Source organism: Phaethon aethereus, assembly GCF_964289735.1.
Source record: "Phaethon aethereus genome assembly, chromosome: 5".
Lineage (NCBI taxonomy): Eukaryota > Metazoa > Chordata > Aves > Phaethontiformes > Phaethontidae > Phaethon > Phaethon aethereus.
Genome location: NC_138579.1, coordinates 46,540,091 through 46,601,038, shown reverse-complemented (window position 1 = coordinate 46,601,038; position 60,948 = coordinate 46,540,091). Strand labels below are relative to the sequence as shown.

General features: G+C 53.3%; 1 protein-coding gene across 1 annotated transcript; it reads right to left on the bottom strand.

Moving 5' to 3' along the window:
* Positions 1 to 3,151: 3,151 nt before the first annotated feature.
* On the bottom strand, positions 3,152 to 45,349 carry ALX4 (ALX homeobox 4; the record flags this gene model as incomplete). Its single annotated transcript, XM_082000789.1, has 4 exons — positions 41,921 to 45,349; positions 13,667 to 13,977; positions 5,616 to 5,744; positions 3,152 to 3,475 (listed from the first exon to the last, which is right to left on the bottom strand). Exons 1-4 carry the CDS (start codon positions 42,306 to 42,308, stop codon positions 3,152 to 3,154), a joined length of 1,152 nt encoding a protein of 383 aa, XP_081856915.1. The 5' UTR covers positions 42,309 to 45,349.
* Positions 45,350 to 60,948: the final 15,599 nt, after the last annotated feature.

Below are 60,948 nucleotides of genomic sequence, written 5' to 3'. Positions count from 1 at the left end.
GTCGCAACTCAATGTATGGACAGGAGTAAAATACTAAATAAGAAATAAATAGAGAAGAAAGTCATAAATAGAATTGAAAGGTATTAAAATAATAATAATAATAATTAAAAAAATGCATTGTCGTGGTAACTTGAGATTGCAAGAACAGCACTGACCCTGTGACCCTTAAGAAACACGGTAGCCGCAGGTTGGCAAGATTAAGATACATATATATATATAAAAAAGTATATATATATATTTATACAGTTTTTCTTGTTAATTTAACAGCTAGTTTAAAAAAATCCCTTTAAATTAATTAAAAAATATGTGTAAATACAGATGCATGTAACTAAAACTAACTGAATAGCTGCATTTGGAGGCTTCTGAGGGGAGCGCCTTCCAGCGTGACCCATAGGTGTGGGCGTGAGGGGCCGTGCCAATATGGCGGCAGCGCCCGGCGAGTGGCAGGGCCGCCGGCGGCAGGCAGCAGGAAGGAAGCCCTGTGGCAGGGGACTCTGGGGAACAACATCTCCCCTCGCCTCGTGATGCTTTCAGGCAGGCTCAGGGCCGGGCACGCGTGGTGGCGTTTAAAATAGATTGAGTGAGCCCAACATGTGCTTTGCACATGGATTTCAAGGTGAGAGAAAGCGGGGGCCAGGCCGCTGTGAATGCCAAGTCTGCTGCCAGGAGACTCGCGTCTCTCTCTAACAAGGCAAGGGATGCAGCACTTAATCCTCTGGGCTGTCAAACAGCTCGGGTGAAATCCTGGCCCTGTGGAAGTCCGTGAGGAAAAGCCGCCCATTAACTCCAGTAGGGAATGCAGCTAAGCCCTTGAACGGCTATGGCCCTCCTGCCTTCAGTACCTGCAGGCCACACGGGACCCATCCCCACGCACCCGCCCGCCCCACCACCCACTCTAAGCTCTGCCTGGTGCTGATTTGGCTGGTCAGTAACGTTGCCGGGCTGTTGGGCAGCAGCCCTTCACAGGATTGCTGCTCCGCGGACCTGGGAAAATGCCCTCGGCACCACGCTTGGCTGCCTGCACGAAATCTGCTGGAGAAACCACCTCCTGCCACTGGTCCCTGGGTGGCCCGGGACCTTCAGTGCCTCCTGGGGTACCCGGTGGGGTGACATACACCTCCAGCTGGTCAGTGTGATCCCGTCTGGTTCGGTGATCAGCATCACTTTTAGTGCCTAAGCCATCGTGCCCGATGGCACGGCTGAACGTTTAGGCTGGGGCATAAGTCCTAGCTGCTTGTGGTGGGAGAGGCCCTGGTCGTACACACGGTGTGGTTAAATGCGTGCTGTGTCCCTGCGAGTACCAAGGAAGGCATCTCTTAGCATTTCTGAGGAGAGAAAAGAGACAGTACTACTGGTCTTTTCTTATTCCAATAAATATATATTACATTTGATCTAGCAATGGTATATCATTTATGTAGTGTATGGCAGTCTAGGCACTATAGAAATACTTGTATACCTTGTTAACCTGAAACCTGATGTTTGGTTGTAGCTTATTTGGAGCCTTTTCCAAGACCACTAAATATCCCTGGACCTTGAACTACAGGATCCCCTAACACTGAGCACGAGGAGGGAGGTCAGGGTGACACACAAATTTTTATGGGAGTAGAATCCTGTAGTTCCCTTGCGAATCTCAGCGATGGCTGCCCCAGCTCAAGCCAAGCCTGCGTAGCCACACCGTGTGGGTGATAGTGCTCAGCTGACCTTCAGCTTCTCCTTGGTGATAATTCAGTGGGGTAAAAGGATGTTCCAAAATTATTCCTAGTACCACAAGGTCATTGAAAAGCTTGGAAAAGATTCAGCCTTGTGAAGGACATCTTATTTAACAGCACTGTGCAGGTTAAGAGTGGTGGGAAGGAAAACTGGAGGACGCGTATTGGTTCAGACAAACCAGGCAAGTTCTGGTGTCTCCTCCTTCCTCTGCAAGGTGAAGAGGATCTGAGGTGGCTGGAGGTGAGACAGCATCACTTCCATCCAGCCTCGGCTCCCCTTCCCAGCCTGCTGCCTGCACTGTCCCCCATGCGGAGATGCCCACAGAGGTCCTGGTCAAGGAGGGGCTGTCATTGCATGGATCTGACCCCAGGACAAGGTGTATGAGGAAGTCGCAACCGTGGCTGTGTGCTAGCACTTGAGGTGTTTCTCAGAGCAGTCTTTTTGGGGACCTGTGGATTTACACAGCAACTCTACTGCCCTCCCATAGCTGCTGTCTCTGAACTGAGGATAGTGATTCCTGACCCAGTGAAAGCCAGAGGAAACATGTTGCTGCCCCACTATGCACATGAGCCTCAACATTGCCCATGACCATGGCAAAGCAAACTCCAGGTGCTCCCATGGGGCAGCCAGCCGCCTGCTGGGGCACACCTCCAGCCAAGTGACCAGAGAGCTGGCAAAGACTCCCAGCGTAGTGGCACTGTGCCGTGTTGGGAAGAGAGGCATCCCCTTCACAGGCCTCCATGGCTCTGTGCTTCACCTCAGACTGCAGGGTGGAGAAGAAGCAGGGTAGAAGGAGATGGGCTAATGTTGCCTTTTTTCTATCCTCAGGTATCTTCCCAGCCCTGTTCCCCATTCAGCTGTGGGAAGTTGTGGCTCTTGCTAAGAGGGTGGGAGCAGCTCGAGAGGTGTCTCTTTGCTGGTGCCAGTGTCCCCATACAGTCCCCTGCCCAGGGCAAAACAGATCTGAGCAACACTGTTGACAAATTAGGAGGGGAATTTTTGTGTGTGTGTGTGTGTGTTTTTATGTGTGTGTGTGTATGGGGGGGTGATGGGATGGGGGAAGCTGCTGAAATGCCAGTGGGCTCTTGCTCTTTGGAAAGGCAGATCTGGTGTCAGAAAAAGGAGCAGGGAGAAAAAATGCCCAGGTTATTGGGGAGGTGGCAGTGAGAGGGGATGCATCCCAACCCAGGTCTCACTGGAAGAGGTGCTGCTCCACAGCCTCCCTCTCCCCGTCTGATCCCAGGAAGCCGGGAGCTGCTGCGTTCATGCTGGAAACACTCCACTTACATTAACATATGTACTGTATATACCTAGGGTAGCTAAAAGTGCTGCATTCAGATCCCCGAGGAGGCAACTGCTGTCTGGTGTCCAAGAGGATGGATTTATTCGGCTGTCCCCATGTGCTCTCTCCGTGTCTCGCGGGCGCTGGGCTGCAGCCCTGTCATGTCGCCCAGGAGATAGCGGCACTGTGCTCCTTTGCTTTCATCCTCAGGGCAGCGATGCTGGAGGTCTTGCGGTCCGGCTCGCTGTTCAGCTCGTAGCCGTTGAGGCTGGGGCTCATCCCGGCCGTACCAAAGAGGCCACCCATGTGAGTCTGTCCCACGTGGCTGCCAGGGCCAGAGACGCCGAGGAACTCGGAGACGCCGCTGGCTGCGTGAGGATGAGCATGGGGAGACATGCAGGAGGGCACGGTCTCACAGGGGACGACGCAGGCGGGCACGGGGGAGGCGGCGCCGTTGTTGCCGATCCAGGAGGGATTCTGGATCTGGGGGTGGGAAAAGAAGCATCAGGGCTGCCCCGAGCAGGACATGGCTGGTGGCAGGCCTGTGGGGAGAGAGTGTGTCTGACCTTGGCCCCCACCGCTGCCCCACAGGGCAAGGGGCAGCCGGTGCGGTGGGATGTGGTACACTGGCCCCTGACACCAGTGGCATCAGCAGCCCCCCAGGAGCCAGCAGGTACCCTCCACAATCCATATGCCAGCCCTAGCAGGGGCAGGGAGTGCTGGAGACTAATTCACAGGGGAGCGGGACTGTGCCCCTGCTCTGCCGTGTTGTCTTTCTGCTCCCCTCACCCCCAGCTATGTTGTCTCCTTTTTTTTTTTTTTTTTTTTTTTTTTACCATGAGCACTTTCTGTAGCTCTAGGCACAGGAAACCTGGTGTCACCTACAGTGTTTCTGTGGGTCTACCTGCTCTAGAGGGAACAGGCAGAAAGGGACACTGCGAGACCACCAGTCCGTCCTCCTGCCCCAGCTCAGGGTGGCTGTACCTGGGCAAGAGCCTTTTTGCACCAGACAGATGTGCCTGTGGGAGCGGAGCTGCCCGCAGCCGCAGCACAGGCAGTTTCCCTGCCCCACTCCCCAGCAGGGCTCACTGCCCATTGAGGAAGCATCTCCCACCCTGCTGCAGAGCAAAGCCCTGCGGGGCCACCTCGCGCGGCCATCTGGGCTCCTGCGGCGTCACTCATTAAATGATATTGCAGAAGAGAGGGGGGCTCAGTGTTTGCCAGCGGGAGTAGGTGTGCTGCGGCGGGGGGACGGGCATGCAGGATGAAAGCGGGGAGGAGGTGAGCAGCTGGCTGAAGCAAGAGCGCAAAGGGCCCTTCATCCCACCACCCCGCTGCATCACTCGCCCTTGGGCCCTCTCTGATCTCCTACCTCCTGCAAATTGCTTTTCATTTTTTTGATCTCTAGGGCTGGGAGAAGAGGGCCGTGCAGAGGGAGGGTGCAGTGTAAGTTACAAAGGCAAGAGAATGGAGTGCTGAAAAGGCTGCTGAGAGTGTCCTCTGCTTGAAAAGCTGCTTTGGCATCTCTTAGCTGTTTCATAAGGGCTTCTTGTTCAGTTCAGGGGAGACGCCAAGCAGGAGAGAGGTCAGACGCCCTTGGCTTGGCTGCGGGGGAGCTTTGGTGCAGTGCTGGCTGGGGAGGTAGCTGACAGCCGGGGCGTCAGGCAGGGAGGACTCCCAGCAGATCTTTGAGGACAAGTCGAGTTCAGAGCATCGCTCCTGCAAAACTGTGCCCTCGAGCAAATTCTGGGTGGCAGGAAGAGGAATCAGCAGGATGGAGAGAGTGCTTTGCGGGGGCACAGCCTAGCCCTTGAGCTAAGAAACGCCCGTTCGTCCTGGCAGCCTCTGAAGGCAGCGTTGTGAAACGGGGGCTGGCTCAGCGCTTAGGAGGCTACTGTGGTGACAGGTTTCGCAGGATGGGAGGTTAAGGAGGGAGGTAGCTGTGTCACCCGCCTCCTGCGCCAGGGCAGGAATGGTCTTGACAGTCCCCCAGGATCAGCCCCAGATACCCCAACAAGGCTGCTCCCACCCTTCCTTTGGAGCACAAACCCACAGGACCCTTGGAAAGCATCCCCAGATGTCACCGAGCGTGCTGCGGGTACCACAGCCCATCGCTGGGAGACGGCTGTGGGAATCTGCCAGGGAAAAACACTTTTGTCCAACCTCCTAAAGAAGGGGCGTGGAAACCTAGACATGGCAACAGGAAGCATCCTGGGAACTGCTGGTTTTCATAGCCTTTCAGGACCTTTTCCAAGTCAGTGGGGAGTTAGTGGGCAACAGCACACATGGTGGGAGCAGGACAGTGTCATACGATGTGCTGAGCAGGGTGACCGGTGCCCAAAGGGTGGCTGCACTGCCTCACACAGCGCTGGGCTTGGAGCCTGCTTTAGAGATGGCTGCACTGGGCCAGGGCATGAGGGAGCTGGGCAGGACACCAGCTGAATAATTCCTGGCCCTTTCAGCGTTTGGAAATACAAGCCCAGCCACGGCCCTCTTGCAGCCTTGCCTGAGGGTAGGTGGATGAACCCGAGAAGCAAAGCATCACCTGGAGGGGACCGGGAGCAGAGGCGGTGTGTCTGGCAGGCATGGGTACAGGCGGACCGGGGCAGGGGGATGCGCTTACCTGGGCATAGTTCTCAGCGCGGGTGAGCAGGGGCAGCTCGTAGGCGGTGGAGAAGTGGGTCCGGACCTGCTGCATCTGGCCGAACCGCTCCCGCTTGCGCCATTTCGCTCGCCGGTTCTGAAACCACACCTGGGGGAGAGGGTGACAGGGGGATGTGAACAGGGGGGCCAGTGGTGGCTGGGAGCCCGGCAGCCCCGGGAGCCCGCTGGCACATGGGGCTTTGCCAGGTGGGTGTCAGTGCGTGGTGTGAGGACAGACTGGTCCATGCACAAACCCCTGTGGGAGCGGCAGTCCTGCCCCACATCCCCAGGGGGGCTGGGGCCAGCCTGCACTCCCAGACTGGAAGCAACTCAAGACAAAAGGCAATGCCCAGCTTTCAGTGTCCTGCCTGGCTGGGTACATTCGCAGCTCTTGCCTCCCGCTGCCTGGTTTGCCCTGGGACAACCCATCTCCCTCGTACCCCTAAACCAGCATTAGCCAGGCGCTGCCCGCAGCTCTCATGCCATCAGCCAGTCTGAGAGAGAAGTGTGAATGCATCTGAGTACAGTTCTCAGGCGAGAAGCATGAATACATCTGAGCTTGCTGCCACCAGGCTGAAACCAGCAGTGCTGGGGCTTTCCCCAGGCCTAATCCTGGCTGTGATGGTGCCATTGGCTGAGAGCTTGCATTTCTCACTGAACTCTCAGTCTTATTTTCCTTAACAACTGTTAAAAAAAATAAAATGCGTAACACCCCTTCCCTTCTTTAGCTGCAGGAAAGGACAAGTGCCCTCTACAGAGTTACGTGTCCTTTGCTTTACGCCGAGTTTTCTTTGCAGGGTTCGCAGCTCTCTGCTTCACAGCGCCGCTCACATCCCTTCAAGGCAGAGGAAAGACCAAAACCCTGTTTCTGCTCTTATTTTTACTGGCTTGACATCAGTGTGGATTATTGCACTGTTGTCAGCACCATTGCTCCTGATTTGCATCAGCATAAGAGAGATCAGAGCCTGGCCCAGTGTCTTCAAAGCCTCTTGAAGCTTGTGAGTCAGGGAAACACATCAATCAAGAGCCGCTTTGAAGGCACTGAGAGATGCGGGCGATCACCAGGGGCTGGGTTGTGCAGGTCACGCCAGCGCATGAAAGGAGCAGCCCAAGAGCCGCTGGGTTCTGCTTCCAGTTTTACACAGTGACTGGCGGAGGGGGGGCACCGCTGGCGAACACCCTGGCCCTGCCCGTGCCCGGCCGTGGGGCAGCCCCGCTGCTGCGCAGGCAGCTGGGGAAACCAGACGCCGGTTTCAGTTTCGCCAGCTCACGTCTTCGGAGGGTGGTGGGGCGAGCTGGGCACGAGGCAGAGGGGCAGGGCGGGCTTTTGCGGGGCAGGAGAGTGGTGGCATTTGCAGCCTGGTTCAGCACAGCTAGAAGCTGCTACAGGGAGAGGCAGGCCCGAGGGGCTGTAGTTTTCGGTCTGAGCTGACCTTACTTGTGCTGGAAGAGTCGTTTCAGGCTCTCCTGCTTCGGGTTTCCCTCTCCCCACCACACAGGCAGCCTCACACTGGTCTCTCACAGCTCCCCACCGTGGCCAGCCCCATGGTACAAGCGGGCAGCCGAGGGTCTAGCCACGTGCTGTGGTCCGCTTGGTGTGGGGAGTGGACGGTGCAGCGCCTGGGCATTTCCTCCCGACGTGGGCTGCGGGTGGTATAGGACGTAGTACTCTTGCACCGCTGTCACGGCAGTGCCACCGGCATGGGCCAACCCCAGGCCAGCCAGACTAACCATTCCCAAAGCAGCAACCTGATATTAACCCCCCGCCCTGCATCAAAAACCCTATGAGGATTTTCATCGGGTACAGAAAGCACCAGCAGAAAGTCCTGACGTTATCCCAGCTGAGCACATGCTGCACATGAAGAGTGTCCTACTGGAGCAGGTTTGATGCCCGAGGCATCTGTCTGCTTTTCTTCTACCTCTTCTTGGCACAGCCGCTCCAGCCCAGCTGCAGGCCAGTCCCAGGGCTGGCCCAGCTCATGCCGCTTTGATCTGCAGATTCAAAGTTAGCGGTGGTGACCCGGTTCCTCCTCGGGCGGAGGAGGCCCCGCTGTGCACAGAGGGGCGGAGAGCAGGTAGGGAGCAAAGCGCTGGCTGTGCGTGAGGCCAGGGTGAACATATGCCAGGCATATGCGGCCATTCCGCTGCCTGGCGAAGACACCTGCGCTGCCGCGCAGGGCAGCCCGCCTGAGCATCCCACCCGGGCTGCCCGCCTTGGAGCGGGGCGGCCGAGCACAGGCTCCTGCGGCGGTGCCCGGCTCTGCGGCACAACCGCCGAAGCCGTCAGTGCGGGGTTTGCGCCCTCGGTTTCCCCGGGCCTGACGGAGCCACGGGGAGGTTTCCTGGGGCCAGTCAAGGCAGAGCAGGGTCTCGGGCATGGGCTTTTCCTCTGCTGCTCCTCATTTACACATTGACTTGAATTGGAACTGGCAGAGCAAAATGGTTTAAACTGGCAGTTCCCAAACTGCAGTCCCCACGTGGCTGCTGGGCTGGGAAGCTGTGACAAACTATCGCGTTGTTAGGCTGAAAGGAAGAGTGTCTTCAGTCCAAGCGCTGGTGCCGGGGGCACTGGAGATGCTCCAAGGGCTGGCAGCGAGTCACTGCTCCGAAAGGTTTGGGCCACTTTTTAATGTTCTTCTTTCTTCTCTGGTCCAAGTCCTTTCAGGCTGCTCGGTATCTTGCAATCAGGTTTCTCCAGGCCTCCACAGTACTCCAGGGAAAACAAGGCAATGTACAATGTGAAAATGTCAGCAAAAAATAGTCCTAATCCTAAGTATTTCCTGGCTTCCTCAGTCTTAGAAGACACCTGCTTTTAAACAGCAAATCTAAAAACCAACAAAAGTCCATTTTCCTTTCACTGCCTGTCACCTTTAGTCAAGGGAGGCCTGCTCTGGGTCCGATGTGACAGTGGAGGGTGCAGCAGTCAGTGCAGTGTGTCCCCTGGGGTCAGGATGGGGGACTTTGTGCAGGGATAAGCAGTCGTCGTGTGCTGCATCTCAGTGTTAACAACTAGAGTGGGAGTGTAGGGTAATGTCATGTATCTGGCTCCTGCAGACAATGCTTTGATAAGCCCTGATGTACCAAATCAGCCCTATAAAAATCTACAGAACAGAAAATGTTTCATGTCTCCATAAACATCCAGCCATATGCTGGTACCTAAATCCATATGCATACACAGCTGACGTGCTGCAGGGGGTGGAGAGGCTGGGAATGGCCTGAGACAAAGCAAGCAGGAGGCTCCTGCTCGCTGTCTCGCTGCCGCTGCCCTGGCACCCAGCCAGCGCTGCCGGCCTGCCCCTGCCACCAAGCCCCACGAGCCCCACAACAGGGCACAGGCGGATGGGCTGAGCCGGGACCTCACCCAGGCCCCGCTGACCGTGGCTGGGTGGTTGGGGATGGCATCACTGTGTTCCTTCTTCCTCCAAGTTAAATAAAAAGGTGATTTCCCCTCTCTCCTACCTGCCCCAGCGCACCGATGGAGGGTGAGCCTGGCCTCCACGCGTGTGACGGTGGGCTGGTGGCAGCCACGGGGCCGGACCCAGCCCGGAGCCCTGCGACCTGTGCTCACCCCCTCCTCGCTGCATCGCTGCCCGGCAGCGGGTGAGATCTGCCCGCCACGTTCAAGCCTCACGTGCTCCCGCTCTCTCCTGGCAGCCTCGCAGCATCCGTTCTGCCCGTCCCTGTCCCCCCGGTCCCGCTGCCCTCCTCCCTCTGCTCAGCCTCCATTTGTGTGTCTGTCTGTCTGCCTGCAGGACCCCATCCCTCTGCCACAGGCCAGGCCATCTCCTCTCTTCGCGGAGATGGCCACCAGCCCTTTGCTTTCCAGCCTGCAAGAACAGAGCCAGAATTCATCCTTGAGCACTGAAACTGGACACCATTTTATCAGTGGCCTGGAATGGGAAATTGGAGCCTGGGATGAGAGAATCGAATAACTTGAGCTTGTTTTCATTTCATGTTTAATTTCCTGCAGGCTTAGCTCAGTCTTTCCGCTCCTTCCACCAGCCTCCCAGGGTTTTATGGGGGAAAAGGGATCAAGATATATTACTTCTTGCTTTGCTTTGCTTTTTTTCTTTTCCTTTTTTTCCAAGGCGGTGATTTTGCTACAGCGGAGTTTGACATTTCCCTCTCACTTTCATGCCCCCGCCACATCACAGGGTCACCGTCAAAAACATTTCATTAACGGTCCCAGCAATCATAAAGGCTGGCTCTGAGGGGGGCTGGCTGAGGGGTTATATTCCCTGGCCACAAAGCCTCCTCCCAGCCCCATCTCTTTCTCCTCTGCCACAGGGCAGGCTAGGAGGCAGAGGTACAGCCCGAGAGAGGTGAGCAGCCGGGGACAGGCTGGCATGGGCTTGGGGATGTGTCTCTGTGTGTCTGCATGTGAGGAGAAGGAGCCACGTGTGAATACACGTGTGTGTCTACCATGTTTCTCTAGTGCCACCGTGTCAGACATCTGCTGCAGCCCTGGACGGGCTGGAAGAAGCTCAGGCAGTTGCTGGTACCAAACAGGAGCTCTTTCTGGGGCTCTGCAGCCCCAGACATGGAAGAGGAGGAGAAAGGAATGGGATATGCACGCTACGTAGGACCTACATGAAAACAGTGCCCACTACGCACCCTAGCAGGTTTGTTTCTGGGCCCTAGCAGCCCCTTCCCGGCTGGATGTCTCTGCCTCTGCGCAGGGCTTATGCACGGCTCCCCCTTCGGAAAACAAGGATGTGCAGTAGCTTGATAGTACTTGGCAACAAGGGGCCAGGTCATGGTGGGCAGGCAGGGAAAACGTTGCATTGGATCGCATTGCAGGGGGCATTAGCTTTGACGTTGTCGGACACCAGCACTGACGGCTGGAAACCAAGACAGGCAGAGAAACGGAGCAGGAGAGGGGCCAGGCTGCGGGATGCCACCGCTCCGCAGACAGCACGGCTCGCCCCATGCCCGCTGCTGGCATGAGCTCTGCTCCAGGCACTGAGATCTCTGGCAGTTTCGCTAATGAAGCGTGAGCTTGGGAAAGGGATAGAAAAAAACAGAGCTGCCAGTTGCCTGTCTGGGCTCTGCATCTGCTCCTGGCCCGCAGCATGGCGGCTGGTTGTGCTCCCCAGGGAGCCGAGCCTGGCCAGAGGTGACGACCTCCAGCCAAAAGCTGGCTCAGCCATGGGAGGGAGCATCACGCCTCAAACCAGCTGGGCGCCTCGCCTTCCTGCCACTCTGCTTTGCCTAGTTCAGCCTTGCAGGCAGCCGAAGCTGACCTCCGTGAAATTACCCCAGGGTGCTCACCATCCCTTAGAGGACTGTACCTTCCTTGTGAGAGGGACTGTTGAGCTCCGCTCAAAGCCCGTGGGGCTGCAGTAGGTGTGTCCAGATGACCCACAGCAGCCAGAGCCCCTGCCAGCTTGGCGGAGGGCGTCTGAGTACATAGTGGCTATTCGGCTTGCAGGAGGAAAGAAGTAAGGGGCTCATGACTTATTTGTGATTTCTGGCCTCTGCCTTGGCCCTGCTTGGGACCTTGCGCCTTGCAGTAGGCACTTGCTTTGCCATCGGTCTCCTGGGCTGCTGTCCCATGCCCGTGCCCGCTCTTTGGCTGGAGCTGACAGCCCTCGGAGCTGTGGTGCTGGCATGGGGAGGCCCCCGCAGAGCAGAGCTGCCCAGAAGGGTTGGAGGCCAAAGCCAAGCCTAAACAAGCTATAACATAACCCAGAGCTGGAGACAGGCACTAGGGTGATTCACTAAGGCCTCAGCACCAAAAGCTTCCCTCGTGGGAAGTACGGCCCTGTGCCATCAGCAGAAGAGCCCTGTGCCACCCCAGGCTGCATGGGGTGCCTCCTGGGGGCTGCCACTGCTGTGCCAAGGCTGAGCAGGTCACTAGCCGGCAGCCACAGCCCCCTGGGAACCCACAAGAAACACCCGGCACCTAGGGTGCCCCTGAGCCTGCCCAGCCAGCACCCACAGCACCCGGCACGAGCCTGCTGGTTCTCGCTCTCCAGTGATAGGGAGCCTGCATTTCTACTGAGGGCACGGCAGCCCTTCATCACGAGATGGTGGCTGGGCGCCAGCCCACAGCCCGAGGGATGGAGTCCTTCCCAGAGGGGCTGGGGGAATGAGTGCAATGCAAGTGCTTACCCCTTTCACCCCGGGGTAAGCGCTCGAACGGCCGGGCCACTTAGACAAGTACTTCAGCCACTCCGTTACCCAAGCCCTGTCATCGCCATCCCAAGTGAGTGGCAAGAGGAGAGAGGCTGTTCTCAGCTGCCCGTGGCGGTGGGCTGCTGGAGCACTTATCTCGGGGCAGGGTGAAACCCGCAGGCTGCACCCTCCCTCTGCCAGGTTTCCTCCCGGCTGCCTGGGGAGGTGCTTCTGCCCTCAGCCGCAGTGTTATCCAGTGGTAAAGTGTGGAAAAAACCCCTGAGATCGTGGGTCATGTGTAATGAACTTGTGGATTGCATCCCCACTTGCCCTGACTCTGCCAGTCAGCCCTGCACGCTAGCTGGGACATGCTAGCTGCACAGCTCGGCTCAGGGCGAGCCGGAGGAGCTCGCCACCCTCCAGCACCTCATTCTCATTCCTGAGCGTCAGGAATTTCATGCGCTGTGCAGCCGGTAACCCGATGCTGAGCCTGGCCTCCCAGGAGACCCCATCAGCGCTTGTGATGTGTCTCTGGGAAATCAAGGGCTGCGTCCAGCGGCAGAAGTAAAGAGCTGACATTTGTAGCGCTGCGTTCCTCTGCCCATCCCGCAGTGCTCAGCACGCTACACGCGGGACCAACGGGAATCGCGCTGCTTTCCACTGAAACGCAGCCATGTCCGGCCTGAAGAGAAACAGCTGTGGGGAAGAAGAGCACACCAGCCCTGAAAACCAATTTAGGCAAGCAGACAAGAAAAATCCTGCAGCTTGTTGAAACTGGAAGTAAATGTACAGAGAAAAATGGACTTATGCAAGGACGCGGGCCTGACTGCTTCGGCTGTTCGCAACAACTGCTTGTAAAGGTTAGAGCAAAGGGCAGGTCAGGCTGCCTGGGACCTAGGCGTATGCCTGGTATAAGAGGATAATCAGATGCCTCCACACGCCAGGTATTCTCGATGCTAATGCAGGTTTTGGGGGTGGTGAGATGATAAATGCCTGCAGATGGAAGTCACAGGATTAGCTAGACCGGAGAATGAGAGCCTAAGCCTCAGCGGGACCTTTGATGGCCATCAAGGCGCGAGCTGTGGATATCCGCTTCAAGTGGTGGTGCTCCTTTTTGCAAATGCTTCCGAGCTCTGCCAGGCCTTCGGTTTAACCTTGACTCAGAGGAAAGAGCAGCATTCAGAGAATCACTCCTTCAACATGGAGTTCGGCTCTGCTGGACCCCCAGGTTAGTTCATGGGAGCTGGCACCTGTGTGGGTGGAGGCGGTGAAACTGCAGTGCAGCTCTTTGACCCTCCTGCTCCTCTCAAGGTGGTGGGAACACCTTTTTACTCCAGATCACCAGGCTTTGTGCAGTCTCAGCACCTGCTTATCCAAGCAGGCAGCAAGAGCTGCCTCTCCTGTATCACCTCATGCTCTTTGGTACTGAACATCCTGGTCACCTCCACATCCCCATCTTGCCAGAAAGAGCCCATACTGTGGGAAAGCTTGCTCCCACTCAGACTAATGAACCTGTGCGCCCCGTCTCCTAAAGAAAGTAGTTTTTGTAATAGCTTTGTTCAGGGTGACAGTGAGGCTTACCTGCCTGCTGCCATGCTAGCTCAAGGTCAAGAGACCTCTCTGTGAATGCTGCAGCTCAGGACACCAGCCCAAATAAAGGAGCTGACACTAGTGTCAGACATGGATGTACCTCCCCGTCCTGCCCGTCCCCCTCCTGCCTCAGAGGTATGCCAGCCTTGAGGCATGGGCTCTGGGTAGGGTTCAGCTGCCGGCAGGCTGTGGTGGGGCTGCAAGTGACTTCAGGCACCGCAAGGGACAAGAAATTTGCAGGACTCATGCTCCCCTACCCCAGAGAGCAGGGGCTTGTCTGCAGCTCACCCACCCCTCGCCCAGCCCCAGGGCATTCCCTGTTACCTGTACACGAGCCTCGGTGAGGTCTGTTCTCATGGCTAGCTGCTCCCTGGCATAGACGTCTGGGTAGTGGGTCTTCTGGAAGACCTTCTCCAGCTCCTCCAGCTGGTAACTAGTGAAGGTGGTACGGTTCCTCCGCTTTTTGCCCTTGTTGCTCTCCGAGTCAGCCTTGTCCATGGGGCTGGGGAGGTCCGTGCTGGCCCGGTCCTGGGGCACTTTCACCCCGGCCTCCTTCACGCTGAGGTAGCTGCTGTCCATTCCCGAAGGGTCGGAGCTGGGCTGCAAGTCGGCCTCTCCCAAACTGCTCTCCTTACCTAGTTGGGTGGGAGGGCAGGGAGGGGAGAGGAGAGCAGGTTCGAGCAGGGTGGGAAGGGGAGGAGAGAGGAGGGAACAGATGTCAATCTTTCTACCAGTTAAGTGGTTCAACCATTTAAAGCTAGCTATGGCAGCTGGGCAGCAGTCCCCAAACGCAGGCTGACACCGCCCCGGGCAGAGGCCGAGGAGGGTGGCGAGGCAGAGGGCTGCCCTGGCCGGGCATGGGAAAGCTGCTGGCCTCGGCCCCAGAGGCTGCTGGCGCTGGGCTTGGGGGCAGCATGGACGCCTGGCCCGGCTGTATTCAAGGGAGAAGGCGGCTGTTACGCCAGGGGGGCTGATGGCAGCCCTCGGATGCCAGCAGAGCTGGGGAAGGGGAGGTTGGGGCGAGCTCTGCCAGCTCCTCCTGGTCCCCTTCCACGAGCCTGGCACACTCACATGCCTGCACCCCAGCGAGACCCTTCTTCACCCACCACCCACAGCGGGACTGAACCATATGCAGCACTACATTCTGGGGTCCTGGCCACAGGAGAGGGCTCGAGGGCAGAGGGACTGGACCCAGGCCTCAGAGGACGGTCCCCAGTCACCAGCCCATCCATGCTCCCCTACCCAATAACACACGGTAGAAAACCAGGGGCGCACAGCAGCCATGCAGGGCGCTTGGTGGGATCTGTTTTCTGCTCGTGCATCCCCAGGCAACGGTGGTGGGTGGGCAGAGGTGTTCCTCACTGACACCCCCCAGTCACCCCCACAGCCTTCTGCGAGGACTTGCACCGCTTTCGGCAAAGAGGCTGTGAACGGGGCTTAGTGCCACAGAACAGGCTGGTGTGAGACCCCTGCGGTATGGCAAAGCAGGAGGTGGTTCTTGCAACCACGGCAGTGAGCTGGTTCCTCTAAGGCTTAGCAGCTATGAAACCAGGTGTACGTGCCATCGAGCACTGGCAAAGGGTGCTGTGATGGGGCATCCTCTCCTGCCCACCTCCTGTCTCCAGCAACGGTAGTGTCCCCTTCATTAACAAGACCACTGCCATGCCAGCAGGACCCTGGTGGGGACCCACTGGCACGTAGCACCTCTGATGACAAGTGGCCGCGGCTCTCCCTTGCCTGCTGCCGCTGCTCCGCGCCACGGGCTGTCCCCTGGCCAGAAAAAGAGGGATTTGTGTGAGCGACTGGCCTCCCCGGTATGTGCTGCGCAGCCCAGTGCCACACCTGCCCACATGTCTGGCTGGGACCTTTGGACGAAAAACATGGTAGCCCATGGCAGCAGGGTTTAACCTTGAGCTGCTACACTCATCTCCTAAAGGTCTGGGAAGGAAAGGGTACAGTGGTACTTCCTATCTGTGCTCTCCTTACCAAATTTCACATTAACCTATTTTTAAATGTTCTCATTCTTGGATCAGTCTTTCTGGGAAGCAGCTCCACCATCTAGTGATGTCCCCACTGGAAGATTTCCCTCAGCAGTATCATATCCAGGGTCATTAATGCCAGCTCAGGCATCTTACCACGTCTTTGGAAGGCCCCATTTTTTCTAGCATTCGTCCCGCGTTACAACACCCTACCACCTAGTTTACTGCATATTTACAGTTTAGCCCTTGTGTGAACAGCTCTGTCACGGCTTCACAGCCAAAAGCCTGCGAGTGAGCTTGTGAGAATCCTCGCCCTTTGCTCACTCTCGCAGCTGAAAGACTGTGTTGAGGTGATTGGGATGAAAACAGGAGGACGAAACGTAGCTGTCACCCTTGGGCACGAGGGCAAAGGCGGCCCAGGTTTAAGCTGGGGAGGGTGAGCTACGAAAGGGATTTGAGAAAAAAATTACCCAGTTAGTACAGAGGAGTCGAGGGCAGGACTGGGATGAAGGCACTGGAGACGCAGGAGCTATCTGCCACTACCACCCGACTGTATTTCCAGATTTATTGCTTTCTCTAATGCTCGTGGGATTTTTTTACACAGGCTTTTGAGGAGCTCTGTGTAAAGCTCAGCAACGCCTCATGTCGTCGATCTCAACTCTCTTCACTTTGATCCTTAGGAACATTTTGCCAAGATTATATTCCCTGGGCTCCGGGGCCAGCGTGCAGGCCAGTGATTGCCACCCTGCCTCCTCTTTGCACCTGCACCCTCCCATGGGCTAAGCTGCTCCACCGCTCCTCGGGGATGCGGGTGGACACGCCCCTCCGAAATGCGCTTGGACAGTGTCCTGCCCCACAGCCTGGCTAAATTGTATGCTATGGCCATGATATTTATTATTTTCAGAAGTAATGATAATAAAACAGTTCCAGAAAGTCTGCAGCAACTGACTACCACCTATGAGAGTCAGTAGGGATGGAGTAATAAATAAATAGAAGTATTCCAGGAAATTTTTCCTCCTTTCTTTCTTTTTTTTATTATTTATGATGTCAGGAAGCTCGGTACATTTTTCCCCTGTACTTTCGTGTTGGCTGCCTCCCTAGCTCCCGGGCCCCCTGAAACTCCAGCAGCAGCAAATGCAAGACCTGAGGCGTTTACTTGGGAATTCCCTTGACATTTCGTATCTGCTCGAGTGGCTCAGCTAGCTGGGGAAGGGTCTGCACACACACGCACCAACACACGCACACAGAGAAAAGGTCTGATGTAATTTCCTTGACTGCACAGCTCAAGCTGCAGCTGGGAGCTGGGCCCAGGGCCCTCAGCAGCGATAGTTACCTCCGCCGCGAGCCGTCAGCCCTGAGGAGCAAGCAACCGTCCCCACTGCACGTGCGGCGAGTGTCCCCATGCCTGCCTGCCGCCAGCCCAGAGCCTTCCTTGCCGGCTTGGCCACGCTGCTCTCATGCTCCTGCGCTGCAGCAGACACAGGCTCCTTTACCTCCAGCCCCTGCGGGCGCTGGCAGGGATGGGCTGTCTCCGTGAGAGGGACAGCGAGAGTGGGATGGAGGGCGGGAGGCCGGGAGCACGGACGGCGGCATAGGGAGGGGATGGCGTGCATCCACCCTTGGCTGAGCATCCAGAGGAGTAACTCTCATTCCTGAGGAACAGGCTCCCTGACCTCAAAACAGTCATGCTAACTGCTGAAGTGAAACAAATTGCATACATCTGCATATGGATATGCCCAGACTTCCTGTAACTGGAGATGGCCTCAAAGTTTCAGTGCAAAGTTTGGGGTGTCTGTTTCTAATCAAACCTAGAGAGACCTTGAGTTACATATTGTGAAGATCTCCATGACAAGGAAGTAATGTGAGTATCATTGCACCCTTACAAGCCTGACAGGAACGCTTGGTGCCTCCTTCGCTGCTCACAACTCCGTCCTTGCCTTCATAGCAGTGGAAGGAGGGTATTTTCTGGCTTCCCATGCTGATGCCTTGCTCTCCCAGTGCCTTGGCTGCCTGCTAGACCATCGGCACTTCCAAGACCTTCCCTGAGTCACCCTGTATCAGTTGCCAACAGCCCAGGACAGCTGGGCACATGGGCCTCCACCATCATGCTGCTCCTTTTCAGGAAGGAGAGCTGTCTGCATCCCCAGTTCACTTGGAGGGGACATGTCTTTCCGATCTCATCGCATCTGTCCTGGGAAGCCCACAGAGGAGGAATGGGGTGCAGCAAACACAGACCATGCCGCATGCGTGGCCACGCGGTGAGCCCCCGAGATGTCCAGGCAGCACGCAGCTCTGCCGACACCCTCGCTAGAGGGAACGGGCATTTTAATCACGCCGTCACAACGTTTGGATTCACAACTCCTATCTGTTTTTTCCCTGAATTGTGCTATTTTGGGAGGGTGATGAAGTAAAATCTTCTCTATGTACAATCTTAACCATGAGATTTAATTCAGTGCAATGTCAGCTTGGTGCATCCGCATGGCAAGGGAGAGTGGGATGTTTCAAATACACAACTTCGGACTCAGCCTGAAATGCGAGGTCTCCTTCGCACAGCACATACGTGACAAGTCACAACTCCTTTGTGATAGACTCCTTCACACACACAGATCCTGTGATTGCAGTGCCACAACCCAAGAGGTCGGAAGACATCTCACAGCCAGAAAAACCCAGGGTTGCAGGCAGCACCGGGCTGCTTCCCCCCAGGCTGCGGGCAAAGAAGCCTGCAGGGTCTTGGCGTTGCTAGTGTACTTCTCTGGCAGCATCTCGTCCGAGCTGTTACGGTCTCTGTGAGGAGCCCCACGCTACCTCAGCCCCTGGGGACTCTGAGTAGCCCAGGACACCTGGACGCCTACTGGCACACAGCAGCTCAGCAAGGCTGCCCGCCGGTGGCCAACCCATGCCCAAAGTGTGTGGCACGGGCGGCATGTGGCTTGTGCCAGGCAGTCTCTCTGCTCCCATGCTAAGGGGCACAGGGGCCTTCTGCCTTCCCACCCAGGCATGGGCACAGGGTTTTCTCCCCCAGACCTCTACGGACTCCTACACTGGCCATTTCATGGTGCCTCTCCCTGCACACACAGCCATGGTCTGACTTCTACTTTGCATAGCAACGATGCTTTTCAAAAAAAAACCCACAACAAAACCTCTAGTGCAGATGTTTAAGAGAGCTTTTTAAATCCAGTTCTGGCTCTTAATGTCATTCTCTCAACTCTTGCTTAAATACCAGTGCTAAAATTTTGCCTAGATAGGGTTTGGGCAGTGTATGCTACACTTCTTACCAAGGAAGATTTGCACCACAGCCCAGCGAGAACACCTCCAGGACTTGGCTGGCCATAGTAACCTTATCCGGTCCTTGTGATCCTGCCTTAACACATGGTGAAGCCATTAAACTTGTTCCCAAGTTGTCTGTTGCAGCCTTCTGCCTCCTGTCTGTCATTGCAGCCTAGATGTCAGCACAGAGCTATCATTTTAAAAAAATCCACATTTTGGGTTATATAGGATAAAACGGAGAGGTTGGATTTTAGACATAAAAAGGCCCAAATGTTTAGGTTTATTCCCATTCAGGGAGCGATCCCTCTTGCAGTCTGCAGATGTAGAGAGGAGTATAAAGATGGAGAGAAGACCCAGAATTTTGTGACTGAATCTGGAATCACTGATTTTATTAGCAGTGATCAGATACTTACTCATACCTTCACTCTTGGGCCCAACTGAAACGTAAAACCCGGCAGCATTCATCTCAGTTGTGGGTGGTAGAAGACTACATAAGACACAAGCCATTGGCATCATTCTGGAAGCTGCAGTTATTCTTGCTGCTAAGCAGAAACTGGTTGGAGCATCTCCATCTCAACTCTGAATGAGGATGAACATATCTCCTTGTGTCCAGCCTACCAGTGGTTCCCCTGAGTTTGCACAAAGCAGAGCTGGTTCCTGTATGAAAGCACATCTGTCCGTTTATCCCAGCCAGGGAGTTCATTCGGTTCATCCTGCAGAACCTTAAGGAAAGCTGGAATATGCTCCAGGCAGGTCCTCTGCTCATGGCATGGCACAGCACGTGCCAACTTCCCGCGGTGCTGAGGAGACCACTGCATGAATGTGCTCATCTGCACCGACACCGTCCACCTCTGCTGAGCCCGACCAAAGCTGCTGGCGCTGCTGCTCCGCTGCCTGCAGCCTCCTGAGGCTCTACAGCAGAGGAGGGACATCGTGAAACCCACAGACCAAGAATAGCTATGAAATACCTGGCCACCTTGGGGAGCTAATTACAGACAGAGCAAATTCCTACAGAAAAAACCTATTCATAGAAGGATGAAAGGAGGAGAGGAGTGTTTCTTTCTACTGTGCTCCTCCTGACCACACCTAGGGCCCCCTTCTCCAAGAAGAGACTTATTTTTCGGAGCAGGGCATATAGCAGGGGCAAGACTAAGGCCTGAAGCAGAAAAATCTCAAAAACCCCTTCTGCTCCTGAAAGGCAGTCTGGGGACAATGCCAAAGGTGCCACACAGCACTGGTTAGTCCACAGGTTTTTGGTGGCCCTGTAGCCCGCGTATAACGTAAGTCACTGGCTCTGCCTCCACTCTGCGTGCCTCGGAGACGCTTCCCTGGGAGTCAAAACCACCTCAGCCCTGGCTGCACTTAGACCCTCTTGTGCCTGGCTGGTTACGTTCCCCTCGAGTAAATCACCGTGTGGGTTTGGGGACAGCCAGCTAAACATTAACTCCAGTACTGCTGAGAAGCTAACATCACAGCAAGCCTGGGGAACGTGTGCACGTGTGTCCGCGTGTGTGGTGTTTGTTTGTGGAAGTTGCTGTTCCTCTTGCTTTTTTTCTGCACTAGTTTTTTTCCCCATACAAACATCTGCTTTCGAGGGCACATGTTGCTTTATTGTCTGATTAGCTGAATTCACACACCCTGTGGCTACTTGGGGAGAGCTCAGCACCATCTGTACAAATGCAACATGCGCTGCTTGCTCCTCTTTCATGTTATTTAAAGGACACTAACAAAACTGGCTTTTATATAAACAAATCAATTCTGAAAACTCCACATAGAAGCTGTGGCTAGAGCAATAAGGCACAGATTATGCCCCAAGTCCTTCTTCATGTGGCACGTTCATTTGAACAGCAGGAAAGAGCTGACTAGCACATTTTGAAGGCACAAAAATGCTTCTAGCAACCTGCCGTAATTGCAGCTTGCTTTCTGGCTCCCAGAATGTGACACAGGGAAAAGAGAAAGAGCAAGAAAATGTACTGCCATTGCCTCCACGGGGAGAAAATGAAACTGCTCTGTTGGCTTCCTCATGCTGAATGTAAAAGGAGACTATTGTTTATGCCACATATTCTGAAGCTGGGGATCCTGCCTTTCCCTGAGGAACCCATGAATTTCTTAGTGACCTGGCTCTCTCCTTTCTGACACTTGAAGGTCTTCGGTGCCTTGGAGATGTGCTCTGCCATGCCAGGATCAGCCGCAAGAAGGCTTTTCAGTGACCGTGGAGGGAGGTGACAGTCACCTCTGTGCAGCTCAGTGGCAGCCAGACCCTCAGTAGATCCCACAAAGACAGCCCCAGGCTTAGGGCTGAGGGTGGTCAGCTACAGGTTTTCAGCACGCCAGGCTACATGCAGAGTCCTAGTTGAAAGTATGACAGTCAAGATGGGTCAGCTACTACATTTTAAAATGTCTCTTTTGTTTCCCACTATGGGCATGTCACAAACAGCTGGGAAATAATTGTGGGTTTCTGCTATGTCCTACTTGTGTCTCCTCCTAAAATAGTGCATGTGAACCAAAAGCCACCTAGTACCTCTAAACTGATATATCACCAGTGCTTGTCTGTCAAGGAAGCTGGATGAGGCAGGCAAGGATTGGAAGGGGGCTTGAAAGGGCTTTCAGTTTCCCTTAAGCTCTAAATTTGACACCTTTTGGATACTCCTTACAAAGCAATCCTCCATTGCCTTGCCATGGCCACGGTCACCTGAGGGTCTTGGCTTTTCTCAAGTCCCTCAGAGCCAGATGTGAGCACGAAACTGCTCTGAAGACCTGGCTCAATGCTGAATAAGACAAAATATGGGACCTTATAAAGAAAAAAAAAATCAGCATTACTAATATAGAACCAAGTATTGAATGGGATCGTCTCAGCCGTAGACTCATACCTACACGCAGACCAGTAGCTGTTTATTGGGAGTTAAGTCCCAAAGGGTCCACAGACCCTTGTGTAAATGAAAGGCAGAGTAGGCAGCTGTTTGCTGAAGACTTCATTCTCCGCAGACGAGCACTGCCGGCAGCTTGGGGTTCTGCACACCCTGATGAACTGACCCGACATGGCACCTCTGTCCTGCTCCCGTCCGAGCTGAGCATCACTCACTGGCCATCAGCATCTGGGGCAGCATCTGCCCCATCCACCTGTCTGCCTTATTTTAGGATCATCCATTTCTCTCAGGATTGTGTTTCCTTTCGAAAATCTAGATACAGTGATGTTGCTCCTCCCCTGTTTGAAAATTATTTCCAGCAGAGTTACATGAGGACAGTGTTTAAGGTAGCCAGGATTCAGGCCCCTCCCTGCTCCCAGGCCTTATAAAGTCAGGCCCTGTACCTGCAGCGGGGAAAGGTAAGCACTGGGAAGGTCTGGGGCTGGTAGCAGGCAGTGCCAGTGGAAACACTGAGGGTTGTTCCGATGTGAGTGACATCGGAGTGAGATGAGGGGTAATGCAGGGCTTCGGGCTAAGCTCTCACTCTGAAAGGAAGAGCACAAGCCTCCCCATCGGCTGCAGATTTATGTATTCCTCTTAACCTCACCCAGGCCCTTTGGCCACCTCGAGGATCTGAAAAGATCCCTTGCCGGAGCACTGCAGGACACATGGGGGCTCTTCACTGCACGTTGTCATCTCCTCCAGAGCTTTCCCCTGCAACCAGTCAGCACTTCCCTCTTCCCTACAACATGCTCCGGACACTTCCCCTACAATTTCCACCCACGGCTGGGCGCTGGGTGAGCAGGGCATCTGCTCCGTCGGGGTGAGAGGAAGGCACGAGGCACTGGTGCAACCTTCCACGGTCTCAGAAATCACAGAAGCCACAGAAACACTAAGGTTGGAAAGGACCTTCAAGATCATCAGGTCCAACCATTAACCCAATGCCACCATGCCCCCTAAACCATGTCCTGAAACACGTGTTTCCTTGTCTCAACACGTGTTGCCTTCCGCGTTAACCGCACGCCAAGCAAGGCACCACCAGCCGCCGTGTATGACAGCGGATATAAATCAGCCATTGAGTTAGGGGAGAGCGGGGGATGCTCCTTCCAGCTGGTGGGGAGGGCTGGTGAGGCAAAACTGCCTGGAGGGAGTTGAGCCTTGCTCTAATGTCTGGCTATGGCACAGTTTAGTTCCCTGCTGCCAGCTTGGAGAGTGATTCACCCCATCCTAAGTGCCTGTGCCTGCCCGGACAGTGTTCACGCCGTCGGTCAGTCCGTCTGTCCGTCAGTCTGTCTGTCTCTGCATTCTTCTGTCTGCTTCGCAAAAGCAACCTCTTCACAGCAGAGGCAGCAATGCATTGCTGAAGTTCAGCTGCCTCCCAGAGGTGACTTCCAGTTGCCTGCTTTGTGCTTGCTGGTAACAGGGCTGGAGCCACAACCTGAAATAACCGGCAGAGCAGAGGGGCAGGAGGAGGGAGGTTAGAGCCATTTTGTCACGAGCTGAGCAAGAGCTCAGCTGCCTCTGCATTATGGAGTCCTGTTTCATATTAGCGACAGACTAACTTCAAAAGGCTTGCAGGCACCGGCCGGAGAGGCGTCTGAGTGGGCTCTGCCTAGCTGAAGCAGCCAGCCCGCGGCCCTAATCCAGCCAAGCGCTGCAGCATATGTGTGTCCCCGGACTACCCGTATGCTTAAAGTGAAGCGTTATGTTCTTCAGACGGGCAGGCAGACAAGCCCCAGCAAATCCACCCAGCACAGCTCCTGTGCTGCTCCTCGTGCTTCTCGATTTGGACCCCCAGGTGCCCCCGTGGAGAAGGGCTTGGGACTCCGTGCCTGGCTGAGATGCTGCGGCAGCCCCATTGCTCCCCAAGTACAGCGCATCTCGGGGGGGATTTGGGTGCTACCATTTTCACTTGGAAATCGCAAAGCAGTAGTGATGGGAAAGCTGAAGTAAAAACAGAAAACACCCAAAGTTGGCTGAACCTCACTGAACCACAGAAAGGGTTGAGTTTAAACGTTGGGCCAAAGTTTGGGCCAGGTTCTTTAAGATTCATGTATTCTTTAAGAAAATAGTTCTGCTGTTCTTCAGCTCTATACAGCTGATGAGCAAAGAAAGGCTCGGACGAGGGAAGAAAAACACTCAGCCCTCCCCAAACCTGCCCATTCCTGGAAGCACAGCTAAAACTTATTTCCATTCTGATTGCACATTGCAAAACTCAAGGCTGGACAGGTCTGGGAATTGCTAATGTTCCTACGAGCACCAGGCTTTTAGAAGTATTCCAGAAAGAAATTAGGTTTCTGGCTACCAAACCCACCAGTTCAGTCACTGGGGCTGGGCAACAAGCTGGCATCAGCTTTTACTGGCAGAGAGAAAGAGAGCAGCAAAATCACAAATTGAAGCAAGAGGCAGCGCAACCGAGCTGGGAACTTGCCAATCAAGAAGACAAAATAACTAACATCAAACCTGACAGGGGCAGGTTGTTTCCCCCACCCTCTACACCCCCCCTCGCTCCATTGCTCAGGTCACCCACTGCAAAAAATGTCCCTGCTGGGGGGGTCAGGGCACGGGGACGGTGCTGCAATCCCGCAGGGTTTTCCTGCTGAGGAGATGCTGGTGCCCAGGGAGAGGGGGAAGCCTGGAGTCCCGAAAGGGTTTGAGGGCACCAGCCACCCCTGCTAGCCAGGGGCCGTCATCCTTGGTTCCCATGAGCCCACCCATGCAGTACAGGGGTGCGTGGCGGCTTCAAGGTCTCACTGAGCAGGGTAGATGCTTAGAGGTACTGGCGGGGCATAGCTGCGCTGCGTGGCCTGGCCGTGGACCGCAGCATGTCTGTGCTATACCTGGGGAGAAAGGGCAAAGAAAGAAAAATCCGTCTAAGACTGACTTGCCTGGAAGCTCCAATTGCCCCTTACACAGTCTAAACAAATATTTATTTAAATTAGTCAAGAACGCCCCAGTCTTCTTATATGTATCCCCAAAGAGTGTCATAAAACGTCTACAAAAAGGACTCCGTTAACCTCTGCTGCCCTGCGTTAAAGGAACGTATTTCAGCTCCAGTTAAACTCAAGTTTAATAAACCCTTGGCCTCTGTAGGATCCCTCCAGCCTCTGCAGCAGCAAGTCCTCTCTTGCCCTAGCCTGGCTCCAGGACTACGTCCACTGCTGGCGTTTGCCGTGAAGAAGAGCTGCCGAGGTAGGGAACCGTCAGCACTGCTCCACCCTCCGATGGGAGCCCACCATCAATCGTGGGCACCACGCTCTCACGCCTTGCTTTCTGTTGGGCTCTGGGGAAGAGAGAAAGGATGTTTGAAACTCTCCCCTATTTCTCTTTGTCCCCAAAATCTAACCCCCAGATTAGTGCACTTTTACCTCTTGGGGGTTACCTCCACGTCCTTCATATCACAGCAGAGAGAAGGTACATGTTCCCCATGGGAGCCAGGGTAATCTAATCTAAATCTTTTGAATTATACCAACCGCAGATGCAAGCTGCTGTGCTTGGGAAAATACTGGGAAACCCTGCTTGCTTCACAGTTTAAGTGCAATGCACTCTTGATCCAAAAAAATACATATGTGCAATTCAATAATCTCCTCTTAATGAAGTTTTGCCAGCTTATCAAGGAGCAAAAATGACACTGCATGACTTGGCCAATTACTCTCATGAGACATGTGTGCAAGAGCCCAAGCACATGGTTCACAAAAGAATGAAAATGATTTACAGAAGCAGCAAGGCAAAGGTTTATTGATAATGAGGCACTAAGAGGAAATGGGATGAATGTGCCTAAGATTCCTCTGGTAAATGAATAATGAATAGTATTCACAGCCTGCAACTTACGTTTTTAAGCAAGATGCAGGGCAAATGACAGTTATTAAGAAATAAAAATCCATTAGGTAGTACTGAACAAGGAAAACATCCACAGAAGTGTGCTTTTACTTGTGAAAGGGGAGTCGTGAATTGCTCAAAGGGTAAACTGCGCTTGTCAAGTAATTCAGAGCACTACGCACGCCGAGGCCTGAGAAGGGGGATTTCATTTCACTTGAGGACTACTTCAACTTGCAACATGTTTAATTGTCACCAGGGGAAAAAAAAAAGAAAGAAGTAGGTTTGCACAAGTCAAGATAATTTGACTTTTACTTTCCTCTCCACCTCTGTGGTTTGCTTCTCCCTCGAGCCCGCCCGTGCCCGGTGAGCTGCACTCCCACAAGTGTCCGCTCCTCCTGTGTGTGTTCTCCAGCCACTTGACCCTGACCACTGAAGTTACCGGGGTCTGGCCACCACATTTGGTGGTGGCCGAACCAGGCCAAGATGTGGATCTGTCACCATCACCTGCAGCTCTGAATCCCCTCATAAAGCCACTCTGGGACCAAATTTTTCTGGGGACAGACTGGACCAGAGAGGACATTTCCCCTCACGCTGCTGCAGCTGCGGATGGTGACCAGAGCGGTGTGGTTCCACCGGCACTGATGGACTGCAGCCACTTCTGCCAGCTGGGGGTGGCCCCTGGCTGCTCAGCACCACGATTACACCCAGTGCAGGGATCAAACACGTCGCAGGAGGATGAGCAGCGAGAACCCTGTGCTTTTGTGCCTTTCCTCTTATTTCTTTTCTAAAATATTTCTTGCTTCCAGGGTCTTCAGGTCGTATATACCGCATGCCTACTGACGGTGAACAGTTCTCTCTTTTCTTCTTATTCCCCAGCGTGTGAAGGCAATCCTTACTGACTGCACGGCATCCACAGCCTGTTCAGCAGTGTCCCCTGGGCTTCCCACAGCACTCTCCGATACGAGCCGTATCGGAGAATCACACAGAGATGCCTGAGCCACAACAAGCCCGGCGAAAACAAAGAACCGCTATTGCTCATGTTGTGCGATGGAGAGCCACCAAGCGCGGAACAACTGCTCTGAGATGCCTGAGTTTTAAAAGGTACTTAGCATTGTCTAATATTTTTGCACCTTGGAGATGAAGGTCCTGTTGGTCTCGGTATGCTTCTCAGATACTCTGAATAACACAATACCTTTGTGTCTTTGCCACCCAGTCCTAAGCCTCCATTCAGCCTGACACATGACGCACTACCCAGCCTTCAGACCATCCTGCCACATCCACATTTCTCATCCCAGCCTTTCGCTGCTTCCCCAGATATAGCTTTTCTTTGACCTTGGACATGAAAAAATGTGCTCCCCTACTTTGCCTGAGGAAGGCTGGACCCCGTTTTTACTGGAGTAAATGGCCACTGCAAGAAGAGAGAGTTCAGACCTCGCCGGACACATGCCCAGAACGTGGGAAATCTGCAGTGTATTTAGCTGTGAAAATCAAAGCTGCCGCTAGTGAGTGAGTGAGTGCGTGAGTGCGTGAGTGCGTGAGTGCGTGAGTGAATGAGTGAGTGAGACCCACAGCTCCTTAACGCTTGTTCTCGGACAATTTTTCAGAAGAAATTTCTGAAATTTTTTTCAGAAATTTTTCAGGACAATTTTTCATGAAGCACATTTCCTACCCAAAGCCTAACTCCACTGCCAGTCTGACGTTCTTGCTCCACAGCACAGTGCATGAGAACTTTTGAAAAAAGACATCATCAGTTTTTTTCTGACATGGAGAAAACAAAAATGTGCTTAGTTTTAGCTACATTCTTGGAAACAGCTTAATTGATTCAGATGAACTTTAAAAAAAACAGTATTATAAAAACAGCCAGAGGCAAACAACTGCTGTGGGAGCTCTTAGGCCAAATCATTAAGTTTTGATTAAGTTAGATGCAACTGGAGGCAGGATTTTGGTAGGAAGTGTCAGACAGTAGACACAAACAACAGTGACTCTGGTAACACACTTCCTAACAGAAAACAAAAAAAAAAATGAATCTTGGAAAGAGCAAAACCCCTGGACCACCACTAATCTCAGCAGAACTGGATGATTACGTGAAAGATGATGACCATGAAAATCAGCCTAAATTAAAAACCATATCCACCTCAGCTGAGCTCATGCCCACTTTTGTGTTTGTTTCCAGTTAACATTCCAGGATGGGATCATATTGACATGAGTGACTGCAAATGTCAAGTAAACATTAGCAAATATTTACAGAAATCATCTTTAGGAACTCATGAAAAGGAGTATTTGCCCCAGAAACCTCCTACTGCCAGTGATGCTCATCCAACCAGGGAACAAAAAAGACTCTTAGCTGATGTGTCCACCAGGTATCTACCCTCCACTCACCAGCACAGATTATGTTTCTGCTGCTTACTTCTTGCACCGGTTGACACACATACGCAATCCGCTGACCAAAGATTACTCACAAGCGTCATCTCAACAACTATCCTGGGTCCCAGACAGACCTCAAAAAAATCATACCTTGCTCACAGACAATTTGCAAACTTAATGCAAGGGGCGTTCGTACCTCCTGCCCCTGTCTCCCAAAACACTCCCCCAGGGCAGCCCTTGTTTTGGGAGATTTCTGATCTACACGTGGGGGTCCATGTGCTGACACAGCCCCCAGCTCAGAAGGGCTCTGCCTAAACAAGACACCATCCCCACACCAGTGCCACAACCAGAGCTTTGGTGTTTAAAAGTTGCCTTTTCTAGCAAGGTGGGAAGCAACAGGAGCCCTTAACAGCACATGGAAAGAGCAGCTGCAGGCAGGATGGCCTAGAGAGGAGAATAAAATAACAATCATAAAACACGGGCTGGAACCAATACATGTCGAAAGCGCCCATCTGAAAGGTACGTACTGTTTCAGAGTTTCCTAGCTGAAAGTAAGCAAGATCCTTCTTCACCCGCTCCGTCTTCCTCTGCTCTTGAGAAAAAAGCCTACCTGCAAGGGTCTGGAAAGCATGAAATTTGTGAAGAACAGATAAACACTTCCGTTTCCAACGTCTGAGGACTCCCGGCACTAGTGGGGCCACTAGGCGCTGGCTGGCCTCCGCTTCCCAAAGCATCCCCAGCCCTTGGGCTCAGAGTGCCTGCGAGGAAAGCTGCTGGGGGCTGCAGCGGGTTGCTTTCTCCTTCCTTCTCATCCCAGACTAGGCTTCCCGCACACTCTCTTCTCGGGTTTACGATCTCACTGTACATTTGGGTCATGATTTCGCAGGCTTCACGAGAGGCAAACATGCCTGTATGGCAATGCGTGATTTCTGCTGCAATTTATTTTGTTCATAAGGCTCTCAGGAGAAGGTACGGATGTAAATAATGGGGCTCCAAACGATAGAACTCCTTCAGTGAACACAGTAACGAGGACACAGCTTCCAACAAGCCAGGGTTTTAGAGCCAAGGTTTTAGTGCTAGAGGAAACTGTGGAAGCTCTCCATCCTGAAGAAGGGGTCAGAGAGTCCTTGTGCTGCGCCTGCCGGTACCAAGAGGCTTGCCTGGAATTAGGGACTCTCTGAGTATTTACAGCTCATGTCCTCTGTTTTTGAAAGCAAAGATACAGCTTCCTGAAGTGGCTTAAATCACACCATTCTTCCCCTTCGCGACCTCCTACAGCTGATGAAGCTGAAGCTTATAAACAGGTAAACGGGGATAGCACGACTGCTATACTGTCCAATTTGCTTCAAACTGTAGTACTGGACTAAATTACCTTCCCCTGTAAGTAACTCTTCTGTAAAATAACTCCCAGCAGAGAGGGATGGGGGATGTGTGTGTGTAACTTTGTCAAGAACATGATCTGACACAAGCAGAAAAGAAAACTTTGGTGCTCCATTTCCTGTCAGTAGACAGACTGTGGTGTTCAGATGCTACGTAAGAAGCTCTATAGATAATTACCAGCCGGAGACAGTCTGGAAGCCAGTGTGTCATCTCTTTATTTAATGGGTCTTGACCCTAGGAGGAAGTCCTACCAGGAGAGCAGGGGGCTGTGGATCAGAGCTGCCCACCTGGGGAAGGGGTGGCCTTGGCGCAATGTCCCTTTGCACAGGACACGATGGGGTGAGGAGCAGGGAGGGACAGCCCTCCTGGGCTAAACCATGATGCCACGCTGCTATCACCACCACGCTGCCGGGTCCCCTGCTCTGGGGTGTGCTTCGAGCATTCTTCAGTGCCTTCATCTGCTGGTCTCATCAGCCTTCCCATGCTCACACCACTGTGTCAGTACTTCTGGCACAGGGCTCAGCTCTGCTTCGCTCCCCACTGCCAGGCACCCCTGCGAAACCACCCCCTGCTCTGCCTCCTGACAGCCAAACCCAGACCCATGGACCTGCTTCATCTCAGACATACGGGGAAGAAGAGTGTCAGAACAACCAATTTAGCTATTTACATACTTGTATCGTGTTTTCCCATCAGGCCATTTTCATAGAGCCAGCTTGGGCTGACTCTGTTCCCACTGGGATGCCGCTGAAGGCTTTCAGCTGCTGCTCCCTTCCTTTTGACCCCCTGAGAAGGAGTTATCAGCAAAGTTTTTGGTTTGAATGAAATCTGTGGGCTAAACCAGGCCATTCCCTATTTTTCCCAAGTAGGGAACAAATTTCTGTCAGACTCAACATCCACAGCTGTATGCTTGGCTTTTGGGACCCACCCAGTTCCCCTTATAACTCCTCCTGGGCCAGGACCCACTGGCCTCGTAGGTGTTAATGCACGTATGTGGTCACTGCTACACACCATGGTTTATCTGCTTTGGGCTCCTAATCTCTCCATCTCCATGATATGGAGTCAGGTAGGTTTCTACACATAAGCCTACATCAGAGAACGTGTGTGTTGCCTGAGGCAATACTCAGATTTGTTTTTCACTAGAAAAACCCGAGCCGTTTCACTTGATTTTTGCAGAGACCAGATAGGCCAGACCAGTGCATATCAAATGGCCCAAATTTATGAACATCTTGCAAGGAGTGTGCTATGTTTCCTGGCTAATGTCTGAAAAGGAGAACCGGGGTTAGACTGGACTTTCCCTTTCTACTTCTCTGAAAGTCATTAAAATCAACCGAATAGACAAAGGACTGGATTAGTCCTCGTCCTTTTGTCGTTCTCTTGTAAAGTATCCGGGGGGTGATTCAGTTGCCCACTCATAGGTTGCTGGTGCCATGCAAGACACATTAAGGTCTCCCAAACGCCAACACGAAGCAGGCAGATACCAAGGCCCTGAGGAGCAGCACTGGGAGACCAGGCAGTGTAAATGGGGGCATCTAGGCCAAGCGTCATGCAGTTGGCCCAATGCCTCCTCCCAGCATCAGCCAGTCTTCCCCTCTCCACCATCCATAGGATGTTGGGTACCTCCTATGGCATTTACTAGCATCTGACAAACCTGCTGAAATACTTTGCCCTCAAAGCCTCTGCCTTGTTGCACACTCTTCATGTCTCAGTCCCCAAATATGGTGAAAAATTCATCCCTTAGAAGCTTGGTTGCAATCACAGCCTCTTGGTTCCTTTTTGGGTAAGCTTCAGGTCATTTTCTAAAGAAATCCATAGCTACCAACAAATATTGTCTGGCAGATTCCGTCTCAGGCAAAGGCCCAACAACATCAACAGCAATGAATTGCAGAAACTTCCCCAGGAGACACTGTTCAGTAGGGTTTCTCCCCATCTTGGGGACCCATTTTTGAAATACAACCCATGCAAGAAATGCATCACATTTCCTGTAGCAATTTTCCATCATCTGTCTGCATTTTCCTCAAAACCAGTTCTCTCTTGGCTTGACTAAGGATTTTGCAACCTCAAGATGTCTAACAGTTTTGACATCATAACGAAACCTCAGAACCTCCTTTTTGAGTGTTTTGGCTATAATGAGCTCTCATGAATACTCATCACCCATTGTTTTATTTCCCCATCTCCTATACAACATTTCATCTCTAAATTCCAAGCTTACTCACTGTGACCAGAGAGCGTTTGCCCTGCTGCTCTAAAGAGAGTCTACACTCCAAAGCAGACACAGTTGCCAAATAAGTTCTTTTTTTCAATCACACCTTGAGTCTTTCTGAGGGATGCTTATAGCCCTCTTGCAAGCCTACATCTACTGGATGAAGCAGGAGCATTTTCATTCCTGCAGACTGTAAAGGAATGGAGAAAAAAAGGATGTGGTCTCAATCATTTCTTGTTGTCCTGCTGAGAGAAGTGTCTCCCCCAGAAAAGGCATCTGAAAAAGGCGTTGGCAGAACTGCCCTTTGGTGACTTTGGTCTTGTGTCAATGCTGTCCTCACCCCACAGGCACCCCCAACTGTGTTAAGCAGAAACTGCTTCAGCTCTGAAAATGCCCAGCTGCTCTCCTCCGGCCACTGAGTGCACGTTACACCTCTTTTCCACAGGTCACCTCACTCTGGGTTCCATTTCAGCTTGGTAGCTTATGACAGCCTGCTTATAAAACGTTATCAGTTCCTGTTAAAGGCTCTCCCATACGCCGGGATATCCTCAGCTATAACAGAGGGGTTGGGTGGATGGCCATCCGGTCTCTCGAGCGAGGGCTGCCTTACGCAGGTGGTGGGAGACCCGCGCTACAGTTTGCTGAGGGCTTGTCCTAACACGACAGCCATTTTCACCACCAGATAGCCAACAGTGGAAACCAAAATGAACCTAGTAAGGCACATCCCAGATATTATCTATTAATGGTAAGGCACGAGCACCCTTTGATTAACATATTACACAGCAAAGCTCTTTCTGGGCTTTTTTCTTAACCAGGACAACAGATGAGGTCCAGCAGCTGGCTACAAGCTCAAAGAGACAGCTCAGGGGCCTGCCCACAGAGACAGGCGCCATAAACAGATTGCCCAAGCTTCTTTCTTTCTTTCACATGAGCCACGTCTTTAAAGCAAACCACTGCAGGCTGAAAGCGCTGGTGCTCACTGACCAGGTACCAACCACAGTGATGTACACACTGAGTGTTAGTTCATCTCCCACCTTGGTTGTACTAAGCATTTTCCTGGATCCCGGCCGTCCAGTCTCCCACGGGCATTTCTCCCCAGCAAGGACACGTTCCCCAATCTCCGTCTTCCCTCGTACCCATGGGGTGGCTCCATTTTGGACTGTCCCATCATCTCCCTCTCTGTCTAGTTTCAGTTAGCAACTGCACTACCTGAACGAGCATCTGTGATGCCTGTAAATTACACACACGATAACCCCTCTCTTGCTGCTTGGCTTCCCCCGTAGCTCTCCCTCTGAAGTCGACCGCTGCCAAATGGAGGCAAATAGACTGTTCCACCAAGAAGTCAATTTTTTGCCACCAAGGCCAAGGAAAAGGGGATTTCCAGTACAACCAGTTGCAAAAGTACCCTTCCCAAAACCAAACTAATTAAACAAGGAAAGAGCAGGGTTCTCTGAACACCAACTTAATATCCAGCCCTGGGCACCACAAAGCCTCAACTCGAACTTAAAACCAGTATCACCCAGCTTTACATGGGCAGCTTCAGGTCCCTCTGTTTCCTGAGTTGAGTTTGGGCCTCTCAGTAGATTTTTATGAGGCTCTGTCCTGACTAGCCATATATATTTATAACAGCCCTCTCTGTGGATATCTCCCCTCCCCACCAGAGCCGCACTTAGCTGAGCTGCTGCACTCATGTTTGATGTTGTAGCCAATCCCCCATTGCTTTCTATCCTGCCTAAGTCTTTTCTTCTAATAGCTTGAAGTGGCATGAACTGGATGGAAATACTCTTCTCTCTAGCACAGGACCTTATATCTATATAAAGCAACCATCTTCCCTCTCTTCCAGTAGCAGCTTTCCAACTTCTGTTCAAGGGCTGAAATGCAATATTTAAGCTCTGCCATAAAACCCACAGCTTCATGGAGTGTTTCTGGCCTCCTGCACAATCTGCCTAAGTGTCTAGCAATTGGTCCATCGGCTATTTATCTTGGAAGTCCTCACTGGCATCTGGAGACGTGAGGAACACAAAATGTCTGCAGGTCCTCTGCCAATTTAGGTGGGTCTCTTCTTCCTCTTGCCTTCTAGCATTTGGCTGTGTCCTGTCTAGCTCAGACTGGTATCTGGCTCCAATCTGCTTACAAAGGTTCAGACCAAATCTTGATAAGCCAGGTTATGTCTATAACACAGTGCTTCTCAGCTCTCAGGTATGGGTCCTTGCCACAGCTGTGCTCCTGACTGTGCTCCAGGATGAGGTCTGGGCATGCACCATCCCAGGGAAGGCTGGAAAAGAACCACACAGTGCTCCAGAAGGTCTCACAGCCTCCCGAACCAGAGACCATCACCGCAGTCCTGGCTACGGAGCGTACCCTTGCCCCAGCGTTTGACCTCAGGCTCTTCTGGGTAAACAAGTGCTGCAGAGCAAGGCTTTAGCTTGCAAGCCATCTGGCTCCTCTTTCCAGCCAGCCACATGGTGGGAACGGACATGCACCAGCCTCCCATGGGGTCCTTTCTCGAGTGGCATCACTGGGGCTGGGAAAACCTGATGCTGTGGGTCTCCCTGTGCTTGGTTACAGAGCGTACACACTGCAAATGGCCAGTCCTGCAGGTGACCCAAGCCCCACCTGGCAGACCCAACACCCTGAGACCAACTCCATGACCAGCAGGCTGGTACCCTGGTGAGCCTTTGGTTTCCTTTTTGAGATCATTTTCTATTCTTTCAGAAACCATTCTCTTGCTCAGGCCTCCTATTAACTTTCAGGCTGAATAATATTTTCCCATTTCCCCTGTTTTGTCAAACATCTTCTGTCCTGTGTCTCACACGTTCCCCAGCACCTCATGGAGTCAGGATCTTGCAGCTGGGCCTTCGGACCTCTCTGGGCACTGTCCCAGCACAGAGTCATTCTCTGATTGTTTTTGACCTTTTCTGGGAAATTTCCCAATATTGCCCTCTCTCCCTGTGCACAATTTATGACTTTGTTTTGTTTTGATTTGATTCTGGTATGAATTCCTTTCACTTTCCACTGCTCCTGAATAAGTTAGATGTCTGCAAGCACCTCTGTTATCTGATCCCTCTTGCATCAAAAGAATTAATACAGTTCCCCATTTCCCTCTTTGGAAACTGCATCCTACCCCACCACCAGCCTTACCGCTCCTGACTGAAGCGGTCAGCCAGTATCCCGCGTCCTGAGGAGGCCGTTTCCACTCCAGGGAGGAACTGGGGAGACCCAAGATATTTGTTTCATGTAGCAATGTTTACACACAAAGCACTATCTCCCTAAATACAGTAGCAATCAGATGGGAGTCATTTCGAGACATCACAAGCTGCTTTTATTTCCCCAGACAGAAGCCTGCCCTAAAGGTTTGTTCTGTCTCTTCCTCAGGTTCCTTATTTCCTCAGGTGGATAGCACTTCTCCTTCTTGGCTTTCTGTTGACTCCCCCTCTTTGGTTTTGTAATGTTTTCAGACTTTTACTGAACAAAGGCGGTTGCTACCTTCATAAGTCCCACAGAGTTTTCACCAGCATGTACAGCATGTCTGTCAGTGACTAAACCAGCTTACCTTTTGGGCTCCATCATAGGCTAAAAACCCACTTGCCTGGCAGCTAATGAACGCAGTTCTTGCTAATAAATAATATATTCAGAAATAATACTGATTCAACCGTCTGTTTCCAGCAAGCAGATTAACTGCATCAGGATAAATCCTCAAACCACATCTTCACCAAAAAAAAAAAATCAGATTTAAATTGGCATTTAACTGCTGAGTTAGGCGATGCAATGGTCTTCCATCAGTGCAGATAATGGCAGATCGTAGCTCATGACATACCAGCTTGTCATGGCTAAATCCTGCTGGGACCTGAAGATAGCAGCTACTAAATGTTGAATCACAGTTATTTGCAACAGAGAGATAAAAAGTTTGGTGCTGGTGGATTCATATTTATGTAGTCCATAAAATCAGTTGCAGACCACCTTCCATAATCATGGTGAGTCTGCCACTGCTCATCACCCCTCCAAGACATGTCCTCTTCTTCTTCCCCTGCCTCTTCTCATTCATCTCTGTTCCTTCCTCCCTCCATCCCTCTCCCCTGTTCCTCATTGACCCATTTCTCTCTCTGACCAAAACACGGCCCTAGAAGTATCATGGTGATCACAATTGCTCTTTCACATCATGCCTACTTATGTGACAGTCAAAATATGAAGATGGTGTGTGAGTATGAATGAGAACATGACCAAGCAGAATCACCAGTATGTATAATAGCATTGATTCATCCAAATTTAGACGGAAAATAAAGTGGAGGTCATTTATTTAATATATGTAAGCAGCTTTCCTCCTTTACTTCTGAACTTTCATTTACAAGTTGAGGCAGCTGAGAGACATGTAACTATGGTAAATTACTCTAATGCTTTATTCATATGAAATGTTCCCATCCATCTCTTAGTAAATGCTTCCCAAGTCACAGGGGTCCTATATTAGCTGTGTTACTGCTCAGGCTTCTCCTAATCCAGAACTATTCCTCTTTTCCTTTTGAAAATATATCTACATGAAGATATTAGATGTATGCTCATTTCCAAGCAATTAATGATTGAGATGGGATTTTTTTTCCCAAATGTGTAGGAGTAATACCTCAGAAACACATGACTTTTGGGACAGGGATTTCTCAGCATTTTCTGAAAAGCAGTGACCAACCCATATCTTGTTTTGGCTGATATAGGTTGCCCACACTGATGAGTTGCTTTTTAAAGACGAGACCGTTTATGTGGACTGACACGTTGAATGTATTTTACGTACTGAGAGACCTGGGCATATGAGAACACACACACACCCCCTCCGCTACAGATTTTTGCAACGAATAAGGACCTGGCTGTCAAGAAACCTAAGTTCAGTCACCTCCAAAATCAAACACAGGACCTCTACTCCTTCTCCAGCCCACTGGGAGTCTCCTTCTGCTGGAGCCATGGCCCTGGGCGGATCCCACTGATGCCACTGAGTGGCAACATCTTGGCCTTGCACAAGCCGCTCACAGGTTCCAAGTCTCAGTTTTTCTGACTGCAAAATGGGAAGAAAAGTCTCTTATGGCCACAGGATGCATCACACTTTTTACCTGAGAATTGCTACAGCTGCCCAAACACCCTGAACAAGACTTAAGGACTCCAGGGAGAGAAACTGGCCAAAGAGACGGCAACGAGGGCGACCAAACGGACAGGGCTGTGGCTGGAGATGTCCTTTAGCAGCAGACCTTGGCTCCAAGCCTCCCAGACACCACCTCCCTCTTACAAGGGAAACTCATCATGGCTTTGAACGAAGAGCTTGGAAAAGGAATAAATCTTCAAGATCTGAGGGACTGAAGTCTGCACATTAGCTCCCCTTAAACCCTGAATGCATTTAACTTGGGAGGTTAGAAACCACAGCCAAAGAAATCGCTTTTGATTCACAACTTGTTTTGAGCAGTCACCCATAAAAGCAGCCAGTGAATCACTCCAGCCAGTTAGTCATGCAACCACACTGAGTGTACACTCGAAAGGCAGCACAAAATAAACAGCCTGCAGCTCCAGATAACACACACGCAGCTCATTTGCGCTATCTGGCATCAGCATATATTGTTAATGGGACTCCTACACCAAACCCTTAGGAAAAGACGCACTCAGTAAGCATCTCCAAATCTCGCTCCCCATCAGTATTTTTCTCCTCTGCTTCGCACTGCGTTGCTTTCGAAACAATTAAGACTAGTAAAAGTTTTAAGACTCTCTCTCTCTCTCTTCCCGCACCCTTCTTGTTGCTGGTAACGTCCTGCTGGGGTTACAAGCGTGCGCTGCAGAAGTGTAGGGCTAGAGCGGAGTTAATCCCCATCCGCAGCCGACAAGTCGAAAATAAACAGCTCTAGTGCGAAAAGAAACCTTCCTGCAAGGAGGGAGCGGCAGGAATACAGGGGGAGGGAGGCTCCCGCTCCTTTGACACATGAGTGTTATAAACAGCTCGGGTCAGGAATCCTATAAAAGTCTCCAGCCAGATCTACCGTCCAAGTCAAGAGAAGCGCAAAGCATCTTTCGGAAAGAACCGCGAATAAATCTTCCTGCGCAGCCGGGGCGAGGAGCGTCAGCCCTACCTTCGCGTCCTGCTCCCTGAGGAAATCCCGCAGGTTTCCGCGGAGGAGATCCCGCACCTCCGAGCGTCTGCTCAAACAGAGGCTTCGCCAAACTCCTGGCGAGAGCTCCCTCCCCTCCCTGGGAGGGTGCCGGAGCCCTTGAATGGCAGATCTGGTGGCCCTATTGTGGGAAAGAGAGGGCGATTGCCAGGGCGGCGTCAGCAGCGCGCCGGGAGCCGGCGGCCGGGCCTCGCCGGGCACCGGACAGGGGCCGGCCCCGCCGCCCGGCTCCCCTCCAGCTCGCCTCCCCGCCCTCGCTGGCTCCTGCTCCTCCCCGGTGCTCGCCAGGGTCGAGTCCCCCCTTCTTCCCCACTCGCGCCTCCCTCCCGCACACTTCTCCCCTTTATACTCTCCTGCTGCCCCCCGCGGGGACGGGGGCCGCAGCACCTCCCAACCCCAGCAGCCCTCCCCGTCGGGGTGCGGGGGTTCTCGCGCACACCCCGCCGGGCAGGAGCCGGGGGCCCAGATCAAAGCGGAGGCGGGAGGGAAGGGGAGGCAAGGACAGGGCCAGCCGCCGCAGTCCGGGAGTCCCCTCCTCAAGCACCCCCAAAGCCCTCCGCACCCCGCGGCCGGGCTCGGGGCTGCGGCCGGAGCCGGGGGAAGGGGGTACCTGCCGCCGGTCTCCCCGGCGCACGGCGAGCTCCGCAGGGCCCCAGGCACCGCGGGGGGCTCTGCGCGGGGCCGCGGGGAGCACCCCGCGCCGGCGGGCGGCCGGCCCCCACGGGCGGCGGCAGAGGCACGGCCGGCGAGCTCGCTCCTGCCGTGCCTGCAGCTTACGTTACACCGGGGGGAGGAGGAGGAGAAATGCGTTAAAAGTGCCAATTTAAAAAAGCACGCGGCGAGCTTCTGGTTCCTACGGCCGTTGCTTTCTGCGCGGCTATTAATAACGCGCTTCAGACTGCGCTTTTTATCTGCTCGCTAAATGAAAGAAACGGTCGTTATTTGCATAACCCGGCACTTAAAGAATTTCCTCTGTTGGAGAAAGCCCGTTTCCTTTCTCCCGTCTCCCTTGAGCAAACATCCCCATCACACTCGCCTTCACTCCCCGCAGGATTTTTTTTTCCAGCCCGTGTTTCTAGACAGCAATATGCGTATATATTTGCGTGTGTATATGGATACACGCACACATATGTTTCAAGACGTATAACTTACTTCAGCTCCACGCAGTAGAAATAGTCAGATTACTACAGCACGTAAATCATTCGAAAGCTTTTTCCCTTCCTAAGCCAAGATATATAACCTGTTCTGACGGCTTTTATTTAAGGTTTCGTCTTTAATTGCCAGTGCCGATCTGCGGGATAACCGGCACCCCCGTTTATAGGGCAGGGAAGGCAGGGAAGCCGTGCGGGGCCGCCGGCCCGTCGGCAGAGCGCAGGCAGGGGGGCGAGCGGCAAGAGGCGTGGGGCCTCGCCGGGAGCCCCCCCGGGGCCAGGCCGGCAGCCGCCGCTCCGAGGGGGTCCCGGAAGCCCGTCCGGGAGCCAGGGCCGCCCGGTGCCTACCAGCAGCCGGGCGGGAAGCGCTTCGGCGACTGCCACTCGTGTCCTCCGTGTATTTACGGCCGCAGCTCACCCTGGCCTATATTTATCCTTACAATGCAATGGAAGGGCTTAGATCTAGAAATAGAAGCCGAGAGCAATAGATGGCAGGCACGGGCTTTTTATAACTCGAAACGACTTGTTTATTAAAGAATTAAAATAAAATTAAACAAAACAAAAAATAAAAAAGGGGGGGTCAGGGCCACCCATCTCCGCTCCCGGCGGCTCGCGCGGTGCCCGCCGTTTCGCGCTGGGCTCCCGGGGCTCTGCCAGCGAGGAGGGGAAAGACCGGAGTGCGGGACGGGTGCGGAGAGCGCTGAGACCGCTGCGCACCGCCGGGCGGGAGGCAGAGCGTACCCCGGGTTACTTTTCTTTTCCTTTTTTTTTCTTTTTTTTTGGGGGGGGGGCGGGGGTGTTGGTTTTTTTTAAAATTGAGGGATTTACGGGCACGGCGTCCCGCCACCCCAGCGTTCTCCTCACAGTCCCGGGCAACTGGGAACGCGGGGATCCAGCGCTCTTTCCCCCGTCTGCACGACACGCACGGCAGTACAGGCCCCGGCCCCGGCGCGGCGGGAGGCAGCGGGGCAGCCGCCTGCTCCCCGATTTCCCCAGCAAACCCCCCGTAGTTCTCTCCCCCCGCCTGCGCGTTAGCTGGCCGTGCTTGTGCGCGCTGCGGAAAAGGGGACACGGCTCCCTCTTCCCACGCTCGCACCGGCGCCGAGGGTATTTACAGGCTCGGTGATTTCCCGGTCCCTTTAGGCGGGTGCGGTGGGTTTCCGGGGCACAAGGCCTGTGCCCGGCGCGGGGGATTCTCCCGTTTGGGAGAAGGCGGAGAGGTACCTGCAGTCGCTCTGCGAAACCCCGATCTGGCTATTGCTAGCGGGTCCCTTCCTCGATCATTAGTTGTTATTATTATTATTATAATCCTCGCAGATCCATCTGTCCCTTATTACAGCCCCATCGTGCCCAGACACATCAGGCGGGTCTCGCACCGAGCCCGGGTCTGGGCCGAGCCGGGCCGGCTGCCGCCGCCGCCGCGGGGCTCCCGCTGAAGCCAAGCCCGAAGCCCCGCTTGAAAATGAATCACGGGGACCCCGATGGCGTTAAGAAAGGTGATAAATTCGTGTTGGCTCTACCGGGGGTTGAAAAGTGTCATCACAGGCTAAGCCGGCGCCCTGGGCTTTGCAACCTACAAAAACAAGAGAGCCGGTTAGAGGGGAGAGGAGGGTCGGGCCGGCGCCGGGGGCTGCCCTGCGCTCCCACTTCGCCCGGCGGAAGCGGGTCCCTCCCGGCCGGGGCCGCGAGCCCCCGCGAGTTTCCCCGGCCCGAGGAGGCCTCCGCGGATGCGGAGCGGGCCTTGGCGCCGGCGTGGGGTTGTCCGCCCACGGCGAGGGGAAGAGAGGGAGCGGGGGAGAAGGAGAACACCCCAGCCCGAGCCTCGGTCACGATAGGGGCGAAGCGGCCCCCCAGCCCGAGCCCTCCGCCCCGCTCCTCAGCCCCGCGGGGACATGCTATGGGAGGGGGCTTGTGCCTCCCGGGTGCGGGCAGGAGCAGCGCGGCCGGGGCAGGAGCGGAGCGCGGCCCGAGGCTGGGGGACGGGGACCGATGCCTGCCCGGCGCGGCCCGGAGGAGAGCGGGCAGCGCCGCCGGGCGCAGGGCACCCCATCTCTGTCTGTGGGCACGGCTGCACGGCGAGGACCGAGAGCCATTTCCCCGGGAGGGGAGTCACAGGTGCCGGGGGGAGCAGAGCCCCGGGCCCTGGGTCCGTGGAGGGGTGCGGGGACCCTTTGGCTGCGCGCAGCGGGTGATGGACAGCGCCTGAGTGCGACCCGGCACGCTGAGGTTTGGGACATGGGCAGAGAGAAGGCGCTTCTGCCTCCTTTTACGTCTAGAGATGGGCGAAAGGGAAGGTGCGGGGGGAGAAAAAGAAAGTAAAGACGGCAAAGAGTACCCCGAACAACGGCGAGAGCCTGGGTCGCGGGAGGTGGGAGCGCCGGCCCCACCAGGGCCTCTCTCGGCTTCCGCACTCTGCCCGTCTTAGGGACACCCCGGTGATCCCGGCCCGGCCCTGTCCTTGTCCCTGCCGGCGAGGTCACGGTGAACCGGTGTACCGAGAATGGGGACAAGACTCCCCCCGCCAGCGGCGACGCGCTGAATCCAGGCCGGAGCAACCGGTGCCCACTGTGCGGGCAAAGAGCAGGAGGGAAAGGAAGAGATTGCATTTCCACTTTCCCTTCTTCGGAAAAAAGAAAAAAAAAAAAAAGGGGGTGTGTGTTTGGTTGGTTCTTATTTTTTGGAGTTGTGTTGGTTTTTTTTCCCTTTCTCTCTTTCCCCGCTAATGGCCTCGATATAGAGGAAACCTCCCGAAGGAGCGGTTTTGCCTTTTAAACCCACGCTCAGGAGCGACAAGACAAGCGACCCCGTTCAAGGCTGTCCTGCCGAGCGCCGGCGCACGGGAGTGTCTTAATTGCCGCTAACGACCCGCGGAGAGGATGCGAGCGGGTTATCTGCAGCCGGGCAGAAATCAATTAGGGGAGTGGCAATTAGGGGAGAAAGTGAGAGACAGGAAAGCGGGGAAGACGGTTACAGCGGAAAGTGAAGCTTTCGGTGACGTTTTCCAGAAATTCTCCCTCTGGAAGACAGTCACCGTAGAGAGTATTTTGCGCGGTCCGCTCTTCCTTTCTCTTTCTGTTTCTCTCCCCGTTTGCTGCGGGTTTCCCTGCATTGCCAAAGAGCTAGCGCTCTCCGGGAGCGCCTGGGCTCCGCTCAGAAGCGACGATTAAAATCACGGCAAAGCGGGACGAGGGGGAAACGCGGCTTCCCACGGGCACCAGACCCGGCTGGGAATAAAGATACTGGAGGGGGGGGGGGGGCACGGCGGCCCCCGGCCCCGCACCGCGGCTGCCCCCGGGAGGCCCTTTCCAGTCCGCCCCCCCCCCCCGGGCGTCTCTCTCCGGTTTCGCCGCCGGTGTTTCCCGCACGCCGAGGACTCACCGTAACAGGAGACCTGCAGAGCTCCGTTGTGGCCGCTGCTCTCTTGCAGCTTGAGGTTGCTCTCCGGGGGGGTTTTGCAAGGGCCTCGCTGCATGTAGAGGTGCTGCGGCGGCGGGTATTTGCTAAAGGAGGCCGGAGCCGCGGCGGGGCCGGGAGCCGGCACGCTGCCGTCCAGGGACGGGCATTCCTGCTGGCTGTAGCGGCTCCGGCATTTAGTGTTGCTGTCACCAAAGCCTTGTCCTTTGCTGGCCAGGAAAGTAGGGCTGAACTTGTCACTTGCTTGAAATGCCCTAAAAGGCGAGGAGCCTTCTGTGCCCTGGGAGGCTGCGTTGTAGTAGGAATCCATGGCAGCCGGATCACAATAAGAAACACAAGTATCAGCATTCATTCCTAAAATTAAAAGGCCCGAGTGTCCTTAATGCGCTTGGAGGGGCACCAGGAACCTCTCTTTCTCTCTCCCTCTCGCATACGCACACACTCACAGCTGGGCCAGGGAGCTCTAAGAGGATTCAGATGTTCTTGAAAGCTGACCAGATCTCCAAACCCCCTTAAGATCTCGCACAGTAAAAGGGGTCTTTTTCTTTCCCTCCCTCTCTCCCTCCCTCCCTCTCTCTCTCTCACACACACACTCTTGCCCTCCGCCTCTCCCTCCAAACTATCTACACGCTAAAGAGGCTCTTCTCCGCACTTTCCCCCATACACGCATAGGGAGAGAAAAAAAAAAGAAAAAAAGAGAGAAAGACCTCTCCCCCAATTAATATGTAGATGATGACAGTGGAGGGGAGGGGGCCCAGGAAGAGGGGTGTGTGTATGAGTATGGGGGTGTGTGGAATCAGGGGGGGTGGAGGTCATATCTTTTGCGTTAAAAAACAAAACCCAAAAACTAACCCCAAAAGTTTTTATGGTTAAAAAATAGAAAATCAAACAGATGACATGAACGCCACGAAAGGATGAACGTGGGACCCACGCAGGCGGAAGCGTCGGGGAACATTTAATGGTCGTGACACGCTGAGCTCGCTCCGGCCCTCTCCGCTGCTCACTTGCCCCCAGCTGCGGGGACCCCCGCCGCCCCCTCCTCCCTGTTAAAGGCAATACAGATTTCCCCCGCAGCTATATGCCTTTAAGTCTTTCCCCCCCACTCCCCTTAACCCCTTCAGGGTCGGCAGCTCTCCCAGCGCTGCCCTGAGCCGTCTGCACACCCGGGCACGGCGGTGCCGCGCTCGCCCAGCGCATCGCTAGGCGAGCTCCCCTCGCCCCACGGTTCTGATCGTCGGTATTGATTTACCTCTAAAAAACGTGCTCGCTCCAGGTGTAAAATAACTGGGTCAAAAGCGGGAGGGCAGCAGGGAGGGATTTTAACAGGGTCGCCGAGCACACAAAATTGGCCCCGGCTTCTGGGACTGCCAGAGGTGAACTTGCAAAGGGACAGAGGCTGGCAGGAGCCCTTTTTGGTTTGAAGGGTCAATTGCAACCCAAAAAGGGCTTAAAAATAAATCAATACTCACCTTCTGTCGTGTGCCGTGTCCGTCCGTCCCCCCCCCCGCCATTCAACCTGATTCCCCTCCTCCCCCGGTTAACTCCTGCTACCCCTTACACTTACTCTTACCCTGCCTTCCTCCCATCCCCACATCTGGTTTCTATTGCTCGCTTACCTTGAAGTTTTCAGTAATAAAGATATTACGCAAACTACATCCACAGTTCTTCAGTCAAAAGGAAAAGAAAAGAAAAGAAAAAAAAAGCAAAAAAAAAAAAAAAAGACAAGACAAGAAAAACGAAAGAAAAGGAAAAAAGAGAGAACAGGAAAGGAGAGGGGAAAAAAAGAAGGCCCTTAACCCCTTCGGGAGCGCGGGCCGCAGCGGAGCCGGTTGCGGGCGGGGAGCGGGGACACGGGAGGCAGCTCCGGGCTCCCAGCGGCTCCCCGCGGGGCCCGGCCGGTGTGTCCTCCCTTCTCCCCTCCGTGCGGAGAGGGGAAGACTCCTGGCTCTCATCTCTGGCTGTGTGTCTGGGTGCGCGGGGGGGAGCGGGATGCGGGGAGACGGTTGGGGGGTGGGGGGCCGTGGCCGCCGCTGCCCCCCAAAGCGTTGTTCCAGGAGCAAGACCAGCACCGCCGTTTTCATTAGCTGGGATCTGCCAAGAACAGACACCCCCCCCCCCGCCCCCCAGATGCAGAAGGGATTTCTAGCGAGGTCGTCATTAAAACAGCCAGAGACGGATTCATTTACTAGATTTCAAACCATTTCGCGAGTCTCCCTCAGAGCAACGCTCTGGTCCAAGAAAGCTTTCAGCGGGATTTGCCTTCCTTATTCTCTTTATTACCTTGCTTAATTCTTTCCTCGTCGTTTTCTTTCTCTCTCCCCTCCCAAACTCCCCCGACCCCACCAACAGCCCCCTCTCTCTTCCTTCTCCGCTCCTTAACAAAAACGAAACGAACGCAAATGTATGAAAATCTTTCTCAAAAAAGCACAATTCGGGGAGGCCAGGGGAACCGGGGCGCAGCTGCCCTGCGGCGGAGCCTCTCGCAGATTGCGGGTACCCCGGCAGCGCTGCAGCGGACTCGCTGTATTTCGGAGTGTGAACTCGTTAAATATGGGTTTTCCAACCAGTTAACTTCCCAAGCAATTATTTTGGCGAACGGGCTAAAACAAAAACAAAACCAAAAAACCTCCACCAACAAAAAAACACCTAAAACCGATGGGAGGGCAGTCCTCGATGCTGTGGAGTTATACTCGGCATTTCTGTTCAGCAAAGTTGAACGATAAAAGAAAAAAAAAAAAGAGAAACATTCCAGGATCGGGTAGAAGATTTTTTAAATTTTTTTTTTTTTTTTTTTTCCCCCAGAAGCGCTGCTTTGTAGGGGCTCTCAGAGGCAATCCGGCCCAAGAAGGCTGCCCGGGGTCTGCCTCGGCCAGAGCGCTCCGCCAGCCCCTCCTTGCATTAAACTGTAACGAAAAGTCCATTAGTTCTCGATCAGGGCTAATCCGCAGCACCGCGGAAAGGACCACAATAAACCCCTCTCTCTAATGGCCAATTTGTGTCCTTGGCACCGAGAGGTTAATTCGGGAATCGTTACCGAGGAAATGGGTGCTCGCAAATACCTGGCGATCTGGTGGGGGCTGGAGGTGGGGATGGGGGGAGGTGGAGAACCGAGGAATCGCTTTTCTTGGCCGTTTTCGCTTGGCCAGGTTGGGTTTTGCCCCAAGTCCTCCCGGCAAGTTTGACGGGGGACTCCCCCAGTCCCGGCTAGCTGGGAGCGGAACCTTGCGAACACGAAAGTAAAGAGGGAGCCTGCAGCCCCCCTCCCCGTTGAAGGAGGCGATGGGGCTGAGCTCGCCCGGGCCGCCGTGTACCCCGGGCGGTGGGGCTGGAGCTCAGCCCGGGAAGGGCTGCCGGCTCCGGGGCGAGAGGAGCATCCCGCCTGCGGGAGCGAGGATCGGCAGAAAGGGACAGGCATTCCTTGAAACCCGATCTCACCAATTTTTTCCTCCGGGTGACCCCAAACCCACCCAAATGCGTCCAAAAGGGAAGGGCGAATGGAGCGGCCGAAAGGTCTGCGCTCCGCAGCAACCGGTTGCCAGTTCCGTATGTGTATGTGCTTTATATCGAGACCGTTTTCAGGTACAGTCGCTGTTGGTTTTGTAAGGGGCGAGTCCCGAGGGTCCCTTCCCACGCAGACAGGGCTGCGGGACCGGGGACCCCAGGTGAGGGCCGGCGGGTCCCGCGTTTAGGGACGGCAGCTCCCACCGACCAAGTCACTGCTGGGAGGATCGCCCGGGTCTCCAGTTCCCTCGGGCGATCCAGCTGCCCCCTCCCGGCGACACCCCCGGGAAAAGGGAGCAGCCCAAGGGCAGCCCTGCTTGGCTTGTTTTCGAGGAGCCGTTTCCTTTCCTCCGGGGCAGGAGCGGGCACAGCTCCCGGGTGAGGACCCGGTGCGAGGGGCAGGAGGTAAAGCGATCGGATCTTACATTTCGATCTCTGCAAGAGAAAAAAAAAAAATCACCTTTATTCCCGTGCGACTTAGACACTCAGGCTTGTGCCACGTCCAGGGAAAAGGCAGAGGTGCCCGCTGGTCCCCTCACACCGGGCACGGGGCTGCGGGGAGGCGGCGGGGCCGTGCCCGGCTCTCGCGGGGGGCCCGGAGGAAGAGGAGGCAGCAGGAATGCGCTTCTCCGCTTTCTCAGCCACTGCCGGGAGAAACACGCCGCGTCCCCACCAAGCCTCCGCCGTCCTGCCGAGGCTCCGGCCGCTCGGGGCCGGCCGGGAGCTGGGGCCGGTGATTCCAGCCGGCGGGGCGGCGGGGGCGAGGGTCGGCGGGGCTCCGGGGCGCCGGGACCAGCACCCCGGGTCCTCCCCGCCCCGTCCGCGGGGCGGGAGAGTAAATACCTCTGTTCAGGGAGTGGGCTCATTTCACCGGGGAGAGGGATGGAGAAAGAGGGGGGTATTTCACACCGCTCCCTCCCTGCTCTTTGGCAGAGCCCTGCTCTTGGAAACTGCCTCCAGTTTGTTTCCCCGTTGGGGGTTGGTTCGTGCCGTCACTTCAGAGCTGCGGGCTCCTTTAGCACCGAACCGAGGTCTGAAGGCGACCTATTTATAACACCACTGCTGGGGGTGGGGGGAGAAGGGGAAAAAAGCATTTGTGCTAATCTCCCACACTTTTTTTTTTTCTTTTTGCTTTCCAGCGGGACGAAAGTTGCATCATTATTTCGGGAGCGGAGCTTGCCCAGCCGCAGTGCCGCCGGTACCGGCCGCCGTGCGTAGCGGGCTGGGGCCTGAGCTCCGCTGGGGCGGGGGCTTTGCTCCCCTGCCCTCGGCACCTTTCCTCAGGGGTAAACGTATAGATATTTATATGCAGTGTCGGCTGTTATTGAAACACGTTCTTCGTGTCAGGAAGGAGCTTACAGAGTCGTGGAGCTGGCCCGCTCCTCTCCTTGCCGAGGAAAGTGAAGGAGGGTGCTCTGGGTCTGGCCAAGGCCGGACCCTGCCTCTCCGGGCTTGTGCGGCCAAAGCTCCTCCGCCCCCGTCCTCCGGGGTCCCTCCGCTTCAGCGGGGCATGGGATTCGGCTCCCGGGCGCCGCTTCCCCAGGCCCTCACCCTGCAGCCTGGCCCGCCCCATGCCCGTATTATCTACCGAGTTTCACCAAATCTGGGCACCTGCCCGGTCCCTCGGGCGCCGGGTGCGGGACACGCCGGAGTCGGGCTGCCCCCGCGGCCGGTGCCCGGGTGGCACGGCGCCAGCGGAGCGCTCCGGGCCGCAGGGGCTCCGTTCAGGCTTTCTAGCCAAGCGGGTTTTTTTAATTTTATTTTTTTAAAATTTTGTTTTATTTTCCAGGAAGTGCGGCGCTCGCTTCCAGCTGCAGGCGGCGGCGGGCATCTCTTTACCCGCTCCCGCACTTATTCACCCCTCCTCCGGCCGCGGCGGCCCCGAACCCCTCGCTCCCGTCCTCCCCCCACCTTCCCCAGGAAAAACATGGAACCGAAAATCACGGCTTTTGGCACCGCGCTCCCGGGGCCCCCGGTGACGCCACTACGTGAGAGCCAATGGGAAGGCGGAGCGGGGGCGGCCCCCGCGCCCCGCTCCGCGCCCCGCTCCGCGCCCCGCCGGCCGCAGGCGGGCAGCGCCGGGCTGGGTTAAAGCTCCCAACTAAGCCCGACCCCGATCTGGGGGGGATGTCGGTGTTTACTATGCCACCCCAGGACTGACATTTTCCGTGGCGCTCTGTAAATTCCTTCCTGCGGGGAAAAATCCACTTGCTCTTAATTCCCCTGGTACGTTCCGTTCGCGTGCGACCTCGCCAGACCTCGCTCTGAAATCAGGGGCTATTTTTTCGCTTGAATCAGAAGCCCCGGCGCGGCGGGCGAGCGGCCGGGGTTGTCCCGCGGCTCCTGCCGGGGGGGTGCCCGGGAGCCCAGGGATGCGGCGCCACGCTCCGGGCACCATCCCGGCTGTCCCGGGGGCTGTGCTACCGGACTCGGGAGGACCCACTGCCCCAAACGCCCAGCGCCGGGCTCTGGCCCCGGGGGAGAAGGGCAGCCCCCGGCAGCCGTGACCTTTCGGGGGAAGCATATCCCCGTGGGGTGCGCCGGCCTGGGAATGTCCTCTTTGCCCTGCGCCCGAAACAAAGAGGCCGGGGAGGAGGGGGGTCCGGCCGAAGGCATCCGGTGGCATTTGGTGCACCTGTCAGCGCGGCGAGCGCGGCTCCCCCTGACCTTTACGAGCCGGGCAGGGCCGGGACAGCCCGCGGCGGCGGGGCCAGGTCGGGGCGGCGAGGGGGGGCGAGCGGAGCGGGGCGGCGGGTGAGCTGGCCCCCGGGCCAGGCACGCGGTGTGCTGAGAGCCGGCCTCGCCGGCCCGGCAGCCCCTGCCCCAGCCCAGCGACCCACCTTCCAGCATCCCTTGGTGAAGGGCCGCTGGTGCCTGCTGCCGGGAGCGGATGAAAAGCGCTCCCGGGGAAGCGTGGGTAGGTTTAATTACAAATATGAGGCACTCGGGGCAAGGCGAGTCCTCGGGCCGCCGCGATGGAGAGGCCGGCTCGGCCTCGTCCCCGTTACCGCCCGGCCGTTCAATTTCATTTGTTCCTCCCCTTGCCTTACGCTCGGACAGATATTTTCACCCCGTGTGGTTTGTAAAAAATCCACCTTTCTCGTTGTAATCCCCAGCAGCTCCCCAAAAACATCCCTAAACCAAAGAAGAGCAGATCTCCTCAAACAAAGCAACTCCTGATCCACTGCTAACGGTAACAACCATTATGATTTTTTTTTCCTGATTATAATCGCGTCCCAATTACAGAAATCACAGCAACATAGGAGGCTGAAGTGCACCATGCACAAACTTCTTTTCCGTGTGATTTGCGTCGTTACCTATTTGACTCACCACGGGTAAGACGCTCACGGCAATGGCTGCTGCGTTCCTCGGAGCTCCCGGCCCCCCAGGCTGTGCTCCCACGCGTGCCACGGGGCCACGGCAGTGGCTTTGCCGCCATCCCGCTGCTCGGGGCGTCGGAGGAAAACCCCCTTTCTTCAGCAGGTTCATTCGGGGAGGGGTACAGGAAGGGGAGTGTGGATTTTTTTTTTTTTGAGGGGAGAGACTTCTGGGAAGCCGTGGAAAAGTCCCTTCCAGAAATGTCCCGAAAAGGGACAGAAGAGCAGGACAAGGGGGATTTGGTAATAATGTGTTCGGCGGGTCTCACAGCGGCTGCAGCCGGGTCTCCGAGCAGATGTGATTCCTCGTAGGGGCTTTAATGCCGCTCTTGGACTCTTCTGGACCCATAACTGTGAGCTTTTCTTGTCTGTTACTTGTTCGCTTGTTTATTTTTTAAGCCTTCCAGGAACACTGCTTTTTTTTTTTTTTTTTTTTTACGATCCCACAAAAAATCTGATCAAGGCTGATTGTGCCAGAGCCATGCCTAATTAAGGGGGACTCAGTTCACGGGGTTCACAGATTCCACGGGATGGCCCGGTTACTCCTTCTTATAGCAAGCATCCAAGAAATTTTGCAAGCAGTGGAGCTGGCTGAGGGGTTGCCTGGATGTGCATCCCGTATGTCACTTACTTATTGTAAAGTCTTACACCGAGGGAAGCACCCTTATTTTAAGACAGAGAAACTGAGTCTCAAACAAGTGATTGCCCAAACTCATACTAAGGCACAAAATCTGCTGCCTACTGGGAGGTGGGAAAGAGCCCAGGAGTCCTGTGTGTCTCTGCCCCTCTTCCCAGTGAGCAGCTCAGCAGCACCAGCCATCTTCCAGGTGAGGGGCTCAGCCAGCCCCTGAGTTTCAGGCAGAAGTACCTTACCTACTGACAGCCACAGGGACACAAGTGGCTGGGATTTCCCCATGTCCTGTGCTGCTTCAGCTTCCCCCGGAGCCAGCGAAAGCTGCAGCAGCTCAGGTAGAAATCAGGTCACTGTGATTTAGACTACTGAGTCAGAAACCCTGATGATGTGCACCCAATCTCCAAACTGGCATGGCCAACAACCTTGTTCAGCCACAGTGAGAGACCTCTACCCAGCAGCCATCCTCAGCTTTCAGGGGTCATGCACCCATGAAACCTTCTCATCAGGACACAGCTGCAGCCAGGACACAAGAGAAAGTCACCAAGAAAGCCCAGAGAGAAGAAGAATCCGAACAACATCATTAGGAAACCCACTACCAAGGCAGGAGCAAGGACTCAGTGTGACTTTTTACCTTTGGTGGCTTAAAGATTGGAAGGACAAAAAAGAGGGACTAAAACCAACAGCAACAACAATAACAGCAAGGAAACAAATGCAGAGCCTCCACGGCCATTGCGGTCTGGGATGAAGACAGCCCGTGGCTGCGCTGATGCTGGGACTGGGTGGGAGGACAGTCAGACAGACCTTCCCCGAGCTAGAAATGACAGTCCGGTCAGCTGAGCCCCAGGGCCACCTGTGTCCTCCCTGCTGCTCAGATTTATAGAGTGTAACATTTTAATAAAAAACACACACACCTCTCCACTTTGGTGCATTAAGAGATTTCTAGCAAAACACAGTAATGTTGCTATAAATTTCCCTCCCAGCACCCTCACAAGTAATAACTCAAGCCCCAGCATTTTGTATTTAATGTTTATTTTGATGGCTGCATTCCAGAAAGAAAAGGGAAAAAGAGGCAAAATCTACTCAACCACTCTCCCCATTGCTATTAGCCTGATGTTTTCAATAAAATTTAGTGCAAACTGGGAAACAAACACTTGGAAAAAGAAAGGAGGAAAACAAGCACACTTGGGCAAAATTCTCCTAGACATCTGCCAAGGCCTGGGTTCAAATCCTGGCTTAAATTACAGATGTCCTGCCATGGGTTCTCATTATGCCCTCCTCCCTTGGCACGTTTGAACAGCACCCCAGGGAGCTGTACCTGTGTTAAGCAAGGCCCAGTGGTGGGATGCTCCAAAGGATCGAGACATATGGAGGCTCGAGGTTGAAATAGCCAAGTCTGGAAGTTACAGACTGAGGCTTCTTGGCCAAATAATGCAGGGCAGAATACTAGGAGTGCTGCCAGTCATGTCTGAACTACGTGGCAGAGCTATTTAAAGCTTTCAGAGCACCTGCTTCTCTGTGAAGCCACCAGCACTTCACTTGCACTAACACTAAGCCCACACTTGTCTCCAAAAAAGGGCAAAACCATGCGGACAGGTGGAGGTACACCCAGACAAGCCATGCCATCTCCTAACCAGAGTGCACGCTGCAGGAGATGACTCTCAACTCTGTTGAGAGTAGCTTAAATCCTCATACAACCGTGAATATTTACCCAGATGCAATTTAAACTTCTGATTGCTTACCCAGAAGTAGCAAACCTTGAATTTGACTTGATTCAGATGTGGTTAACAAAAATGTGCTGAGAGCAGCAGCACTACATAACCAGGTTGCTAACTAATGAGAGATGTGTCGTCCCAGGCTCACAGTGAGCGCCTACGTGTGAAGCCTGCATGGGCTAAGCCTGGAGAACTGCACATCCAGAGCATGTGAAACCCATCTTTGTGCATCAGACCAGAAGAAGCCAAGAAGACCAGAAGGAGTAACCAGACTTAAATGTTGCAGAAGCTTTTGGGTTGCCCTTTCTGCAAGGCACATGTCGCCTTGCATTCCCTGTCAAGTAGCCCGGGCACATGCCATTACGGCCGTGTCTCTGCCTTTGTGTGTATTAATCCGGTTGTGGCTAGACCTGGATTTTCCAGACTTCCATCTCTTCCCAGACCACTCTAGACCCCAGGCAGATGCAGAGACTGACCGTATTGCTACTGTGATGTTTCACTGAACCATCAGTGCCTCCACACACTCAGGACAAACTCCACTGCTCCCTGAAGGCTCAACCAGCTCAATCAGTGCTCCCCTTTCCATGGGGTTTCTCTGGTCTCTGAATACTTATATGTGGTATTCACCTCTCCCCACTTTTCATCAGGGAAACCAAAAAGATTCACTGCCCTGGGTCAAGCGCACTGAATTGTCACCAGCCAGTTCTGCTATGGTGGCACAGGGGTGATTTCAATCCCTTCTTGTGGTCAGGTCAACCTTGCTCTTGAGTTCACGTCCAACACTGAGGTTTTCTATGGACAAAATTACTCCGTAGATTAAACCTCCACTATGGTGTTTGGCTTATGACATTAGGTTCGTTGGGCAAGTGGTATCTAATAAATTAGATATTATGGTAATGACTTCCGGAAGTGGAGAGATCTATCATGTCACACTAATTCTTATATTTTGACGTAAATGACAGATCTGTGAATAAGAATTGATAATACCTTAGTAGGAATGAGTCCTGCTTCTCCTAAAAGGAACTTTGTGCTGTCTGTGTCTTTCTGAAATTTCCATGTCATCTGAGTGGACTTCTGCATTGCATCCTGTCATATCAAGCAATCAAAGGCAACAGCCCCCAAATCACAGAGGGCCAAAATATATTACTCATGCCCAAGGTGCCTTCCAGTGGGCCTCTGTTTTTTTCAGTGATATGAAACAAATATCAAGACTTGGTCCTAAGCACACTGATCAGAGTGAAGGTGTCACTGCCCACAAGGGTCAGTAAGGTTTTCCAATCTCCATTTCTGAGCTAATGTAATTCTTTCCGTCTGAATTAGTCCTAGTCATACACGTCACACAAGGTGTGCATGAGGTGTGTGTGAACTGATGCCTACTTTACTGAAACCAATAGGCTCAAGGTGATGGTGAGCTGCCCACCAGCAAGCTCTCTGCTCACAGGGATGGGAACAGCTCTCAGCTCCTTGCCAATTATTGTCAAAACCATATTTGCAGCCAGAAGAGGGCTAGAAAATGTCAGATTTTTCCTTACTTCAAGTTGCTTGCGCTATGGACTTCAGTGTTGATGAGTGGTTTCAATAAGGATAGCACTAGTTTTAAACCTAGAAGCCAGTCCTTTGCTTTCTTTTCACTCTTCTCTTGAACAGAAATTTAAGTTGAGCCGCCTCTAACTGTGTAGGGCAAGGATGCTAAATATGCTGGCAAACCAGTATTAATCAAACCTGTCTTTGCTATTAACTGGAGAACATCTGCTCAGTGGATGGTGTTTGGGGCTTTTTGACTCATATTAAGAAACGCATCAGTCTGTGACCCCATGGGTCTGAAATATGAACCTGCTGTTTCTAGAGGGGTTAAGACACATCTTTTTATCTGGTCTGTATTTTCCCATCTTCCTTCCCAGCAGAATCCTCTACAGCAGGCTTAGCGCATTGAATACCCAGGCTGTTTTTTTACCTCATAGGAGTTGGCATGCTGATTCACACAAGGCATTTAACTCCTCAGTGTTTGTCTTATTTCAAAAAAGGAGAAATCTAATGATGCTTAAAAAACATAATGCTGTTCAGAAAGAGGGCTGCCTGGGTTTGTGTTCTTCCAACAGTCAGAATCAGCAAGACAGAACCAGCCAGCCTGGAGAAGAGGGCAGAGTGCAGGGATATGTCCATCTGATTTCTTCTTTTATACAACACACAGCACTCCAAAATATTGGAAGAGGTATAGTAGTTCCTCTTCAAGGTCTCAAGCAGCATGAAGGAAATTTATTCACTAAAAACCTTAAACTGACCCAGTGGACTGATAGCCAGTTCCAAGAAACTCAGTGCTTTATTCTGTATTATTATTATTTTTTTTTTACTAAGTTAATATTCTTTTTATAAGGAGAATGGGAATAACAGCTCACTCTGGATGACCAGCGTGATTTACTTCCACTGCATCAGCACTATTCCAGCTCATATTTGAGGCAGCTTTTGGGTGATATTTCCGGGAGGGCAATGGAGTTGTGTGATGCCATTTAAACAAAACAGAAAGCTGAAATACGATGTTTTTAGATTTCTTGAGGGACAAGAAGAGATTTGTTTTAAAAACCTTCAGTTGCCTTAAATCCATAGATTTATTTTACCTCGGGACAAGCAGCAAGGATGAGATCACTGAAGTGCACGGATGAACAGAGACCTCACAGATATCACGGAAACAAGAGTCTGGTTGCTTCCACGGTCAAGGATGAAAAGAAACTCTATCTGTTGCCTCGTGTCCAGATCCCCCTCCCTAGGGATACCATTTCTGTGTTACCCTGGGCACAAGGCTGGCAGGCTGAGTCGGTGCCCTGGCTTTGGCAGCGGGGATGATTTGGTGGTGTCCTCTTGGCGCTGACCTCCGTTTCATACCTGCACATGACAGGCTGTCAGGCATTCTTTTGGTTTGTTAACAGAAGCTAGCCCGCGTTTGCTAAGCTGATCCTTTTAAACTGTCCTCCTTTGAAATCCCTAAATAACCACAGGAGCAAAAGAAAGATGGTATGGTTTTGACTGGGGCCGCAAGATTGTGTCCCTGTCCTTTGAGTTGCAAATATGGTCATGGGGAACTGAATTTATCTGGAAATCAAATTAATCCACTGGAGAAAAAAAACTCCAGTAAAGCTAAATGCGGTGATGTTGCTATTCAGGTCTGCTGAGGATACACCTCTTGCCCTGTCTCCTTACAGAACCAGAGACCAGTTCAAGGTCTTTGCACTGATTTTTAAAACTCTTGAGAGCTTCCTCTGGTAAGAGTATGAAGGACCGCATACAGCCGTGTGGCCTCCCTACAGCGGTGGCTGCTCATGGTACTAGACCAGCAACCTGTAAAGAGATATCTGAACTGAAGGGTGCAAGAACATCCAACAGTTCTGACAAGTGTTCAAAAAAATAATTTCTCCAGCCCATCTTTCCAGCAAAAGTACACAGGCACATACATGCAACTAGTACAGGCACGTGGACTTTAAAGTTTGTTTTTCTACCTGCTAAAGAGAGAAATATGTAGATATATTTGGAGCTGTCCAGGAAACATACATCCAGGTCTGTGAGGGAAGTTGAGTTTTGCGAACTGTCTCCTTCTCTTAGTCATACGAAACTCCAGTGTTTCAAATGTTTAGGTGGACCTGTTTCCAAAGAGAAATCTTCTCCCTAGCCTCCTGAGACTGCATTATGTTGGCTCATACAATCTAGATAGTGACTTGTCCTAATTTCTGTGTGCCTCGGCCAAATCTGGTCTGTGCTAAAGTCAATAAAAGTTTTGCCGTTCAGTTCCTTGGCAGCAGGATTAGGCTTTCTGTTTGCATTACTTTTTTATCTGTGATTTCATTTTTCTCCCAAGGCCTTTAACCACTAATGTCAACAGATGATAGGGAACGCAAAAGGAGAGGGAGAGACGACATTTTTTTCCTTGAAATACTATATATTGAGCATTTAAGCATCAAAATTTCCAATTCTTTATGCAAATGCCTACCTTCCCAGATTAGAATAACTTGGCAGAGGTACTCTGTACTTCACCTTTGCACAATAGCTCTTAAAGATATTTGTACATCTCAAGCTCTTTGAGTATTATGCAAATCATTTAAGAGCCAAAAGCAGGAATATGCCCATGAGTTGTTCTTCAAAAATTGGGTAAAGAATAGTCTAAAGTTAAAGTTAACTTTCTTTGCTTTCTCTCTCTCTCTCTGTGCCTCATTTGGGCCATAAACCAATATCCTCTATTCTCCAGAAGCAGCAGGAGCGGTGGCTAGTAGCATAAACACGCAGATATTAAAATTTGAGCTCATTCAACCATAATTGACCAAAAAGAAAATGAAGTGAAAACAAAAAGCTTAGTTACACAGCTAAGAAACAAATAATGTCTTTCCCGAACACATAAGGGTACCTTTCTCTCTCTCTGATTAGAAATCCTCAGGAGATTCGGGTTAAAAGTGGGGTTAAAAGCTTTATGATTTGTTTAGCCAACACATGTAAACCCAAAGGCTATTTTTGACCGGGAGCGTATCCTTGGCGCAGGGAGCATTTGCAAGCAGACGGTGACACTGTCCCCTCTCTGCTGCTGCCCAGCTGGTACGTGAACATCCTTTCTGCGCCGCACTGGGAGGTGGCGGCTGGAAAAGTAGCTTGGGAGCGGCAGCCGTGGGAGCGGGGTTTCTGCACGGAATGGGCAAAGACCGGGATAGCCAAGGGCTCCGGCAGTCACTGCAAGGACACCGTGCTCTGGCGGGGGCAGCTGAGTTACCCCTCACCCTGCAAGGCAGAGAAAGGAAGACCAAGTGCCTCAGGGTTGCTCTGGCTCCTTCCTCCCCAGCAGGAAAACCTCATGGTCGGTACTGGGCTGGAGCCTTAACGCAGCCCAGCTCCCCAAACCTTTGACAGACAGATGCTCTTATAAAAAAAAAATCGAAGGGCAAACCCAATTTTCTCGAACAAAGTAATAGACTTACAGGCAGAGGAATTTCTTGTGGGTTTGGATCATTGCTGCAAAACATTACTGCGAAAGTATCCCCGCTATGTCCCTTCTCCGGCACGTAGGGTTAGTCAGAACTGCTTCCAGTTGCCCAGACTGGGCTCTCAGTTACGCAGAGGTAAATCTAGGGCAAATCCACAAGACTCCAAGAATAAACAATGCGAAGTCTGGGACTGAAAGAGAAGATTCAGGGAGCTATAGACGGAGTAGTCTGATATCAGTCATGGATTAAATAGTGCAACGGTTATGGTAAACAGCATGGACAAAAGTCTTTTGCCAATACATGGCTTCACAGGAACGGGTCTTGTAAGAGGAACCCCTTGTCTTTTTCAAACAAGAATAGAGCCTGCTTGGTAAAATCAACCTACATTAAGTCTGCCTACTCGTATTTCTCGACGATGCCTGTCTTAATACTGCCAGATTAAAAACTTGTAGTATGTGGAATTAAGGTGGAACTTTTTAAAGTAAAAGCAAATTTGTTCGTGGATTTTAATGGAAATACTACCAGTAGTAACGCTGCATATTTCTGGGAGCAGAGGCAATACAATGCTTGGTAAGGCTGCTACTCAAATCTTGCACCCAGTTCTGCTCTCCTCTGGCTGCACAAACACTGGAGGAAGTTGAAAACATTTTTGACGAGGCAAGCAAATAAATCTCATAGTAGAAGGCGGTGTAGAGCACGATCCAGTCATCTTACTGGAGAGAAAAGGTTGGGAGATCATCGTCTGCCCACACGTGCAAACAGAAATGTCTACGTACACGGGGCTTTTCCGTCCTGCAAGTGAAAGAGCCTCATAAGATGCAGTGGCTGGATGCTGGCATCAAACAAGTTCATCCTTGGAGCAAACTGTCGTTTCATTGCCACTGAAGGCATCTTTGCCTGTTCTGGGGGCTGAGGGGCTTCTTGACACTTGGAGACTTCAAGACAAGCTTGGGCAGCTTTCAGAAAGACATGCTTTAGTCCAGCTTCTGGGAATAACCTATTGCCTGTGTAATACAGGAAGCAAACAAGATGATCGCAGCAGTCCCCTCTGGTCTGGGAGCCTGGGAATGAAAGAGTGGAGGCGCTTTGCTTTCGCAAGGGCGTGTGGTGATACGAAAGCTCCTTGGTCATTTAAGCATTTTGGGGTCTTTATTTTATAGGCAGGGATAATGTCTAAATACACATTATTTTTTTAACACCGCCACCCCCTCTTGTGCTTTGTCGAGTCCCGAGCTACAGTTGCAGAGCTGTGGTCAGGATAAAAGCCGACAGACCAACCATAAATCAGCCAGAACCGAGTTCCTTAACCTTTCATATTAACCTCTTGCATTGACTTGAGTTAGGTGCTACGCTCTGCTGCTATAAATCATGCTGCAGTGAATTTATGAGCTTCAGCACAATGAAGGGGTTTTTCTTTACTCCCCCCCCTCCTTTCTCTTAGTGCATTTTAGAAATTACGCAGGAAAGGCCTAATGACTGGGATCTGTGAATATTGCTAACTCTCCTTCCCTACCAAAGGGATCTGGCAGGAAGATGTGGGGGTTGGGAGTTGGGGGAGAGAGTCTCTTAGTTTCACTTACTGGTGACACGGTCAGGAAAGCCTGTTCTAAAAAGCCCAAGAAACCATTAGCTGCGCCTTGGAATAGGGGTGGTGGTGGGGGAAGCTAGTAATGAAACCCATTTGGGGGTTAAAATAGCAACCTACTCACTCGGATGCAGTCATCACCCCGCTCCCCCCTCTCCCCAAAGCACTTGCTGCAAAAGGACGGTGGGTTGCTTTGCCCCACGGACCCCCGAGCTCTGCCCCCGGCGCCCCTGCGCGCTCCCCAGGGCCAGGACCGCTGTGCTGGGCCCAGCCCTCCCGGCGCTGCGGAAGCGCGCATGAAGGAGCCAGCCCGCCTCAGGGCGAGGAGACCCCTTCGAAGGTCACCCTCCTCTCTGCAAGCCTTCGGCGAGGTTGTGGCACCGCAACGAAAGCCAGCCGGGTCCCGTGGCCCCCGGGGTGGCCGGCGTGCCTCGCTGCTCCCGGGGTGGCACCCGGGGAGGGGACCCGGGGCTGGCACCGCTTGAAGGAGGGCACGCGGATGGGGATCGCTCTGCAGCTTCCTGGTGCTACCGGGAGGGCGGAGGCAGTTTTGCACAGACACGGAATGCCACGGATGCCTTTCGGCGTGAGCGGGAGCCTGCCGAATCCTTCCTTCCCGCCGTTACTCTGTAGGACTCCGGTTTGCTGTCTGCTGCCCTCCATCCCAGAGCTGGCTGCGTTTCTGTGTTGTTCAGGGGTTTGGACGTTATTTTGCGATATTTATGTAGCGGTAAAGTACGTGACTCACGTCTGCGTCCTGGCACCTTTCAGCCTGTCTGTCTGCAGTATTTCCATGGTGCTGGCGACTGCAGCATCTGACCCAAGAGCTAAGGAGCTCGGTGTCGCTGCCACCGGCTTTGCTCCTTCCTCTAGCTCTGACACTGCAAGGCAATTAATGCCGATGAGCATCACATCACAGACCTGTTTGGCCTTGCAAAACCAGTCTCTCTGACCCCATGGCCGGAGGCCAGACATGGTGCCTCCTGAAACTTTCGGGGACTTCCACACCCCAAGATTTTGATGCCTGACCTGCCAGCTGCTCTCCCACACAGGGCTGCTGTTGGAGCTGGGGGGGCTGGAGGCGTAGCCTCATCGTTTCCAAACCAGCACCCCCAGGCCCCACATCATGAGGTGGTGGGGATCACAGACGTTCTGACACAGGTTCTGACACAGCTACCTCGGGAGCAAAACGTTGGCATCAGCATGGCTCACTGCCTTCCTGTCGTACCTGCTTTTCTGCGGTCCTGCCAAAAATGAGCAGCCTTGTGTCCCACCTGTGGGGCACAGTTTCGGCGGCTCTTTCAAAGCTAGAATGGCCACTTCAGCTAAACACAACTGCAGAGCTCCAGAAAGCCTTCTCTTTTTCCTGGGGGAGGTGGTTTTCTTCTGTTGTTTGTATTTATTAGTACAGCTGGTGCTCCCAAAAACCAGAGTGCGCTTGCTGAGGTGCAGGGAGCTGGCGGGGCTTTCCTGCCCGGGGGACGGTGGGGAGCCAGGGGCGTTTTGGGGGATCGGCATGGCGTTCCCTGCGGAGAGGCGCAGTCCCCAGGGCTCTGCTCCCCGGCCTGGGAGAGCAGCGCAGCTCTTCCACACCTAACCGAACACGTGAGGCAGCGTTAGGGAGCAAAGCAGATACCCTGCAAGAAAAAAATTAAAAAGCGCAGATTTCCTGGTGACCTGCAAGGTAGAGGCGAGGGTCTGCATATTCGTGTGGTGGGTTTTTGTTTTTTTTTTTAACGACGTGCGAGGAAAACCAAAGAGGCTTTGGCTGAAAGTTTTTCTCGTGCTTTCTGTTTCTCCTTCCCTCCGCCCGGCTCCTGTGTCCCCGGGTCTGCCCGTGAACTTGCTGCTTCCCTGGGTTTCCTTGGAGCAGCCCCCGCACCGGCCCTCTCGTCTCTCCCTTGGGACGTGCAGCATGGCCAAGCTGAGCCCCGGCTCCTCATCCCGCCTGGGCTCCTACGCCCGCGTGGGGCTTCACAGGCGCCGGTGGGCCCTGCCGAAGCCAGCGGGTAGGGGAGGGACCGCAGCTTGGGAGGGTGAAGAAATACTCCCGTTCGCCTGTTATACGGCTGTCTCAGTTTATATTGCCCTCCCTGGAGTGCTAAGGAGTGTCTTGCATCTAAAAAGCCGGGGTGCGCCGGGGGCGAGCTGCGTGTCGCCCTGCCGCCAGCCTGCCCCGGCCGCCGTCCCCGAGGGGACGTCCCCGCGTTCCCCGCCGGGAACCCGCCAGGCTGCTGCTGGGGGGACGAGGCTGGGCTGCCCTGCTGGCAGCCTCCGCTCGGGTCCCTGCGGACCCCAGGGTGGGGGGCACCCCCGCCTGCCTTCCCCGGCAAGGGGGAACACGGCACCAAAAAAAAAAAAAAGAAAAAAAAAAGGAAAACGGGAAAACAACAAAAGGCTGGACCCCGCTGGCCGGATCATTCGCAGGGATATTTCTAGTTCGCCGTTTGTTTACCTTATAGAAAAGTTAATTGGCTCCTTTTGATCTTACAGTGAAAACCACAAAGGAAATTTTGTTAGAGTAGGAGCAAACCGAAGCCTGTGAGTTCCTCTGCTAGCTCTAGATATTCATTAAAATAATTCTGTTTGAGTCTTAATTTAAAGAAAACATTAATTTTTCCCCCCTTGCTTATTATTAAGAACCCACTACGTCCCTAGGCTAAAGCGCTCGCTCCACAAATAACCTTCCCGACAGCTGCCAACTTGGTGCAGTTTATAACCTGCCTTTAGAATATATATATATGCATGTGTATACAGAAAGAGCTGCGTTTATAGCGGTGTCGTCTTTAAAAATTGCCAAATATGCAATTCAAGATTATTAGAAAGCTTAATGGGCTAAAGGAAAATCATGATCAGTTTAGAGAATGCTACTTTATTTTTTAAAATACGAGTTTTCCCAGTGTGCTGAAATTAAAACAATTTTAAATTCCAAGTTTGAGGCAATTAAGCTGACCATCTGACAAGAAAATATTTCTTTTTTGAGGTTGATTTAATTAGCAGAGCTATATTAGGAAAGCAAGTAATGCAATCTATTTATGGACAGATGTATCCCTACATAATAATAGACAATAAAAATAAATTAGAGAGAATCACAAGGCAAAAATAGCTGATGCTTTTTCTCAAGTCTCTTCTAGTAATTTCTTGGGGGCAGTAGGCAGCAGATCTCTGCTGCTCGCATTATTTTTGTTGCAAACAAAATGATTCACTGCTCCTTTTTATGAAGTC